General features: G+C 46.9%; 1 protein-coding gene across 1 annotated transcript; it reads right to left on the bottom strand.

Moving 5' to 3' along the window:
• Window positions 1-12,733: 12,733 nt before the first annotated feature.
• Window positions 12,734-59,341, bottom strand: LOC139278065 (desmocollin-3-like). The gene is made up of 16 exons (XM_070896730.1): window positions 58,469-59,341; window positions 51,854-51,947; window positions 48,419-48,615; window positions 47,452-47,580; window positions 44,127-44,282; window positions 39,514-39,658; window positions 37,873-38,045; window positions 35,133-35,267; window positions 32,367-32,552; window positions 29,511-29,758; window positions 28,497-28,639; window positions 26,702-26,935; window positions 25,844-26,068; window positions 22,841-22,971; window positions 20,433-20,747; window positions 12,734-15,693 (listed from the first exon to the last, which is right to left on the bottom strand). The coding sequence occupies exons 1-16, from the start codon at window positions 58,595-58,597 to the stop codon at window positions 15,493-15,495; spliced, it is 2,841 nt and encodes a 946-aa protein (XP_070752831.1). The 5' UTR covers window positions 58,598-59,341; the 3' UTR covers window positions 12,734-15,492.
• Window positions 59,342-72,089: the final 12,748 nt, after the last annotated feature.

Raw genomic sequence — 72,089 nt, 5'->3', positions numbered from 1 at the left:
AGGCAATCTATTGGCTTGGACAGGAAATTGTTTAGGAGGTAGGGAGGCCGAGAGTAGGGATAATGGGTATGTGCTCACATTGGCAGGGTGTGACTGTTGGTGTCCCTCAGGGATCTGTGCTGGGGCCTCAGCTTTTCACTCTATTAATAAATGACTTGGGTGAAGGAGTAAGAGAGCGATACATCCAAGTTTTCTGACCACACCAAGTTAGATGGCACAGAAAGTAGTGCAGGTGGAAACAGAAATGGCAAAAGAGACATTGATAGATTAGGTGAGTGGGCAAGACTGTGGCAGATACAGTTGAATGTCGGGAAATGTGAGGTCATCCACATTGGACCGAAGAAAGATAGATCGGACTATTTTTTAACTGGTGAGAAGCTAGGAATTGTGGGGGAGCAGAGAGATTTAGTACAGAAATCATTAACCGTCATCATCATAGGTGGTCCCTTGCAGCGAGGGTGACTTGCTTCCACGCCGAAAAAGGCTGAGTTCACAGGTGTTTCAATGAAGGACCTAATATTCCAGATCCCGAGCTACATGTTGAAGGGTGGAAGATGCCTGTGCGTGGATTTTTTTAACATGTGGTGACCGTTGCACACCAGCCACCACACGGGGCTTGACAGAGCGAGGTCTTGGTCCAGTGGCAAGGGTTAACCAGGACGACTGGAGACCAGCTCTGCTGCACGGACCCAGTGCGCACACATATCGCAGTGTGGGCTGGGCCCGTGCTGCCCCTGGGCCCTCGCCTCTCCTGGGCCCCGTACCCTCATTCACCGCACCACTGCCCCGATCTCTCGCCGCTCCTCCGCCCCGATCTCGCGCCGCTCCTCCGCCCCGATCTCTCGCCGCTGCTCCGCCCCCATCTCTCGCCGCTTCTCCGCCCCGATCCCTCGCCGCTCCTCCGCCCCGATCTCTCGCCGCTCCTCCGCCCCGATCCCTCGCCGCTCCTCCGCCCCGATCCCTCGCCGCTCCTCCGCCCCCATCTCTCGCTCCTCCGCCGCGATCTCTCGCCGCTCCTCCGTCCCGATCCCTCGCCGCTCCTCCGCTCCCATCTCTCGCTGCTCCGCCCCGATCTCTCGCCGCTCCTCCGCCCCGATCTCTCGCCGCTGCTCCGCCCCCATCTCTCGCCGCTCCTCCGCCCCGATCCCTCGCCGCTCCTCCGCCCCGATCTCTCGCCGCTCCTCCGCCCCGATCCCTCGCCGCTCCTCCGTCCCGATCCCTCGCCGCTCCTCCGCCCCCATCTCTCGCTCCTCCGCCGCGATCTCTCGCCGCTCCTCCACCCCGATCTCTCGCAGCACCTCCGCCCCGATCTCTCGTCGCTCCTCCGCCCCGATCTCTCACCGCTCCTCCGCCCCGATCTCTCGCCGCTCCTCCGCCCCGACCTTCCCGCTCCTCCGCTGTACCAGGGCCCCGCCCGTGCTCCTGCCCACGCTCCCAACTGCGGCCTGGGTATTGATGATGTCACCCAGTCGCCCATCTCGAAGCCGTCGCACATTTGTGTCGGCTCGCGTTGGAAGCTGCAGTGGCTCTTGCTCTCCTCCTGACCTGTGGTGGTGTCCTCTCGCAGGTCGGGGTGGCCCACAATGTTGAGGTATATGGGGCAAAGGTGGGTATATGGAGTTAGGTCACAGATCAGCCTTGATCTCATCGCAGAACAGACTTGAGGGTTTCCTCCTGATCCTAGGTTCCTAAGCTGGACAGAACTCTGGTTGTCCTCATTTGGAGTACTGGGTTCAGTTCTGGGCACGGCATCTCAGGAAGGAGAAATTGACTTCGGAGTGGGAGCAGCGCAGATTTGCTAGAACGATACACGGGGCTGAAAGGGATAAATTATGAGGACAGATTGCACAGACTGTGGTTGCAATCCCTTGAAGAGAGAAGGAAGGTCTAACTCGAGCTTCGGAACATAGGAACGCGAGCTAATTAAAGTGTTTAAGATGATTAAAGGATTTAATAGCGCAGTGAGAGAGAATCTATTTCCTCTGGTTGGGGGGCAGGGGGAGATGGGAGGTATCCAGAACAAGAGGGGCGTCACCTTAAAATTAGAACCAGGCCGTTCAGGGGTGATGTCAGGAAGCACTTCTTCACACAACGGGCAGTGGGAATCTGGAACTCTCTCCCCCAAAGTTGTTGAGGCTGGGGGTCCATTGACAATTTCAAATCTGAGACTGATAGATTTTTGTTGGGTAAGGTTATTAAGGGTTATGGAACCAGGGCGGGCAAAGGGAGTTAGGTCACAGATCAGTCATGATCTAATTGAATGGCAGAAGGGACTCGAGGGACTGAATGGCCTCCTACTGTTCCTATGTTCCTACTGTTATGTATGTAAACATTACCAATGTATAAGACTTGCCACCAGGGGGCGCACCTATGGGAGACCCAAGGGTCACCTGCACACCTTGGGCAAGCAGGTATAAAAGGCAGTCTACCATGCTGCTTCCTCACTCTGGAGTTACAATAAAGAGACCAAGGTCACAACAGTTTGAGCTTACAGTATACAGTCTTGTGGAGTTATTCTAATCATAACCATCATCATAATAGGCAGTCCCCCGTATCGAGGATGACTTGCTTCCACGCCAAAAAAGGGATGAGTTCACAGATGTTTCAATGAAGGACCTAATATTCCAGATCCCGAACGACATGTTGAAGGGTGGAAGATGCCTGTGCGTGGATTTTTTTAACGTGGGGTGACCGTTGCACACCAGCCACCACACGGGCTTGACAGAGCTAGGTCTTGGTCCAGTGGCAAGGGTTAACCAGGACGACTGGAGACCTGCCCTGCTGCACGGACCTAGTGCGCACACATATCGCAGTGTGGGCTGGGCCCATGCTGCCCCTGGGCCCTCGCCTCTTCTAGGCCCCAGATTCACGCCTCTCCCAGCCCCGATCACTTCCCTCTATGGACTCTTGCCGCTCCTTCTCCCCTCCTGCTGTGCCTGCCCGCACTGCAGTCAGCGACCTGGCTTCGCAGCCGTCGCCCTCCTGCAGCAGCACGCACTGCTCCCTGCAGTGGTATACCGCCACACGCTGCTCCCTCCAATGGCCCCGGCCTGCTGATGGTCTTGCAGGCCAAGACCGTGCTGATTTCCGGGCCGAGTCTTCGCACGCTACTCCCTCTAATGCAGCCTTTAAATCACAGTAAATTCTCTTCAACATAACACCTACCTTTCCATTCGCACACTTTATGATGTTTCAAAGTGCTTTTGCAAATAATATATTTCCAATTAATTGTCAGGCACATCAATTCCAGGGTGTGCACTCAACCTGCAACAAAGGACCTTTCCATGCTTGGTATCACATTAAAGGATTACATTACTATTGACAATAAATACCAAACCCAGCCACTCCCTGGTGAAGACACCTTGCAAAACCTGTTTGTGCGGTAAGGGCGAATGCATCAGCTTTGTGATGCAGCTGAACGATTACATGCTTAACAGGCGCGGGGCAGTTAAATTCCTCATCATAAAAAAAACCTGCATTTCTATAGTGCCTTTCATGACCTCTGTACGTCCCCACACCCTTTCGCAGCCAATCGAGAACCTGTTGAAGCGTAGTCAATCCCTGTAAGTTATGATTTAAATGGAGAAGATTTCAAAGTGCCGCAGTGCAGTGGGACCTGGGGGTACTTTGCATGAAACACAAAAGGATAGCATGCAGGTACAGTAAGTGATCAGGAAGGCCAATGGTATCTTGCCCTTTATTGCAAAGGAGTGGAGTATAAAAGTAGGGACGTCTTCCTACAGCTATATAAGGTATTGGTGAGGCCACACCTGGAATACTGCGTGCAGTTTTGGTTTCCATATTTACGAAAGGATATTCTTGCTTTGGAGGCAGTTCAGAGAAGGTTCACAAGGTTGATTCCGAGATTGAATTATGGGGAAAGATTGAGGAGGTTGGGCCTCTACTCATTGGAATTCAGAAGTATGAGAGGTGATCTTATCGAAACGTATAAGATTATGAGGGGGCTTGACAAGGTGGATGCAGAGAGGATGTTTCCACTGATGGGGGAGACTAGAACTAGGGGGCTTGATCTTAGAATAAGGGGCCGCCCATTTAAAACTGAGATGAGGAGAAATTTCTTCTCTCAGAGGGTTGTAAATCTGTGGAATTCGCTGCCTCAGAGAGCTGTGGAAGCTGGGACATTGAATAAATTTAAGACAGAAATAGACAGTTTCTTAACCGATAAGGGGATAAGGAGTTATGGGGAGTGGGCAGGGAAGTGGAGCTGAGTCCATGATCAGATCAGCCATGATCGTATTAAATGGCGGAGCAGGCTCGAGGGGCCATATGGCCTACTTCTGCTCCGATTTCTTATGTTCTTATGTAATATTTGAATCGCGGCAGCTAATTTGTGGCCACAAACAGCTAGGAGATAAAATATTAGATAATCTGTTTTTTAGTGTTGTTGGTTGAAGGAGATAAATATTGGCCCAGGACAACAGGGGTAACTCCCCTGCTCTTCTTCGCAATAGTGCAAAGGCATCTTTTATATCCCACGCGAGAGAGTAGATGGGGCCTCGGTTTAATGCCTCATCCGGAAGACGGCACCTCCGACAGTGCGGCACTTCCTCATTTACAACACCAACAACAACAACTGCCATTTATATAGAGCCTTTAACATAGCAACCACAGCAAAGTGTCCCAAGACACTTCAGAGGAGCGTTATCAAACAAAATGTGATACCGAGCCACATAAGGAGATATTAGGGCAATGGCCAAAAGCTAGGAACATCTTAAAGGAGGAAAGAGAGGCGGAGAGGTTTAAGGAGGGAATCCCGGAACTTGAGGCCTAGACAAATCAAGGCACGGCCACCAATGGTGGAGCGATTACAATCAGGGGATGCGCAAGGGATCAGAATTGGTGGAGCGCAGAGATCTGGGAGGGTTGTAGGGCTGGAGGAGGTTACAGTGATAGGGAGGGACGAGGTCATGGAGGGAGTTGAAAACAATGTTGATAATATTCAATTCAAGGCATTGCCGGACTGGGAGTCAATGTAGGTCAGCGAGCACAGGGGTGACTGGTCAGGCAGGGTCAGCATGGATTTATGAAGGGGACGTCATGTTTGACAAATTTGCTGGAGTTCTTTGAGGATGTAACAAATAGGGTGGATAAAGGGGAACCAGTAGATGTGGTGTATTTGGACTTCCAAAAAGCATTCGATAAGGTGCCACATAAAAGGTTACTGCACAAGATAGGAACTCACGGGGTTGGGGGTAACATATTAGCATGGATTTTACTTTTACTTGCCAGTATTTTTTCATGTCCTCTTTTTGCTTTCCTTATTTCCTCCTTAATTTCACCCCTACACTTTCTATACTCTTCTAGGCTTTCTGCAGTATTGAACTCACGATATCTGATATAGACTCAGTGCATAGCACGCGTGCCTTGGAGTCAAGTCCCACTCCAGAGACTGGAGCACAAAAATCCAGGCTGACACTCCAAGTGCAGTGCTGAGGGAGTGCTGCACTGTCGGAGGTCCCAATTTTAAGATGAGATGTTAAACCGAGGCCCCATCTGTCCCCTTAGGTGGAAGTAAAGGATCCCATGGCACTGTTTCGAAGAGAGCAGCGGGATTTAGCCCGTCTCCTGGGCCACTATTTATCCCAATGCCGTTTGTGGGAGCTTGCTGTGCGCAAATTGGCTGCCGCGCTTCCCATATTACAACAGTGACTGCACTTCAAAAAGTACTGAATTGGCAGTAGGAAGGTCTGGTGGTCGTGAAAGGCGCGATCGGAATGTAAGTCTTCCTTCATGCGCGTAGTATCCCCAATGTAAAATGGTGCGAAATATTGGTTTCAGTCATTAATTATGTGCAATCTATCAATCCAGCAAATACTGTGCTGCATCAAGTTAAGTAAATTTGGTTGGTGTATTCAAATAAATCATTTTAATGCAAAACTGCTATGTGTTAAATTCAACAAACTGCATAGCTCTTCTGAAACGTTATCAACGATTTAGATTTGATCATAGGGAGTATGATTAAGAAGTTTGCAGATGGCACTAAAATTGGCTGTGTGGTTGATAATGAAGAGGAAAGTCATGGGCTGCAGGAGGACATCAATCTACTGGTCAGGTGGGCAGAGCAGTGGCAAATGGAATTTAATTCAGAGAAGTGTGAGGTGATGCACTTTGGGAGGGCCAATAAGGAAAGGGGATACACATTAAGCGGTAGGCCACTTAATAGTGTAGATGAACAAAGGGATCTTGGAGTGCTTGTCCACAGATCCCTGAAAGTAGCAGGCAGGTGGATAAGGAGGTTAAGAAGGCATATGGAATGCTTGCCTTTATTGGCTGAGGCATAGGATATAAGAGCAGGGAGGTTATGCTTAATTTGTATAATACGTTGGTTAGGCCACAGCTGGAGTATTGCGTGCAGTTTTGGTCATCGTACAGAAAACATAGAAAATAGGTGCAGGAGTAGGCCATTCAGCTCTTCAAGCCTGCACCGCCTTCAATAAGATCATGGCTGATCATTCACCTCAGTACCCCGTTCCTGCTTTCTCTCCATACCCCTTGATCCTTTTAGCTGTAAGAGCCATATCTAACTCCCCCTTGAATATATCTAATGAACTGGTATCAACAACTCTCTGCGGTAGAGAATTCCACAGGTTAACAACTCTCTGAGTGAAGAAGTTTCTCCTCATCTCAGTCCTAAATGGCTTACCCCTTATTCTTAGACTATGTCTGCTGGTTCTGGACTTCCCCAACATCGGGAAAATTCTTCCTGCATCTAACCTGTCCAGTCCCGTCAGAATTTTATGTATTTCTAGGCGATGCCCTCTCATCCTTCTAAACTCCAGTGAATACAGGCCCAGTCGATCCAGTCTCTCCTCATGTCAGTCCTGCCATCCCAGGAATCAGTCTGGTGAACCTTCGCTGCACTCCCTCAATAGCAAGAATGTCCTTCCTCAGATTAGGAGACCAAAACTGAACACAATATTCCAGGTGAGGCCTCACTGTACAACTGCAGTAAGACCTCCCTGCTCCTATACTCAAATCCCCTATGAAGGCCAACATATCATTTGCCTTCTTCACCACCTGCTGTACCTACATGCCAACTTTCAATGACTGATGTACCATGACACCCTGGTCTTGTTGCACCTCTCCTTTTCCTAATCTGCTGCCATTCAGATAATATTCTGCCTGTGTTTTTGACACCAAAGTGGGTAACCTCATGTTTATCCACATTATAATGCATCTGCCATGCATTTGCCCACTCAACTAACCTGTCCATAACTCCCTGCAGCCTCTTAGCGTCCCCCTCACAGCTTACACCGCCACCCAGCCTAGTGTCATCTGCAAACTTGGAGACATTACACTCAATCCCTTCATCCAAATCATTAATGTATATTGTAAAGAGCTGGGGTCCCAGCACTGAGCCCTGCAGCACCTCACTGCCTGACATTCTGAAAAGGACTAGTTTATCCCGACTCTCTGCTTCCTGTCTGACAACCAGTTCTCTATCCATGTCAGTACATTACCCCCAATACCATGCGCTTTGATTTTGCACACCAATCCCTTGTGTGGGACCTTGTCAAAAGCCTTTTGAAAGTCCAAATACACCACATCCACTGGTTCTCCCTTGTCCACTCTACTAGTTACATCCTCAAAAAATTCCAGAAGATTCATCAAGCATGATTTCCCTTTCATAAATCCATGCTGACTCGGTTCGATCCTGTCACTGCTTTCCAAATGCGCTGCGATTTCATCCTTAATGATTGATTCCAACATTTCCCCCACGACTGATGTCAGGCTAACCGGTCTACAATTACCCATTTTCTCTGTAACGCCTCCGTTTAAAAAAGGGGGCAGACAAAAGGCAGGTAACTATAGGCCGGTTAGATTAACATCGGTAGTGGGGAAAATGCTTGAAGCTATCATTAAGGAAGAAATAGTGGGACAGATAGATAGGAATAGTGCAATCAAGCAGACGCAACATGGATTCATGAAGGGGAAATCATGTTTAACTAATTTACTGGAATTCTTTGAGGATATAATGAGCATGGTGGATAGAGGTGTACCGATGGATGTGGTGTATTTAGATTTCCAAAAGGTATTCGATAAGGTGCCACACAAAAGGTTACTGCAGAAGATAAAGGTACGTGGAGTCAGAGGAAATGTATTAGCATGGATCAAGAATTGGCTGGCGAACAGAAAGCAGAGAGTCGGGATAAATGGGTCCTTTTCCGGTTCGAAATCAGTGGTTAGTGGTGTGCCACAGGGATCGGTGCTGGGACCACAACTGTTTACAATATACATAGATGACCTGGAAGAGAGGACAGAGTGTAGTGTAACAAAATTTGAAGATGACACAAAGATTAGTGGGAAAGCGAGTTGTGTAGAGGACACAGAGAGGCTGCAAAGAGACTTAGATAGGTTGAGCGAATGGGCTAAGGTTTGGCAGATGGAATACAATGTCGGAAAGTGTGAGGTCATCCACCTTGGAAAAAAAACCCAGTAAAAGTGAATATTATTTGAATGGGGAGAAATTACAACATGCTGCGGTGCAGAGGGACCTGGGGGTCCTTGTGCATGAATCCCAAAAAGTTAGTTTGCAGGTGCAGCAGGTAATCAGGAAGGCGAATGGAATGTTGGCCTTCATTGCGAGAGGGATGGAGTACAAAAGCAGGGAGGTCCTGCTGCAACTGTATAGGGTATTGGTGAGGCCGCACCTGGAGTACTGCATGCAGTTTTGGTCACCTTACTTAAGGAAGGCTATACTAGCTTTGGAGGGGGTACAGAGACGATTCACTAGGCTGATTCCGGAGATGAGAGGGTTACCTTATGATGATAGATTGAGTAGACTGGGTCTTTACTCGTTGGAGTTCAGAAGGATGAGGGGTGATCTTATAGAAACATTTAAAATAATGAAAGGGATAGACAAGATAGAGGCAGAGAGGATGTTTCCACTGGTCGGGGAGACTAGAACTAGGGGGCACAGCCTCAAAATACGGGGGAGCCAATTTAAAACCTAGTTGAAAAGGAATTTCTTCTCCCAGTGGGTTGTGAATCTGTGGAATTCTCTGCCCAAGGAAGCAGTTGAGGCTAGCTCATTGAATGTATTCAAATCACAGATAGATAAATTTTTAACCAATAAGGGAATTAGGGTTACGGGGAGCAGGTGGGTAAGTGGAGCTGAGTCCATGGCCAGATCAGCCATGATCTTGTTGAATGGCGGAGCAGGCTCGAGGGGCTAGATGGCCTACTCCTGTTCCTAATTATTATGTTCTATGTTCTTATGTTCTCTCTCCCTCCTTTTTTAAAAAGTAGTGTTACATTAGCTACCCTCCAGTCCATAGGAACTGATCCAGGTTTGATAGATTGTTGTTAAATGATCATTGTTGCATCCACTATTTCTAGGGCCACTTCTTTAAGTACTCTGGGATGCAGACTATCAGGCTCCAGGGATTTATCGGCCTTCAATCCCATCAGTTTCCCTAACACAATTTCCCACCTAAGGATGTCCTTCAGTACCTCCTTCTCACTCGACCTACTGTCCCCTAGTACAATCGGAAGGTTATTTGTCTCTTCCTTCTTGAAGACGGAACCGAAGTATTTGTTCAATTCGTTTGCCATTTCTTTGTTCCACATTATAAATTAATCGAATCTGACTGCAAGGGACCTACGTTTTCTCTTCACATATTTATAGGTTTTGCAGTCAGTTTTTAATGTTCCCAGCAAGCTTCCTCTCGTACTCTATTTTCCCCCTCTTAATTAAACCCTTTGTCCTCTTCTGTTGAATTCTAAATTTCTCCCAGTCCTCAGGTTTGTCGCTTTTTCGAGCCAAATTATATGCCTCTTCTTTGGCTTTAACACTATCCTTAATTTCCCTTGTTAGCCACGGTTGAGCCACCTTCCCCATTTTATTTTTACTCCAGACAGGGATGTACAATTGTTGAAGTTCATCCATGTGATCTTTAAATGTTTGCCATTGCTTATCCACCGTCAACCCTTTAAGTATCGTTTGCCAGTCTATTCTAGACAATTCACGCCTCACACCATCGAAGTTACCTTTCCTTAAGTTCAGGACCCTAGTTTCCGAATTAACTGTGTCACTTTCCATCTTAATAAAGAATTCTACCATATTATGGTCACTCTTCCCCAAGGGGCCTCGCACAACAAGATTGCTAATTTGTCCTTTCTTATTACACATCACCCAGTCTCGGATGGCCAGCTCTCTGGTTGGTTCCTCAACATATTGGTCTAGAAAACCATCCCAAATACACTCCAGGAAATCCTCCTCCACCGCATTGCTACCAGTTTGGTTAGCCCAATCAATATGTAGATTAAAGTCACCCATGATAACTGCTGTACCTTTATTGTACACATCCCTAATTTCTTGTTTGATACTGTCCCTAGCCTCACTACTACTGTTTGGTGGTCTATACACAACTCCCACTAGCGTTTTCTGCCCTTTGGTATTCCGCAGCTCCACCCATACAGATTCCACATCATCCAAGCTAATGTCCCTCCTTACAATTGCATTAATTTCCTCTTTAACCAGCAACACCACCCCGCCTCCTTTTCATTTCTGTTTATCCTTCCTAAATGCTCAATACCCTTGGATGTTGAGTTCCCAGCCTTGGTCACCCTGGAGCCATGTCTCCGTGATGCCAATCACATCGTATCCGTTAACTGCTATCTGCGCAGTTAATTTGTCCACCTTATTCCGAATACTCCTCGCATTGAGGCGCAGAGCCTTCAGGCTTGTCATTTTAACATACTTTGCCCTTTTGGAATTTGGATGTAATGTGGCCCTTTTTTTTTGCCTTGGGTTTCTCTGCCATCCACTTTTACTATTCTCCTTTCTATCTTTTGCTTCGGACTTCATTTTATTTCCCTCTGTCTCCCTGCATAGGTTCCCATCCCCCTGCCATATTAGTTTAACTCCTCCCCAACAGCACTAGCAAACACTCCCCCTGGGACATTGGTTCCGGTCCTGTCCAGGTGCAGACCATCCGGTTTGTACTGGTCCCACCTCCCTCAGAACCGGTTCCAATGTCCCAGGAATTTGAATCCCTCCCTTCTGCACCACTCCTCAAGCCACGTATTCATCCGAGCTGTCCTGCGATTCTTACTCTGTCTAGCACATGGCACTGGTAGCAATCCTGAGATTACTACTTTTGAGGTCCTACTTTTTAAATTTAACTCCTAGCTCCCTAAATTCGTCTCGTAGGACCTTATCCTGTTTTTTACCTATATCCTTGGTACCTATATGCACCACTACAACTGACTGTTCACCCTCCCTTTTCAGAATGTCCTGATCCCGCTGAGACATCATTGACCCTTGCACCAGGGAGGCAACATACCATCCTGGAGTCTCGATTGCGGCTGCAAAAACGCCTATCTATTCCCCTTACAATCGAATCCCCTATCACTATCGCTCTCCCACTCTTTTTCCTGCCCTCCTGTGCAGCAGAGCCACCTACGGTGCCATGAACTTGGCTGCTGCTGTCCTCCCCTGATGAGTCATCCCCCTCAACAGTACCCAAAGCGGTGTATCTGTTTTTCAGGGGGATGACCGCAGGGGATCTCTGCACTACCTTCCTTGCACTGCTCTTCCTGCTGGTCTTCCATTCCCTAGCTGGCTGTCATTCTCAGCATCGTGGATGCTCCAGAGTTCATCCACCTGCAGCTCCAGTGCCGCAACGCGGTCTGTCAGGAGCTGGAGGCGTATGCACTTCCCGCACACGTAGTCGTCAGGGACATCGGAAGCGTCCGAGTTCCCACATAGTACGGGAGGAGCATAACACGTGTCCGAGCTCTCCTGCCATGACTTAACCCTTAGATAAACTTAAATTGGTAACAATGCAAAAGGTTACTTGCTGATATAGAAAAAAGAAAAGCTACTTACCAATCACCAGCCAATCACTAACCCCCTTGGCTGTGACATCACCTTTCGATTTCTTTCTACTTTTTTGCCTTCTCTCCCTGCTACAACTGCACAAGCCACGCCTTTTTAGGCCTCACCACACTCGCCTCTCCGATGCTGCTCGGACTGCCGCCAACATTAGGCCTTTATAGGCCTCCCCATGCTCGCCTCACTGACACTGCTCCATTGGTGGAGGGGTCTATTACGAGTAGACATAGTTTTAAGGTGGTTGGTGGAAGGTTTAGAGTGGATTTGAGGAGGGAAGGGGCTTCTTCACGCAGAGGGTTGTGGGGATCTGGAACTTGCTGCCTGGAAGAGTGGTGGATGCAGAAACCCTCACCACTTTTAAGAGATGGTTGGATGGGCACTTAACGTGCACTAACCTGCAGGGTTACAGACCTAGAGCTGGTAATTGGGATTAGACTGGATGACCTTTTGTTGGACGGAGCACATATAAATGTTAAGTACTTCAGGGAATCGAATACAGCCAGGGTGATCTCCTGGACGGGTCGGCGAAGAATTTTTCCAGATTTTTTGGCCTGGGTTTTTAAATCTGGTTTTTGCCTCTCCCAGGAGATCACATGGCTCCGGTTGGGGTGGAGTGTAGAATGTTTCAGTGTAAGGGGTGTCGCAGTTGTGTGGGGCGGACTGGTTGGGCCGGGTGCTCTTTACCTTACCGCCATTGTTCATTGTTCATAGGTTTATATGTAACCGTCAGGGCTGCTGACCGAGGGCCGTGCGGCTCTTTGTCTGCCGGTGCGGACACAATGGGCCGAAATGGCCTCTTTTGGTGCTGTAAATTTCTATATTTATGAAAAGAGCCTACTCCTCCTTATGTATAACAATTTTATTTTACAAGTACATTTTGACAGATATAGATATAGTCAGACATCTCCGATTACATCAAGATGAATGCCACTCTGAACCAACATAGCATTGCGATGACTGTTGAAATCCAGAACTGCCGTAGAAGGTTTGAACACGTTTGGAAATACCTAGCAATTTTGTTCAGGATCTGTGCAAGTCCATCATTGTAAGATAGTTAGTGCCACGTTTTGTGCACTGCCTTAAGGGATAGGTTTACTGTACAGTATTTGAAATTACAGGCATTTCTGCATACTTACACAAGTGTAACCACCGAGAGCTCACATTTCCTGTATTTTAAAAACAGCACACAATAGAAGCAGCTTATTTGAAGCATTACAATTGAAACACATTTCTAGAAACACAAATTGGGTAAATTCACTGATTCTACACTCCCGGTAGGCATTATTTGCAGCCAAACTACAAATCCACAATCCATTTACAAGCTGGTTGGCATGCTGTAAGGGTGCACTGCGGCAGAAACCAAGGCCCAATCTCTGCCTGTTTGGAGTGCGGAGTTCACTAAATTTACCAAAAACTTATTGGAACATGAACTAAACCCCAGAAGCGTTTCTTTTTTAAAAGAAAATTTTCTCAAAGAGACAACATTCTGCACTTTTACCTAGAAAATGAAATCAAGTCTCTCTCCACCACCTCTCCCCCAAGAAAACAGCACTGATCATCTACGACAAGGAGGGAATGGGGGGGGAGGGGTGAGTGTGTCCGTGCGAGGCGTTGTGTGTGGTGGAGTCGATTTACAAAAACTTGCATTTATGAAGCAACTTCAATGTAAAAACGTCTCACGGCACTTCAACAGGAATAGTTATCAGGCAAAATGTGACACCGAGCCACAGGGAGATACTAGGATAGGTGACCATAGGCGCGAGATCGTGGCGGAGGAGCGGCTAATGAGGGTACAGGGCCCAGCCCACACTGTGCGCGCACTGGGTCCGTGCAGCAGAGCCGGTCTCCAGTCGTCCTGGTTAACCCTTGCCACTGGACCAAGACCTAGCTCTGTCAAGCCCGTGTGGTGGCTGGTGTGCAACGGTCACCCCACGTTAAAAAAATCCACGCACAGGGCATCTTCCACCCCTGGAGTTCAGGACTGGGACATCAGGTCCTTCATTGAAACATCTTTGAACTTATCCCTTTTGGTGTGGAAGCAAGTAATCCTCGTTCGAGGGACCGCCTACGATGAGGTTTTAAAGGGAGGCTTAAGGGAGGAGGGGTTTCGGAAAACAACCACTTTCCTTCCAGTGGTTTGGTTACCACTCCTGAGGAACTAAAATTTCAACCAACCTCCAAAAAAAAAAGACAACATATAAAAAGTGAGCTTGACAAGCAGTACAATCCCACCCAACACGAGTAAGCTGCACTTCCATTTTACAAACCACTTGAACAAGGATCAATCTGGATCTTGCTAGCACAGCTTGGAGCAGTGGATCAAGGCGGCGGCTCACCACCTTCTCAAAAGGCAACTCGAGCTAGGTAGTAAATGCTGACAACACACGCCCCCAGAGAATGAACACAGGCAGGCCAGCTATACATTAATATGGACCCTGCAGCAAGTACTAAACTCTGCGAATCTCTACCTTCCCAAACCGAGACGGTGCCAACTCACGCTGGGGTGTGTCCGTTCCCACAGGCACAGGCGCCTGAAGATTAGGCTACGTGACTCGAGCGCCTAATCTTCAGGTGAGTCTAGGCAGGGAGCATCAGCAGCTCATTCCAACACTGCCAAACAGGACGATGTCCTCACTCAACATTCTCATCATAGGTAGTGGAAGAGGCCTGTGCGCGAGTTCTTTTAACGTGGGGTGGTCGTTGCACACAGGCTACGCTGAGCAAGGTCTTGGTCCAGTGGCAAGGGGGTCCAAGACGACTGAAGACCAGACACTGCTGTATGGGCCTAGTTGCCTACGGCGTGATGTAGGCCGCAGGCTCGGCGCCGAGTAGAGTCCTCGATGGTAGGTATCTACGCGCGCGCAAGAAATCCCTTGCTGATACCAAAGGGTAAGGGGAACCTGTATTTCAGGTTATATACTGGCTTCGCACTCAAGTGTAGCCAACTCAAGCCCAGCTTTAATTGTCCAATTGGCAGAGAGAGTAAGACAGTACTAATTGTGCGGTATCTTCTATTTACACCCTCACCCCTAAAAACTCTGCAGGGATATTTTACATCGACAGTTTAATACTTAACACGTTTTTTTAAAAAATTGACATTATGTACAAATTGTGTCTAGCTTCCAAATGTTAATAAAGTAATTGGTTGAAGGTTTAGAGGAGAGTCGAGAACTTTTCACCCAGAAGGTGGTTCGAGTCTCGAACTCACTGCCTGAAAGGGTGGTAGAGGCAGAAACTCTGCATTAAAAAAGTACTTGGATGTGCACTTGAAGTGCCGTAACCTACAGGGCTACAGACCGAGAGCTGGAAAGTGGGATTAGGCCGGGTAGCTCGGTCAGCTGGTGCAGACACGATGGGCCGAAATGGCCTCCTTCCGTGCTGTAAATTTCTATCCTTCTAATGCATTCGCCAGTAATAAAATGAAGGGGGTGCATCTTTGTCGTAAGAATTTTATACTGCCCAGCTAGTCTGGTAATTTGTTGAATTCCATTCAGTATGATAAACGCAGAGAAAGAATACAAGTCAACGATTGGCTCAGAAGTGCTCCAATCCAAAACATCCATTTGTAAAATACCTTTCACAAGATATAAAAAGAGAGTTGGTTCAAACGGTTTGAAACTCCGACATGGTTGTTATCTTTTTATTGAAACATTGACAAAGGGGTCGAACTGAGGTCCCAGATTGTTCAAATAGTCCGCTCCTGCATTCTCTCGCATATTGCTGCAGCGGCCAACAGACCCATTAACTGACTCAGCTCCCTTGAGTGGATATTCCTGTAGATAATCAGTGACGATAGCCCGTTCTCCCAGTTCCTCCTCCTCTTCTTCGTAGACCTTAAGCAAATCAAACAGCAAGTTAGACTTGCAGTGGCTTTTCAGTATGAACTGTGAAACAAAACTTATAACTAAAAGCTAAGTACATGAGAAATAGGAGCAGGAGTAGGCCATTCGGCCCCTCAAGTCTGCTCCGCCATTCAGTAAGATCACATTAATCTTCTACCTCAACCCCCCTATCCCGAGATTCCCCCGATCAGCTCCGCTGGGCGGGCCACATTGTCCGCATGCCCGACACGAGACTCCCAAAGCAAGCGCTCTACTCGGAACTCCTACATGGCAAGCGAGCCCCAGGTAGGCAGAGGAAACGTTACAAGGACACCCTCAAAGCCTCCCTGATAAAATGAAACATCCCCACTGACACCTGGGAGTCCCTGGCCAAAGACCGCCCTAAGTGGAGGAAGTGCATCCGGGAGGGCGCTGAGCACCTCGAGTCTCGTCGCCGAGAGCATGCAGAAAGCAAGCGCAGGCAGCGGAAGGAGCGTGCGGCAAACCAGTCCCACCCACCCTTTCCCTCAACCACTGTCTGTCCCACCTGTGACAGGGATGGAGGCTCTCATATTGGACTGTTCAGCCACCCAAGGACTCATTTTACAAGTGGAAGCAAGTCTTCCTCGATTGAGGGACTGCCTATGATGAGATTCCCTTAACAACCAAAAATCTATCAACGTAATTTTCTTTTTCGGACTGCCAGATGTGTGTTTAATGTTTACTGCAGATTAAAAAGGGGCAAAGGATTACTTTTTGCTAAACCTCATTCTCATAATAGGAGGAGTCGGCCATTTGGCCCCTCGAGCCTGCTCCGCCATTCAATAAGATCATGTCTGATCTGATCATGGACTCAGCTCCACTTCCCTGCCCGCTCCACATAACCCTTTACTCCCTTATCGCTCAAAAATCTGTCTATCTCTGCCTTAAATATATTCAATGACTCAGCCTTCACAGCTCTCTGGGGCAGAGAATTCCACAGATTTTTCAAAAGGTGATTGGTGAAAGAACCAGAGACGAGCTGAGGAGAATTTTATTTTATGTAGGGAGATATGATCAAGGTGGTGTAAACAGATTCAATAATAACTTAAAAAAGAGAATTGAAGGGTGGAAATGTGCAGGGCTATGGGGAAAGAGCAGGGGGGTGTGGGACTAATGGGATCACTCTTCCAAAGAGCAGGCACAGGCACGATGGGCCGAATGGTCATCTTCTGTGCCGTATCATTCGAGAATATACGGCACAGAAACAGGCCATTCGGCCCAACCAGTCCATGCCGGCGTTTATGCCCCACTTGAGCCTCCTCCAGTCTTTCCTCATCTAAATCCATCAGCATAACCCTCTATTCCCTTCTCCCCCATGTGCTTGTCCAGCCTCCCCTTAAATGCATCGATACTATTCGCCTCAACCACTCCCTGTGGCAACGAGTTCCACATTCTCACCACTCTCTGGGTAAAGAATTCCCCATTGGATTTCTGGGTGACGATCTTATATTGATGGCCTCTAATTATGCTCTTCCCCACTATCAAAACCTTTCATAATGTTAAAGAGCTCTATTAGGTCACCTCCTCAGCCGCCTTTGTTCAAGGAAAAAAAGACCCAGCTTGTTCATCCTTTCCTGAAATGTACACACGTGCATTTCTGGTATCATCCTTGTAAATCTTCTCTGCAACATCTCCAGTGCCTCTATACCCTTTTTATAATATGGTGACCAGAACTGTACGCAGTGCTCCAAGTGTGGTCTAACCAAGGTTCAATACAGGTTTAGCATAACTTCCCCACTTTTCAACTCTATACCTCTAGAAATAAACCTGAGTGCTTGATTTGCTTTTTTAAAAAAAATAAATGCCCTTGTTAACCTGTGTCACAACTTTCAGTGCTTTGTGTATGTGTACTCCGATACCTTTGTTCCTCTACCCCAGCTATTTCACACAACCCTCCGAGTAAGTGACCTCCCTATCCTTCCTACCAAAATGTAATTTGTGTTGAACTTAATTTGCCAATAATATGCCCAATCTGCAAGGTTATTAATGTCCTCCTGTAATTTGTTGCAGCCCTCCTTAGTATTGATTATTGCCTTCAATTTGGTGTCATCCGCAAATTTAGAAATTGTGTTAGATTCCAAAGTCTAAATCGTTAATATAAATTGTGAATAGTGGTCCCAGCACTGATCCTTGTGGAACACCACTACCCACCTTCTGTCACTGTGAATAGCTACCCTTTACCCCCACTCTGTTTTCATTCTGTTGGGGGGGTAATGTATTGACATGGATAGAGAACTGGTTGGTAGACAGGAAGCAGAGAATCGGGATAAACGGGTCCTTTTCAGAATGGCAGGCAGTGACTAGCGGAGTGCCGCAGGGCTCAGTGCTGAGACCCCAGCTCTTTAATGCATATTGTAATGATTTGGATGAGGGAATTGAGTGTAATATCTCCAAGTTTGCAGATGACACTAAACTGGGTGGTGGTGTGAGCTGTGAGGAGGACGCTAAAAGGCTGCAGGGTGATTTGGACAGGTTGGGTGAGTGGGCAAATGCATGGCAGATGCAGTATAATGTGGATAAAAGTGAGGTTATCCACTTTGGTGGAAAAACACAAAGGCAGAATGTTATCTGAATGGTGGCAGATTAGGAAAAGGGGAGGTGCAACGAGACCTGGGTGTCATGGTACATCAGTCATTGAAAGTTGGCATGCAGGTACAGCAGGTGGTGAAGGTGGCAAATGGTATGTTGGCCTTCATAGCTAGGGGATTTGAGTATAGGAGCAGGGAGGTCTTACTGCAGTTGTACAGGGCCTTGGTAAGGCCTCACCTGGAATATTGGTCTCCTAATCGGAGGAAGGACATTATTGCTATTGAGGGAGTGCAGCGAAGGTTCACCAGACTGATTCCTGGGATGGCAGGACTGACAGGAGGAGAGACTGGATCTACTGGGCCTGTATTCACTGGAGTTTAGAAGGATGAGAGGGGATCTCATAGAAACATAAAATTCTGATGGGATTGGACAGGTTAGATGCAGGAAGAATGTTCCCAATGTTGGGGAAGTCCAGAACCAGGGAACACAGTCTAAGGATAAGGGGTAAGCCATTTAGGACCGAGAGGATGAGAAACTTCTTCACTCAGAGAGTTGTTAACCTGTGGAATTCCCTGCCGCAGAGAGTTGTTGATGCCAGTTCATTGGATATATTCAAGAGGGAGTTAGATATGGCCCTTACGGCTAAAGGGATCAAGGAGTATGGAGAGAAAGCAGGAAAGGGGTACTGAGGGATTGATCAGCCATGATCTTATTGAATGGTGATGCAGGCTCGAAGGGCTGAATGGCCTCCTCCTGCACCTATTTTCTAGGTTTCTATGTTTCTAAGCCAGCTAGCGATCCATTCTGCTACTTGTCCCCCGACTCTGCATTCTCTGAATTTGTTCATCAGTCTATTATGTTGGCCTTATCGAAGGGCTACATCGTCTGTATGCCTGACACGAGACTCCCAAAGCAAGCGCTCTACTTGGAACCCCTACATGGTAAGCAAGCCCCAGGTGAGCAGAGGAAACATTTCAAGGACACCCTCAAAGCCTCCCTGATAAAGTGCAACATCCCCACCGACACCTGGGGGTCCCACAGACCGTCTTAAATGGAGGAAGAGCATCCAGGAGGGCGCTGAGCACCGAGTCTCGTCGCCCAGAGCATGCAGCAAGCAAGCGCAGGCAGCGGAAGGAGCGTGCGGCAAACCAGACTCCCCACCCACCCTTTCCTCCAACCACTGTCTGTCCCACCTGTGAGAGACTGTAATTCCTGTACTGGACTGTTCAGCCACCTGAGAACTTACTTTTAGAGTGGAAGAGAGTCTTCCTCGATTCCGAGGGATTACCCATGATGACCTTATCGAAGGCCTTTTCAAAATCTATATAAATTACATCTACTGCCTGATTTATTTCAGCCTCCACCCCATCAAAACGAAAACATGCATACATGGCCTTAAATTATTTGGGAGTTCATCCTATAGAGAGAGATACAGGTGCAATGTTTTACAGCTACAAACTGAAGTCCTTCCTCGCTGCCTACTCCGACAATCGCTGGCCTGACCCAGCGATTCACCCCCCCACCCCACAGGTTCTCTCTGCCACACACCCAGCCCCAAGCCAGTCAGCCCTGCTATCCCCATGCTCAGTACCCGACCTGCGGGAGAACACCAGCGGCAAGTCAGCACCATAATAGGAGCGGCGAGCAGCGGCCCGTGAGCAGCGTGGAGGCACGCCACTTCAGGAAGCAGCGCGAGCTGCGACGGGAGCGAAGAGTGACATCACCAAGGTCCAGGTCGGTGATTGGAGTGTGGGCAGATACAGCAGGAGCGGCGAGGTCGGGGCAAAGGACTGGCGAGAGACTGTGGAACGATGTGGTTGGGGCCCAGGAGAGGTATGGGCCAGGGGCCCGGGACAGCCCACACTGCGATATGTGTGTGCGCACACTAGGTCCGTGCAGCAGAGCTGGTCTCCAGTCGTCCTGGTTAACCCTTGCCACTGGACCAAGACCTAGCTCTGTCAAGCCCGTGTGGTGGCTGGTGTGCAACGGCCACCACACGTTAAAAAAATCCACCCACAGGCATCTTTCACCCTTCAAGATTTGGTTCAGGACCTGGGGTATTAGGTCCTTCATTGAAACACCTGTGAACTCATCCCTTTTCGGCTTGGAAGCAAGTCATCCTCGCTTCGAGGGACTGCCTATGTTTTACAGCTTGATTATATAGCCAAATTATCATTCACCTGGTCAACTTGCGAACGCAGGAGATCCATCAGGCCATGACTGTTTCTGCGACTGAGTGAACTGCCGTCTACGATCACCATATTTCCCTTGGTCATGCTGTTGTGGGAATACAGCGTATTCCGATCGTAAATCGCTCCACTGTCTATCACTTCGCTCGTGGCCATCCCGTTCACTCCATCTAAACGGTTGGAGAGAGCATACTGCCCTTGTTCGAAATTCGTCTCTTGATTGATGCCATACTGGCCGGCATACTGGCCATCTACAGTTGCATAGTTGGGTTTCGTAGACAGAGGGATATCCAGTGCTGCAAGATCCTGAAGAAAAAAAAAAATGGGAGCACGGCAATAAGCAATTGTGGCAGCGAATCAGTGAATCTCTATATGTTAAGAAATGGGGTTGAAAACTATTCTAGAACAATCTATTTTACACAGGCAGATATTTCTTATTAACCAAGACTTTGTGCAAAATGTTTACAAAGTGGCATGAAAAACAGGTGATGTAGTGAAGGGGAAAGTTACAAAAAGTGGGTAACATTACAAATTAACATATTCACTCAACATGCTGCACTAGACAATTGTGTCAGTCAACTGAAATATTAATAATTGAATATATCAGTATTTAATTATATATACACACACACACAATATACAAATATAAATAAATGCACATTAATGATCAATGGGTCACTGAAGGAAACACTTGGTAGTTCAACATGACATTTTAAGTCATTTTCATTTACAAAACTCAAGTTAAATCATGGCTGTACTTTCCGCACAATATTTAGCAGATCTTGGCAGCTTCACATTCATTTAAAAAAAATGTATTCATGGGATGTGGGCGTCGGTAGCCACACCAGCATTTATTGCCCATCCCTAATTGCCCCTTGGGAAGGTGGTGGTGAACCGTCTTCTTGAACCGCTGCAGTCCGTGTGGTGAAGGTGCTCCCACAGTGCTGTTAGGGAGGGAGTTCCAGGATTTTGACCCAGCGACGATGAAGGAATGGCCGATATATTTCCAAGTCAGGATGCTGTGTGACTTGGAGGGGAACTTGCAGGTGGTGGTGTTCCCATGCGCCTGCTGCCCTTGTCCTTCTGGGTGACCACACTTGATCAGCTCTGCTGGGTGGGCCACATTGTTCGCATGCCAGACACGAGACTCCCAAAGCAAGCGCTCTACTCGGAACTCCTTCATGGCAAGCGAGCCCCAGGTGGGCAGAGGAAACGTTACAAGGACACCCTCAAAGCCTCCCTGATAAAGTCCAACATCCCCACCGACACCTGGGAGTCCCTGGCCAAAGACCGCCTTAAGTGGAGGAAGAGCACCCGGGAGGGCGCTGAGCACCTCGAATCTCATCGCCGAGAGCATGCAGAAAACAAGCGTAGGCAGCGGAAGGAGCGTGCGGCAAACCAGACTCCCCACCCACCCTTTCCCTCAACCACTGTCTGTCCCACCTGTGCCAGAGACTGTAATTCCCGTATTGGACTGTTCAGGAACCTATGGACTCATTTTAAGAGTGGAAGCAAATCTTCCTCGATTCCGAGGGACTGCCTCTGATGATGTAAAGTGGTCGAGGCCGCGGGTTTGGGAGGTGCTGTCGAGGAATGTAGAAAACTCGCCAGTCAATTTGCACACAGCAATGTGATAAATGACCTGATAACTTTAAAAAAAAAATAAAGTTATGTTGGTTGAGGGATAAGTATTGGCCAGGACACTGGGGATAACTCCCCCTGCTCTTCTTCAGGAGTAGTGTCACAGGATCTTTTAAGTCCACCTGAGAGACAAGACAGAGCCTTGGTTTAACATCTCATTCGAAAGACACTCAGTACTGCACTGGGAGTGTCAGCGTAGATTATAACGAATGGTTGAGTAGGTTGGGCCTCTACTCATTGGAATTCAGAAGAATGAGAGGTGATCTTAGGTGAAACGGAAAAGATTATGAGGGGGCTTGACAAGGTGGATGCAGAGAGGATGTTTCCACTGATGGGGGAGACTAGAACTAGAGGGCATGATCTTAGAATAAGGGGCCACCCATTTAAAATGGAGGAATTTCCTCAGGGTTGTAAATCTGTGGAATTCGCTGCCTCAGAGAGCTGTGGAAGCTGGGACATTGAATAAATTTAAGACAGAGATAGACAGTTTCTTAACCGATAAGGGAATTAGGGGTTATGGGGAGCGGGCGGGGAAGTGGACCAGAGTCTATGATCAGATCAGCCATGATCTTATTGAATGGCGGAGCCGGCTCGAGGGGTCGTGTGGCCAACTCCTGCTCCTATTTCTTATGTTCTTATGTAAGTCTCTGGAACCCATGACCCTCTGAACCAGAGGCGAGGGTGCTACCCACTGAGCCACGGCTATAATTCACAGTGTGAGACGCGAGACGCAGTCACACGGGCTTGAGAAAACCCACCTTATCTTGTTGGCCACCACCCTCTTCGTTAGAGACAATGATGCTTTGATGATACTGAGTATCGGGATATGACGGACGCAACGGCTTTTGGCCACCTCCACAATACAATGCCATTGCTGCAAGGAGCAAACCTGTTAAGGATACAAGAAAATGATTGTTATGCACTTTAATGTTTCGGAAAAACACATCCAAATAATTTAGTAGAGGATTATAAAGCTGGACATTTCGCTGTGCGCATTAAAAAAAAAATTAATTTACGGGATGTTGGCATCGCTGGCAAAGCCGACATTTATTGCCCATCTCGAACTGCCCTTGCGAAGGTGGTGTGAGCCACCTTCTTAAATCGCTGCAGTCCGTGTGGCGAAGGGCATTTTTTTGTAGCGGATTGGTGCAGCCGAGTGGCTTGCGAGGCCATTTCAGAGGGGCAGTTAAGAGTCAACCACATAGCTGTGGGTCTGGAGTCACATACAGGCCAGACCGGGTAAGGACGGCAGATTTCCTTCCCTAAAAAGGACATTAGTGAACCAGAAGGCAATCAGATAGTTTCCTGGTCACCATAGAAACATAGAAAATAGGCGCAGGACCATGCCATATGGCCCTTCGAGCCTGCACCGCCATTCAATAAGATCATGGCTGATCATTCCCTCAGTACCCCTTTCCTGATTTCTCTCCATACGCCTTGATCCCTTTAGCCGTAAGAGCCATATCTTACTCCCTCTTGAATATATCCAATGAACTGGCATCAACAACTCTCTGCAGCAGGGAATTCCACAGGTTAACAACTCTGAGTGAAGAAGTTTCTCCTCATCTCAGTCCTAAATGGCCTACCCCTTATCCTAAGACTATGTCCCTGGTTCTGGACTTCCCCAACATCGGGAACATTTTTCCCACATCTAACCTGTCCAGTCCCGCCAGAATCTTATACGTTTCTATGAGATCTCCTCTCATCCTTCTAAACTCCAGTGAATAAAGGTCCAGTTGATCCAGTCTCTCCTCATATGTCAGTCCAGCCATCCCAGGAATCAGTCTGGTGAACCTTCACTGTACTCCTTCAATAGCAAGAATGTCCTTCCTCAGATTAGGAGACCAAAACTGAACACAACATTCCAGGTGAGGCCTCACTAAGGCCCTGTACAACTGCAGTAAGACCTTGCTCCTATACTCAAATCCCCTAGCTATGAAGGCCAACATGCCATTTGACTTCTTCACCACCTGCTGTACCTGCATGCCAACTTTCAGTGACTGATGTACCATGACACCCAGGTCTCGTTGCACCTGCCGCCACTCAGATAATAGTCTGCCTTCGTGTTTTTGCCTCACATTTATCCACATTATACTGCATCTGCCATGCATTTTGCCCACTCACCTAACCTGTCCAAGTCACCCTGCCGCCTCAGTGTCCTCCTCACAGCTCACACCGACACCCAGTTTAGTGTCGTCTGCAAACTTGGAGATATTACACTCAATTCCTTCATCTAAATCGTTAATGTATATTGTAAATATCTGGGATCCCTGCACTGAGCGCTGCAGCACTCCACTAGTCACTACCTGTCATTCTGAAAAGGACCCGTTTATCCTGACTCTCTGCTTCCTGTCTGCCAACCAGTTCTCTATACACGTCAGTACATTACCCCCAATATCATGCGCCTTGATTTTGCACACTAATCTCTTGTGTGGGACCTTGTCAAAAGCCTTTTGAAAGTCCAAATACACCACATCCACTGGTTTTCCCTTGTCCACTCTGCTAGTTATATCATCAAAAAATTACAGAAGATTCGTCAAGCATGATTTCCCTTTCATAAATCCATGCTGACTTGGACTGATCCTGTCACTGCTTTCCAAATGCGCTATTTCATCCTTAATAATTGATTCCAACATTTTCCCCACTACTGATGTCAGGCTAACCGGTTTATAATTACCTGTTTTCTCTCTCCCTCCTTTTTTAAAAAGTGGTGTTACATTAGCTACCCTTCAGTCCATAGGAACTGATGCACGAGTTCAGGCCTCTGGATTACAAGTGCAGTGTATATATCACCACATAAGAAATAGGAGCAGGAGTCGGCCATACGGCCCCTCGAGCCTGCTCCACCATTCAATAAGATCATGGCTGATCTGATCATGGACTCAGCTCCACTTCCCTGCCCACACCCCATAACCCCTTATTCCCTTATCAGTTAAGAAACTGTCTATTTCTGTCTTAAATTTATTCAACGTCCCAGCTTCCACAGCTCTCCACAGATTTACAACCCTCAGAAGAAATTTCTCCTCATCTCAGTTCTAAATGGGCAGCCCCTTATTCTAAGATCATGTCCCCTAGTTCTAGTTTCCCCCATCAGTGGAAACATCCTCTCTGCATCCACCTTGTCAAGCCCCCTCATAATCTTATACTTTGATAAGATCACCTCTCATTCTTCTGAACTCCAATGAGTAGAGGCCCAACCTACTCAACCTTTCCTCATAAGTCAACCCCCTCAACTCCAGAAACAACCTAGTGCACCTTCTCTGAACCAAAGTAAGTATAACCTTTCGTAAATATGGAAACCAAAATAACCCCTCAGGAAACTTGTATTTTTTTTTCCCCTCAGCTCAGTGAGGTTTCAGTTTTGTTTATATTATATATTAAAGTGACCGGGGCCTAGAAGAGGCGAGGGCCCAGGGGCAGCACGGGCCCAGCCCACACTGTGCGATATGTGTGCGCGCACTAGGACCGTGCAGCAGAGCTGGTCTCCAGTCGTCCTGGTTAACCCTTGCCACTGGACCAAGACCTAGCTCTGTCAAGCCCGTGTGGTGGCTGGTGTGCAACGGTCACCCCACATTAAAAAAATCCACGCACAGGCATCTTCCACCCTTCAACATGTAGTTCGGGATCTGGAATATTAGGTCCTTCATTGAAACACCGGTGAACTCATCCCTTTTTGGCGTGGAAGCAAGTCATCCTCGTCTCGAGGGACTGCCTACGATAGAAAAATAAAGAAAGATCGCAATTTCTAAAACAAAACTTACAGAGCAGCAACAGTGCCGACAACAACATTACGAGGATGCCCATGCCACCAAGGACCGCACTTCCAGAGGCAAGTCTGCCGGCACAATTTAAGTTGTTGGGACATTCGCAAATCGTTATCTTCAGTGTTTGCTCACTTCCATGGCCCTGCTGGTCCAGCACGATGATAGGAACTTCATAATAACCGGGTGCAAGTTTCACGACTGGTTTTACATGGGCAAAGGATCCTAGGAGAGAGGAAATTATGGTAAGCCGTCGGCAGCAAATCAAACTAAAACGTTTCATGCAACAGGCAACGAAACAATTCCTTTCCCCCCCCAACTTGGTTGGAAAATCATACACCGGGGTTTGCATTTCTCTCGAAGAGCAGTTGAACCCTTTATGCAAAACGTCTGATGCATTCTAGTGTACCATTAACTAAAATAAGATACAGTATGCGGACAACACCCAGCCTCTGTCCACATACAGAGGCTGAACTCCAGGATATAGTCGACGTATTTACTGGGGCGTACGAATGCATGGGCCTTATGCTTACCATCCGCAAGAATAAGGTCCTCCGCCAGCCTGTCCTATCCGCACATCCCCACCGACACCTGGGAATCCCTGGCCAAAGACCGCCCTCAGTGGAGGAAGAGCATCCGGGAGGGTGCTGAGCACCTCGAGTCTCGTCGCCGAGAGCATGCAGAAAACAAGCGCAGGCAGCGGAAGGAGCGTGCGGCAAACCAGACTCCCCACCCACCCTTTCCTCCAATGACTGTCTGCCCCACCAGAGACTGTAATCCCCATATTGGACTGTACAGCCAATGCAATAAAGTCTTAAACATCAGAATGCAGATTTAAAAAATATATATAAACAGTACCCATGTGTTTGGAGATCAGCCATTTTGTTTTAATGTCTGGCGGGGTATCGGACAGCGAAAATGTAAACGGAGCGGAATTGGGCGACACGTCCAGGTCTTCAGCCGAGACATTCACAAACTGTTGATGCCCATTCTCGCAGATGTGTAAGTGGTTGTTGTGAATAATGGGAGTGTGGTCATTGGCATCTTCAAGGTTTACGATCACAGTCCCAGTTCCAGTTCTTGCAGGAGTTCCTTGCGTAACGCACAAAATAAATAAATATAGTGAGATGCAGAACCATTTCATACAACGTTTTTTTTATTTTAAAGAAAAAAAAAATTCAGACAGATTATTTGCAGACAAGTTCATAGAAACACAGAAAATAGGTGCAGGAGCAGGCCATTCAGCCCTTCGAGCCTGCACCGCCATTCAATATCATGGCTGATCATTCACCTCAGTACCCCATCCCAGCCTTCTCTCTATACCCGCTGATCCCTTTAGCCCAAGGGCCACATTTGGGCAGTCAGTGCTAAACAAAGAGCCGGAACACAGAGATCAAAGCATTGATTTTCCAATGCTACTTCCAGGATTCTATACCTGAAGTAATGGATCCAAGGAAGGTAGATGGAATAATGGATCCAAGGCAGGGAAGTCTTGCTACAGTTACACAGGGTATTGGTGAGGCCACACCTGGAGTACTGCGTGCAGTTTTGGTTTCCATATTTCCGAAAGGATATACTTGCTTTGGAGGCAGTCCAGAGAAGGTTCACTCGGTTGATTCTGGAGATGAGGGGGTTGACATATGAGGAAAGGTTGAGTAGGTTGGGCCTCTACGCATCGGAATTCAGAAGAATGAGAGATGATCTTATCGAAACGTATAAGATTATGAGGGGGCTTGACAGGGTGGATGCAGAGAGGATGTTTCCACTTATGGGGGAGACTAGAACTAGAGGGCATGATCTTAGAATAAGGGGCCGCCCATTTAAAACAGAGATCAGGAGAAATTTCTTCTGAGGGTTGCAAATCTGTGGAATTCACTGCCTCAGAGAGCTGTGGTAGCTGGGACATTGAATAACTTTACGACAGAGATAGACAGTTTCTTAACCAATAAGGGTATAAGGGGTTATGGAGAGCGGGCAGGGAAGTGGAGCCGAGTCCATGATCACATTAAATGGCAGAGCATGCTCGAGGGGCTGCAATGCTTACTCCTGCTCCTATTTCTTATGTTATGTAGATGGAGTAATGAGACCGCCTGGGAAAGCGGGCGGTCTGAGCTATCCTGGCGACGGTGAGAGAGTGAATGTCTACCCAAGGTAAGTGGGATTGTTTTTTTTGTGATTTAGCTTTATGTGGGGTGGGCAAAGGTATTGGGAATGTGTGCATGTTTTTTTTCCTCCCCCAGGGAAGCCTCTCCGAATCCAGCTCTTTATCTCGGGATTTTAAGTTGCTCAGCTGGTCTAGCGCCCCGAGAGAGGTGTACAACGCGTCCCTTAGCGCCCCGCCCCACACTCAGGGCTCCGTTGGTGAATAGCGCGGCTGCAGTCACAAACCATTTCCCTGGCGCAAAATTTACCGCCCCACCGCCATTAACGCCCTAATTAGTCTCAAACCGAATTTCCAGCTGAAGTTTGTGAAACATGGGCAAGAGAAAAGAGCAAACGAGCACTTATCCTTTTGGTCAAGAGTGCAGAGCTTGTAGCTAGCTCACTAGCTGCTGGTTAGTTAAGTTAGTTAGAAAATGCAAGTAATTCTATGTAGTCAGGTTATACTTCTACGCATAACAATACTAAAAATATGCATTGAATTTGTACTTACTCTCCTCAATGGCCAGCACTGTAACATTGAACTTATTGTTTTTTACATATTCAGACTCTCTGTCCATCACACCAACGGTTGTAATCTGGCCAGTCTGTGCATCAATGGAAACCCAGTTTGCAAGATCGGTTAGTTTCTGATATCTGGTGAGTCAAACAAGAAATACATTTCTAAAGTTAGCTTTGTTCATTCATGAACCGGATCGTTGAAGTGTTCAATTAATTGTGGAAGTATACGAACAATGACGGACAGGTAAAGACCAACTGGCCCATCAAGCTTGTCCCACACAATCGCAATACCTTGTGTATCACAACATATACACTCTCTCCTCCCCTCCCCTCCCCTAACCACGTGATCCCCTGGGAGAGGCAAAAACACATTTTTAAAAAACCCAGGCTAATTTGGGGAAAAAAATCCTCTCCAACCCATCTACGCAATCGAAACTAGTCCAGCAGATCACTCTGGTGAAATGAATACATCCTGCAGCTAAAATGAGGAGGAATTTCTTCTGAGGGTTGTAAATCTGTGGAATTCACTACCTCAGAGAGCTGTGGAAGCCGGGATATTGAATACATTTAAGACAGAGATAGACAGTTTCTTAAACGATGAGGGGATAAGGGGTTATGGGGAGCGGGCGGGGAAGTGGAGCCGAGTCCATGATCAGATCAGCCATGATCTTATTGGATGGCGGAGCAGGCTCAAGGGGCCGAATGGCCGACTCCTGCTCCTATTTCTTATGTTCTTAATGCCCTGGGGCCAATATTTATCCCTCAACCAACATCACTAAAATTGATTATCTGGTCATCATCAAGTTGCTGGATGTAGGAGCTTGCTGTGCGTAACACATTGACTGCCGCGTTTCCCCACATAACAGTGACTGCAGTTCAAAAAAAAAGATTGCTTCTTTTGGCTGTAAAGCGCCTTGGGATGTCCCACGGTCATGCAAGGTGCTACAGAAATGCAAGTTCTCCCTTCCTTTACTTCCCGGTCACCAACGATAAGCGGCGGTCGTACCTGATGCCGTGGCCAGCGTTGGACTCGGGATCCTTTGCGGTGTAAAATCCCAGAACTGTGCCGATGGGCACATTCTCCATCGTCCAGAATTGTTTGATGCCAGTTTCGAATTGTGGACCTTCGTCCACATCCATCACGTTAACAGTTACCAAAGCAGTGCGCGGGGCGAGCGAGCTCCCGATCAGGGGGTCCACGTTCTTTACCGTGACCTCCAGCAGGATTGAAGACGTTGCCTCGGCATCCAGCGCCTGTGGAAAGAGGCACAAGAGAAAGAAAGAGAGAAAGAGAGAGAGAGAGAGAGAGAGAGAGAGAGAGAGAGAGAGAGAGAGAGAGAGAGAGAGAGAGATTACACCACGCACTCTATTCACCTCGGGAACCATGCAATCCTGCCTTAAGCACTCTTCAGGTCACTGCCACTGTACTGGAGTGTGGCAGCTCCGACCTGTGAGACCGTCAGCGGCAGGTCGGGGCCATAAAAGGAGCGGTGAGCGGCGGCCATGGGCAGCGTGGCGGTGTACCACGACAAGGTACAGCGCGAGCTGGTGCAGGAGGGCGACGGCAGCGAAGAGTGACATCATCAAGGTCCAGGTCGGTGATTGGAGCGTGGGCAGGTACAGCAGGAGCGGCGAGGTCGGGGCGAAGGAGCGGCGAGAGATTCTCGAGGGACGTGATCGGGGCAAAGGAGAGACGTGAGTTCGGGGCCCAGAAGAGGCGAGGGCCCAGGGACAGCACGGGCCCGGCCCACACTGCGATATGTGCGCGCACTGGGTCCGTGCAGCAGGGCTGGTCTCCAGTCATCTTGGTTAATCCTTGCCACTGGACCAAGACTGCGCTCAAGCCCGTGTGGTGGCTGATGTTCAACGGTCACCACACATTAAAAAAAATCCATGCACAGGCATCTTCTACCCTTCAGGATGTAGTTCGGGACCTGGAATATTAGGTCCTTCATTGAAACCCTGTGAACTCATCTCTTTTTGACGTGGAAGCAAGTCATCCTCGTTCTGAGGGACTGCCTATGAGAAAAACTAGAGCACCTTAGGAAGTTGTTAAACTACGCTAAAAGCACTAAAGAAATGCAAGTTATGATTGTTGTGTTTCTTTCTCCAATACTAAATTTTAATCAGATCTAAAAATATTTAAATATTTTATCTACAAGGAAGACTTGCATTTATATAGTGCCTTTCACAACCTCAGGACTTTACAAATCAAAGTAAAGTACTTTCTGAAATGTAGTCACTGTTGTAATGTGGGAAACGTGGCAGCCAATTTGCGCACAGCAAGCTCCCATAAACAGCAATGTGACAACAACCAAGATCCTCTGTTTTTTTGTGATGTTGTTTGTGGGATAACTATTGGGCAGGGCATTGGGGATAACTCCCCTCTGCTCTGCATCAAAATAGTGCCGTGGGACCTTTTATGTCCAAGAGAGCGAACGAGCAGACGGGGACCTCGGTTTAATGACTCATCCGAAAGACGGCACCTCCGACAGTGCAGTGCTCCCTCAGCACCGCACTGGGAGTGTCCGGAAAGTTCGAGAGATGTCGAGGATCAGTTTCAGGACAAAACAAAATCGCGCGCGCATACGCTCTTGTACATACGAGCCGAAGAAAACCAAGCTAGTCGTAGAATTAAAGCATTGGATGGTACGATCAACTGCGCCATCGGCTGCCAACAGATCAAGGAGGAAAGACAGCAAGATGGCCAGTCCCAGCTGTTTGGTGACTTTGGTTAGGGCTGGTTTGGTACAGCTGGAGTACTGCGTGCAGTCCTGGTCACTACATGACAGGAAAGATGTGATTGCACTGCAATGGGATGCACAGGAGATTTACAAGAATGTTGCATGGACTGGAGGATTTTGGCAATGAGGACAGATTGGATAGGCTGGGGTTGTTTTCTTTGGAAAAGGAGACTGAGGGGAGACCTGATTGAGGTGTATAAAATTATGAGGGGCCTGGATAGAGTGGATAGAAAGGACCTATTTCCCTTGGCAGAGGGGTCAACAACCAGGGGGCATAGATTGAAAGTAATTGGGGGGAGGCTTAGAGGAGATATGAGGGGAAATTTCTTCACCCAGAGGGTGGTGGGGGTCTGGAACTCACTGCCTGAAAGGGTGGTAGAGGCAGAAACCCTCACCACATTTTTTTTTAAAAAAAGTACTTGGATGCGCACCTGAAGTGCCGTAACCTACAGGGCTATGGACCTAGAGCTGGAAAGTAGGATTAGGCTGGTTAGCTCTTTTGCCGGTGGGCCGAAATTGCCTCCTTCCATGTTGTAAATTTCTATGATGTTGGGAAAGGGGTATAAGCTGGATTGGAAGGATTCAAACAGGGGAGTTGGGGGGCGGTGGCAGAGATGGGCACTGGCATATCCACGAGGGATCCATCAGTTGGGTAAAATAAACTGGCCACAAACTTAGCCAAGGACCAAAATATGTCCTCAATGGCGTTCAAAAAAATGCAAAACAAGTGAATATTTCATAGCAAATCTAGCAATATAATTTACTGCAATATAGCAGGACAAATCATTCCACTCATAGGGGAAACGAAAACCAAGGGACATAGTCTCAGAATAAGGGGTCGTCCATTTAAAACTGAGACGAGGAGGAATTTCTTCTCTGAAAATCTGTGGAATTCTCTGCCCCAGAGAGCTATGGAGGCTGGGTCATTGAATATTTAAGGCAGAGATAGACAGGTTTTTTTTAAAAGCGATAAAGGAGTCAAGGGTTATGGGGAGCGGGCAGGGAAGTGGCACTGAGTCCATGATCAGATCAGTCATGATCTTATTGAATGGCGGAGCAGGCTCGATGGGCCGAATGGCCTACTCCTGCTCCTATTTCTTATATTCTTATTTGCTTACCTTTACAACATACAATAGACCATCATTTGTTTTGGGATCGGTTAACATTTTGAAATTTCCATGGTCATTCCCCTTTGTGATGGTGAAGACCGCTCTGCTTGTATTTGTATCCTTCATGTCCTTATCCTCCACGGGCATCCGGAGAACCATTATGTCGCTTTCAGTCTCAGTAACATCGATGGTATACTGAAGCAAGAGAAACAATGTTAAAATCATTGGTCTAATCTCTTCTTGGGGGGAAAAAAAAAAGTGTCACGACAGCCCACTGTTAAAGTTGCTGTAAGCTTAATAATTAATGGTGATAACTTGATCAATAATGCAATACAGTCAATGATAACTTGATCAATGAATGTACGAATAAGAGCCAAGGGAAATGCAAATTGGAATTCCAAGATTTAGATCAGTTACTTCGATAGTGAAATAATGTTGTGCAAACATTAACATATAATTGCTTAATATAACTATACAAAATTGCAAATACCATCACATACTATTGAATGGAACTATTAATAGGTTTGAATGGTGCCTTCAGCTGCCCAGGTCTACGCTCTGGAATTCCCTCCTTAAGCTTCTCCTCCTTTAAGGAGGCTCCTCAAAATCTCCCTTTGAGCAAGCCTTTGGTCATCTGCCCTAACATTTGCTTAGAATCATCATCATAGAATGGTTAGAGCACAGAAGGTGGATATTCAGCCCATCGAACCCATGCCAACTCTCAACTAGTCCCACTCCCCCCGCCCTTTCCCCGTACCTCTACAAATATTTTTCCTTCAGGTACTTATCCAACTCCCTTTTGAAAGCCACGATCGAATCTGCCTCCATCATCCTCTCAGGCCGTGCATTCCAGGTCCCAACCACTCACTGCGTAAAAAAGTATTCCCTCATGTCGCCTTTGGTTCTTCTACCAATCACCTTAAATCTGTGTCCTCTGGTTCTCGGCCCTTCCACCAATGGGAACAATTTCTCTCTACTCTGTCCAGACCCCTCATGATTTTGAACACCTCGATCAAATCTCCTCTCAACTTTCTCTTCTCCAAGGAGAACAACCCCAGCTTCTCCAGTCTCTCCACATAACTGAAGTCCCTCATCCCTGGAACCATTCTTGAAAATCTTCTCTGCGCCCTCTCTAAGGCCTTCACATCCTTCCTAAAGTGCGGGGCCCAGAATTGGACACAATACTCCAGTTGGGGCCGAACAGGTTCATCATAATTTCCACACTTTTGTACGCTATGCCTCTATTCATGAAGTCCAGGATCCTGTAAGCCTTTTTAACCACTTTCTCAACCTGCCCTGCCACCTTCAACGATTTGTGCACATATACCCCCAGGTCTCTCTGCCTGTGCACCCTTTTTAGGATTGTACCCTTCAGTTTATACATCCTCTCTGCATTATTTCTTTTATAGTTTGGTTTGATAATGCTCCTGTGAAGCGCCTTGGGATGTTTTGGCTATGTTAAAGGCACTACATAAATGAAAGTGGTTGTTTAAAGCCTTTATTGACGTCGGAGACATTTCTTACTCATTGAGCGCTTTTTATCCTAATTTCAATGCCACAGTAATGGTCAACACGACTTTCCATACATTTATATAGCGCATGTAAAACTTAATTTTAAAAAAAAAAGGAAGGTTCTATGGACTCCAATTTGTAATGAAATGTTAAATGAGAAAGCAATCCATGGTAAAATGTACAACCCCTACACCTCCCCCATTCTAGCAGTAGAAGCTATAAACCATTTTGGGGATTGTTCTCCTTGGAGTAGGGAAGATTTAATCGAAGCGTTGAAAACCATGAAGGGAATTTGAGAGAGTAAATAATGAGAATCTGTTTCCACTGGCAGAGTAGAGGTCAGTAACCAAAAAAGACAGATTTAAGGTGAGTGACAAAAGAACAAGAGAGGAAGAGGAAGAGGAAGAGGAAGAGGATTTTATTTTTCAAATGCAGCGAGTTGTTGTGATCGGGAACGCGCTGCCTGAAAGGGCGGTGGGAGCAGATTCAATCGTAACTTCCAACTTTAGATCAATATTCGAAAGGGAGAAAAATGTAGGATTGCGGAGATAAAGCAGGGGGGAGTGGGACTAATTGGATAGCTCTTTCAAAGAGCCGGCACAGATTCGATGGGCTGACTGGACTCTTGTGCTGTACGATTCCGAGATTCCTGGAATCAAAGCACAGAAAAATGGCAACATGACCAAATTCCCTGGGAGGTTAGACGCACCAATGTCAGTGTTCTTGCTCAGGCCAACATCACCAGCATTGAAGCACTGACCTCGCATGACCAGCTCAGTTGGGCAGGCCACATTGTTCGCATGCCCGACACAAGACTCCTAAAGCAAGCGCTCTACTTGGAACTCCTTCACGGCAAGCGAGCCCCAGGTGGGCAGAGGAAACATTTCAAGGACCCCCCCCCCCCCCCCAAAAGCCTTCTTGGAAAAAAGTGCAACATCCCCACTGATACCTGGGAGTCCCTGGCCAAAGACCGCCCTAAATGGAGGAAGAGCATCTGGGAGGGCGCTGAGCACCTCGAGTCCTGTCGCCGAGAGCATGCAGAAAGCAAGCGCAGACAGCGGAAGGAGCGTGCGGCAAACCAGACTCCCCACCCACCCGATCCTCCAACCACCGTCTTCCCCACCTGTGACAGAGACTGTAGGTCCCACATTGGACTCTTCAGTCACCTGAGAACTCATTAGTGTGGAAGCAAGTCACCCTCGACTCCGAGGGACTGCCTAAGAAAAAAAAAAGGATTATTTTCCACAAATGTCAGCTACTTACTTTGGAGACCTTAAACGTTGGAAGATAGTCATTCACATCAGTAACGTGCACAATAACAGTACCAGTTGAGAATAATCCATAAGATCTTCCGTCCATGTCTCTAACTTCAACCTTGAGGGTGTAAGTGTCCTGGTCCTGAAAATATTGAACATTTGAAGATGAAACAGTGCAGGTATTTTGAAATGGCACTTTAAACACAAACATTATGTTGACAATTTAAGAAGTGTACTTTGGGGTTTACTCCACCCATACAAAAAAGACAACTTGCATTTCTATAGCGCCTTTCATAACCCCCGGACGTCCCAAAGCGCTTTACAGCCATTGAAATACTTTTGGAGTGTAGTCACTGTTGTAATGTGGGAAACGCGGCAGCCAATTTGCACACAGCAAGCTCCCACAAACAGCAATGCGATAATGGTCAGATAATCTGTTTTTAGTGATGTTGATCGAGGGATAAATATTGCCCAGGACACCGGGGATAACTCCCCTGCTCTTCAATAGTTTAAAAAAAATTAATTCCTGGGATGTGGGCATCGCTGACAAGGCCGGCATTTATTGCCCATCCCTAATTGGCCCTTGGGAAGGTGGTGGTGAGCCGTCTTCTTGAACCACTGCAGGCCGTGTGGTGAAGGTGCTCCCACAGTGCTGTTAGGGAGGGGGTTCCAGGATTGTGACCCAGCGACGATGAAGGAACGGCCGATATATTTCCAAGTCAGGATGGTGCGTGACTCGGAGGGGAACGTGGAGGTGATGGTGTTCCCATGCGCCTGCTGCCCTTGTCCTTCTAGGCGGTAGAGGTCGCGGGTTTGGGAGGTGCTGCCGAAGAAGCCTTGGCGAGTTGCTGCAGTGCATCTTGTAGACAGTACACACTGCAGCCACGGTGCGCTGGTGGTGGAGGGAGTGAATGTTGAAGGTGGTGGATGGGTTGCCGATCAAGCGGACTGCTTTGTCCTGGATGGTGTTGAGCTTCTTGAGTGTTGTTGGAGCTGCACTCATCCAGGCAAGTGGAGAGTATTCCATCACACTCCTGACTGGTGCCTTGGAAAGGCTTTGGGGAGTCAGGAGGTGAGACACTCGCCGCAGAATACCCAGCCTCTGACCTGCTCTTGTTGCCACAGTATTTATGTGGCTGGTCCAGTTAAGTTTCTGGTCAATGGTGACCCCCAGGATGTTGATGGTGGGGGATCTAGCGATGGTAGTGTCGTTGAATATCAATGGGAGGTGGTTAAACTCTCGCTTGTTGGAGATGGTCATTGCTTGGCACTTGTCTGGCATGAATGTTACTTGCCACTTATCAGCCCAAGCCTGAATGTTGTCCAGGTCTTGCTGCATGCGGGCATGGACTGCTCCATTATCTGAGGAGTTGCGAATGGAACTGAACACTGTGCAGTCATCAGCTAACATCCCCACTTCTGAACTTATGATGGAGGGAAGGTTATTGATGAAGCAGCTGAAGATGGTGGGACCTAGGAGAGTGTCCTGAGGAACTCCTAGCATGCTCTTCGACAAACTTCACTGAACCAGGGTTGGTCCCCTGGCTTGATGGTAATGGTAGAGTGAGGGATATGCCAGGCCTTGAGGTTACAGATGGTGGTGGAATACAATCTGCGCCTCATGGAGGCCCAGTTGAGCTGATCGATCGTTCTGAATCTATCCCATTGAGCACGGTGGTAGTGCCACACAATACGACGGAGGGTGTCTTCAGCGTGAAGACGGGTTATTTTACATCCACCCGAGAGCAGGTCTCATCCAAAAGACGGCACCTCCGGCAGTGCGGCGCTCCCTCAGCGCTGCGCTGGAGTGCCAGCCTAGATTTGTGTGCTCAAGTATCTGGAGTGGGACTTGAACCCACAACCTTCTGATGAGCGCCGAGCCATGGCTGACACACTATGCTACTAACTCCTCGGTGATGTAGGTGCGCTTTAAGTTGAATTTGATCATCCGAAGCAACATTAGTACATGTGGTAAGTGCAGTTTGGGCGGGAGGGGAGGTGGTGGTAGTAACTTTGGACCCATGGTTTGCAAAGCTCTCCCACCACCGGGATGTTTCTTACCTCATGCCCGGGTCTGTTGGAAACTCATGGCCAACATCCCCAGCATCAAAGCACTGACCACACTCGACCAGCTCCGTTGGGCGGGCCACATTGACCGCCTGCCCGATACGAGACTCCCAAAGCAAGCGCTCTACTCGGAACTCCTACACGGCAAGCGAACCCCAGGTGGGCAGAGGAAACGTTACAAGGACACCCTCAAAGCCTCCCTGATAAAGTGCAACATCCCCACCGACACCTGGGAGTCCCTGGCCCAAAGACTGTGCTAAGCAGAGAAAGAGCATCGTCGCCGCGAGCATGCAGAAAACAAGCGCAGGCAGCGGATGGAACGTGCGGCAAACCAGACTCCCCACCCACCCTTTCCTCCAACCACTGTCTGTCCCACCTGTGACAGGGACTGTAATTCCCATATTGGACTGTTCAGTCACCTGAGAACTTACTTTGAGAGTGGAAGCAAGTCTTCCTCGATTGCGAGGGACTGCCTATGATAAAGAACGCCCTCCTAAATTATCGAAAATGGATAGGAGCGACCTGCGGTCAACAGCTTGGTGTGGCCCACACTTTTCTCTCAGGTGCCGCTGGACAGCAGTCGCCTTGCAGTTCTAGTATTTCTGAGTTCACTTTAGTGTTTTTAATGATCCCAAGTCACAAAATGGGATTTGCATTTTGGTACCTGGATTGAAGCTTACCTCTCTGTCTAATTTATCACTGTTAGTCTTGATTTCGCCCGTAATCTCATCCACGGTGAAGAGCTGCCCATACTTGGAGACCGGTGTCTGTGTCAGAATCTTGTAACGCAGTAAAGTATTTAAGGTTCTGGGCTCGTCTCGGTCAGTAGCAATCAGTTTCATCACCGATGTACCTAAAATTACAAGTGTAAAAAGTTAAAGATCGAATCGTCCGCTACTTTCCGCACAAAGTCAGGCGAGACAGCTAAGCGCTTGTATAAGGGAGGACTGTGTCTCTTTCAGTCAGCTGCCTTTACTGTCAGCTCAGAGGAGGTTAAAATAGACAATGGCGGGACCCAGATTGGGGATCGGTAGTTATGTCACCCTGGCTTCTGCTAGGCTGATGGAGGGTTAAAATTGAGCCCAAGTCACGGGTCCACTTTTTGCCTCACTTCATTGAATAGTACTCATAGAATTGTAGAGCACAGAAGGAGGCCATTCGGCCTATCGAGTCTGTGCTAGCTCTATCGAAGCTGTGCTAGCTCTGTCGAAGCACTACCCAGTTAGTCCCACTCCCCCTCCCCGCTCTTTCCCCACATCTCTGCAATTTTCCCCCCCCCCCAAGTATTTATCCAATTTCCTCTTGAAGGCTGCTATTAGGGCAGTGGAGACCGATTTATCAGGCAGTGTGCCCCAAATCCACTCGTTGCGTAAAAATGATTATTTCCCTCAAGTCGCCTCTGCTCCTTTTCCAATCACCTCAAGTCTGTGCCCTCTGACTATCGATCCTTCAGCCACTGGATACAGTTTCTCTATCTAAACCTTCACGATTTGAAAAATCTCTATCCCATCCTCTCAGCCTTCTCTTCGCCATGGAGAACAACCCCAGCTTCTCCAGTCTATCCACGTAACTGTATTCCCTTGACCCCTGGAACCATTCCAGCAGGCACATGGGAACACCATAACCTCCAAGTCACACACCATCCTGACTCGGAAATATATCGGCCGTTCCTTCATCGGCACTGGGTCAAAATCCTGGCACTCCCTTCCTAATAGCACTGTGGGAGCACCTTCACCACACGGACTGCAGCAGTTCAACAAGGCGGCTCACCACCACCTTCTCAAGGGCAATAAATGCCACCCTTGCCACCAACATCCCAGAAACGAATAATTAAAAAAAAAAAGAAAATCTCTTCTGTACCCTCGCCAAAGTCTTTATGTCACTCCTGAAGCATGGTATCCAGAATCGGACACAATACTCCAGCTGGAGTCGAACTTTGGTACTTGGATGTGCTTAACTTAACATGACAATAATCTACAAATTACGAGGCGGATTTCTGCGATAGATTCAAAAATCTGTCTAGCAATTTGCTGCTCAGGCAGGCCAAGGCAAGTCAAAACGAAACGGTGCATTGATTAAAGATCGCAAAATCAAAAAGCTGTGGTTCTACATCGAAATTACCACACAGAAACAAGTTCGTTCAGCCCAACTGGTCTGTGCTGCATATCCTTCCATTCATTTCTCCCTTGTGTACTTATCGAGCATTTGATTACCGAAGACAAACACAAAGTAGGAACACTGGGAATTCTACAATGAAATTATTGGTATTTGCAATTAATGCCTTTCAATTATATAAAAGTCTTAAGTCAAAGTATCCTTACCAGCTGATGACCGTTCAGCAATGTATGCGCTAAACGATGTTTCATTGAATACGGGAACATTATCATTGACATCATTGACTTTAATAGTCAGGTCAAGAGGCCGTTCTGGGTAAAACCCTTCCTTGGTTTTTGCAATTCCGGTCAACTGAGGAATTGAAATGAGAAGCGTTTACAATTTGCCCACAATAAAAGTATTCCTCTTACACAAGTGTATCCAAGCTAGCTTCATCTTGAGCACCCCGGATTTTAAAAATCGCTCCACCATCGGTGGCCATGCCTTCAGCTGCCCATGACCCCAAGCTCTGGAAATCCCTCGCAAAACCTCTCCGCCTCTCTTTCCTCCTTTAAGATGCACCTACCTCTTTGACCAAGCATTTGGGAATCTGTCTCAAAAACCTCCTCATGTGGCTCGGTGTCGAATATGGTTTGATAAATCGTTCCTGTGAAGCACCTTGGAACATTTTACTATGCTAAAGGGGCTGTATAAATGCAAGTTGTTATTGCTCTATCACTTTAAAAAAAATCATTCCTGAGATGTGGGCATCGCTGGCAAGGCCAGCATTTATTGCCCATCTCTAAAACCCCTCGAGAAGATGGTGGTGAGCCGCCTTCTGGATTACAACGGAGTGTCGCGCTGGGCCATTTCAGAGGGCAGTTAAGAGTCAACCACATTGCTGTGGGTCTGGAGTCACATATAGACCAGACCGAGTAAGGGTGGTAGATTTCCTTCCCTAAAAAAAAAGGACATTACTGAACCAGTTGGGTTTTTACAACAATCTGGAAGTTTCGTGGTCACCATTACTGAACTCCTACACAGACAGCAACGTTTCAAGGACACCCTCAAAGCCTCCTTGATAAAATGCAACATCCCCACCGACACCTGGGAGTCCCTGGCCAAAGACCGCCCCAAGCGGAGGAAGTGCATCCAGGAGGGCACTGAGCACCTCGAGTCTCGTCGCCGAGAGCATGCAGAAAGCAAGCACAGGCAGCGGAAGGAGCATGCGGCAAACCGGACTCCCCACCCACCCTTTCCTTCAACGACTCTGTGTCACAGGTGGGACAGACAAACAGAAAATAGGTGCAGGAGTAGCTAATTCGACCCTTCAAGCCTGCACCACCATTCAAATTCATGGCTGATCATGCACTTCAGTACCCCATTCTTGCTTTCTCTCCATACTCCTTGATCCCTTGAGCTGTAAGGGCCACATCTAACTCCCTTTTGAATATATCTAACGAACTGGCCTCAACAACTTTCTATGGTAGAGAATACCACAGGTTCACAATTCTCTGAGTGAAGAAGTTTCTCCTCATCTCGGTCCTAAATGGATTACCCCTTATCCTTAGACTGGTTCTGGACTTCCCCAACATCAGGAACATTCTTCCTGCATCTAACCTGTCCAATCCCGTCAGAATTTTATATGTTTCTATGAGGTCCCCCCCTCATTCTTCTAAATTCCAGTGAATATAAGCCTAGTCGATCCAGTCTTTTCATATGTCAGTCCAGCCATCCCAGGAATCAGTCTGGTGAACCTTCACTGCACTCCTTCAATAACAAGAGCATCCTTCCTCAGATTAGGAGACCAAAACTGCACACAATATTCCAGGTGAGGCCTCATCAAGTTCCTGTACAATTGCAGTAAGACCTCCCTGCTCCTATACATGATATTTGCCTTCTTCACCGCCTGTTGTACCTGCATGCCAACTTTCAATGACTGATGTACCTTGACACCCAAGTCTCATTGCACCTCCCCTTTTCCTAATCTGTCACCATTCTGCCTTCATGTTTTTGCCACCAAAGTGGATAACCTCACATTTATCCATACTATACTGCATCTGCCATCCATTTGTCCACTCACCTAACCTGTCCAAGTCACCCTGCAGCCTCTAAGCGTCCCCCTCACAGCTCACACCACCACCCAGTTTAGTGTCATCTGCAAACTTGGAGATATTACACTCAATTCCTTCATCCAAATCATTGATGTATATTGTAAAGAACTAGGGTCCCAGCACTGAGCCCTGCGGCACCCCACGAGTCACTGCCTGCCATTCTGAAAAGAATGAGTCCTTAGGTGACTGAACAGTCCAATATGGGAATTACAGTCTCTGGGACAGATAGTCGTTGAAGGAAAGGGTGGGTGGGACAGGTTTGCCGCACGCTCCTTCCGCTGCCTGCACTTAATTTCTGCATGCTCTCGGCAATGAGACTTGAGGTGCTCAGCGCCCTCCCGGATACTCTTCCTCCACTTTGGGCGGTATAAAGGACAAGACACTTTCTAAACCATGTTTGCATGAACTCAAACTACTTTCAGCTGGGCTTGTATTTAATACTTATGATACTTAAAGGGTTGATGGTGGATAGGCAAAGGCAAACATTTAAAGGTCACATGGATGAACTTTAGCAATTGTACATCCCTGTCTGAAGTAAAATTAAAACGGGGAAGGTGGCTCAACCGTGGCTAACAAAGGAAATTAAGGATAGTGTTAAATCCAAGGAAGAGGTATATAAATTGGTCAGAAAAAGCAGCAAATCTGAGGACTGGGAGAAATTTAGAATTCAGGAAAGGGGGACAAAGGGGGGTTTAATTAAGAGGGGGAAAATAGAGTACGAGAAGCAGCTTGCCGGGAACATAAAAACTGACTGCAAAAGCTTCTATAGATATGTGAAGAGAAAAAGATTAGTGAAGACAAACGTAGGTTCAGGTGAATTTATAATGGGGAACAAATAAATGGCAGACCAATTGAACAAATACTTTGGTTCTGTCTTCACGAAGGAAGGCACAAATAACCTTCCGAAAGTACTAAGGGACTAGTGAGAAGGAGGAACTGAAGGATATTCTTATTGGCAGGAAATTGATGGGAATGAAAGCCGATAAATCCCCGGGGCCTAATAATCTGCAGCCCAGAGTACTTAAGGAAGTGGCCAGAGAAATAGTGGATGCATTGGTGATCATTTTCCAATAGTCGATCGACTGGGGATCAGTTCCTATGGACTGGAGGGTAGCTAATGTAACACCACTTTTTAAAAAGCGAGGGAGAGAGAAAGTGGGTAATTATAGAACGGTTAGCCTGACTTCACTGGTGGGGAAAATGTTTGAATCAATTATTAAGGATGAAATAGCAGCGCATTTGGAAAGCAGTGACAGGATTGGTCCAAGTCAGCATGAATTTATGAAGGGGAAATCATGCTTGACAAATCTTCTGGAATTTTTTGAGGATGTAACTAGTAGAGTGGACAAGGGAGAACCAGTGGTTGTGGTGTATTTGGACTTTCAAAAGGCTTTTGACAAGGTCCCACACAAGAGATTGGTGTGCAAAATCAAAGCGCATGGTATTGGGGGTAATGTATTGACGTGGATAGAGAACTGGTTGGCAAACAGGAAGCAGAGAGTCGGTATAAATGGGTCCTTTTCAGAATGGCAGGCAGTGACTCGTGGAGTGCCGCAAGGCTCAGTGCTGGGACCCCAGCTCTTTACAATATACATCAATGATTTGGATGAAGGAATTGAGTGTAATATCTCCAAGTTTGCAGATGACACTAAACTGGGTGGCGGTGTGAGCTGTGAGGGGCATGCTAAGAGGCTGTAGGGTGACTTGGACAGGTTAGGTGAGTGGGCAAATGCATGGCAGATGCAGTATAATGTGGATAAATGTGAGGTTATCCACTTTGTGGGCAAAATCGCGAAGACAGAATATTATCTGAATGGTGGCAGATTAGAAAAAGGTGAGATGCAATGAGACCTGGGTATCATGGTTCATCAGTCCTTGAAAGTTGGCATACAGGTACAGCAGGCAGTGAAGACGACAAATGGTATGTTGGCCTTCATAACTAGGGGATTTGAGTATAGGAGCAGGGAGGTCTTATTGCAGTTGTACAGGACCTTGGTGAGGCCTCACCTGGAATATTGTGTTCAATTTTGGTCTCCTAATCTGAGGAAGGACATTCTTGCTATTGAGGGAGTGCAGCGAAGCTTCAACAGACTGATTCCCTGGATGGCAGGACTGACATGAGGAGAGACTGGATCAACTGGGCCTTTATACATTGGAGTTTAGAAGGATGAGGGGATCTCATAGAAACATACAAGATTCTGACGGGACAGGACAGGTTAGATGCGGGTAGATTATTCCCGATGTTGAGAAAGTCTAGAACCAGGGCACACAATCTTAGGATAAGGGGTAGGCCATTTAGGATCAAGATGAGAGAAACTTCTTCACTCAGAGAGTTGTTAACCTGTGGAATTCTCTACTGCAGAGAGTTGTTGAATATATCCAATGAACTGGCATCAAGAAGGAGTTAGATATGGCCCTTACAGCTAATGGGATCAAGGGGTTATGGAGAGAAAGCAGGAAAGGGGTACTGAGGTGAATGATCAGCCATGATCTTAGCGAATGGTAGTGCAGGCTCGAACGGCCGAATGGCCTACTCCTGCAACTATTTTCTATGTTTCTTTAAGTTCCCTCAAGAAGTACAGACATGAATTGTCTTTTAATGTATTACTTTTAAGTTTATATGCATCAGCCTGTGTAATGGGACCACAAACTCTTTCAATTATGGAATACTGAAAGGTTAAAACCCATGGTACAATACAGAGAAATGGCCATTAGGAGGCACTTACTTCAAACACTGGGTATTCTTCACGATCCACAGGTTTCGATACGTATATTTCACCAGTCGCAGCGACTACACGAAACAAATTCAACGGAGGGCGGTCCACCCCGGGTCCAGTGATTTCGTACAGTATTGAATAATTCTGCTCGAATTCGGATCTTATCTGGAAAAAGTATGAAGAAGTTTAGCGTCCAATAAAATGTTTAGCACAATTTTGGGAACCTATGCAGCGAGATAGGGCGAAGTAATATGGAGTCAGAAACAGATGGTAGAAAGGTAAAAAGCAATAGTGGAAGGCCGAGTAAACAAAGGCAAGAAACAAAAAGGGCCACACTACATCACAATTCTAAAAGAACAAAGCGTGTTAAAAAAACAAGCCTGAAGGCTTTGTGTCTTAATGCAAGGAGTAACCATAATAAAGATGGATGAATTAACTGTGCAAATAGATGTTAACGGATATGATGTGATTGGGATTACAGAGACGTGGCTCCAGGATGATCAGGGCTGGGAACTCAACATCCAGGGGTATTCAACATTCAGGAAGGATAGAATAAAAGGAAAAGGAGGTGGGGTAGCATTTCTGGTTAAAGAGGAGATTAATGCAATAGTTAGGAAGGATATTAGCTTGGATGATGTGGAATCTTTATGGGTAGAGCTGCAGAACACCAAAGGGCAAAAAACGTTAGTGTGAGTTGTGTACAGACCTCCAAACAGTAGTAGTGATGTTGGGGAGGGCATCACACAGGAAATTAGGGGTGCATGCAATAAAGGTGCAGCAGTTATCATGGGCGACTTTAAATATGCATATAGATTGGGCTAACCAAACTGGAAGCAATATGGCGGAGGAGAATTTCCTGGAGTGCATAAGGGATGGTTTTCTAGACCAATATGTCGAGGAACCAACTAGGGGGGAGGCCATCTTAGACTGGGTGTTGTGTAATGAGAGAGGATTAATTAGCAATCTCATTGTGCGAGGCCCCTTGGGGAAGAGTGACCATAATATGGTGGAATTCTACATTAGAATGGAGAATGAAACAGTTAATTCAGAGACCATGGTCCAGAACTTAAAGAAGGGTAATTTTGAAGGTATGAGGCGTGAATTGGCTAGGATAGATTGGCGAATGATACTTAAGGGGTTGACAGTGGATGGGCAATGGCAGACATTTAGAGACCGCATGGATGAATTACAACAATTGTACATCCCTGTCTGGCGTAAAAATAAAAAAAAGGGAAGGTGGCTCAACCGTGGCTATCAAGGGAAATCAGGGATAGTATTAAAGCCAAGGAAGTGGCATACAAATTGGCCAGAAATAGCAGTGAACCTGGGGACTGGGAGAAATTTAGAACTCAGCAGAGGAGGACAAAGGGTTTGATTAGGGTAGGGAAAATAGAGTACGAGAGGAAGCTTGCAGGGAACATTAAGACGGACTGAAAAAGTTTCTATAGATATGTAAAGAGAAAAAGATTAGTAAAGACAAATGTAGGTCCCCTGCAGTCAGAATCAGGGGAAGTCATAACAGGGAACAAAGAAATGGCAGACCAATTGAACAAGTACTTTGGTTTGGTATTCACTAAGGAGGACACAAACAACCTTCCGGATATAAAAGGGGTCAGAGGGTCTAGTAAGAAGGAGGAACTGAGGGAAATCCTTATTAGTCAGGAAATTGTGTTGGGGAAATTGATGGGATTGAAGGCTGATAAATCCCCAGGGCCTGATGAACTGCATCCCAGAGTACTTAAGGAGGTGGCCTTGGAAATAGCGGATGCATTGACAGTCATTTTCCAACATTCCATAGATTCTGGATCAGTTCTTATCGAGTGAAGGTAGCCAATGTAACCCCACTTTTTAAAAAAGGAGGGAGAGAGAAAACGGAATTATAGACCGGTCAGCCTGACATCAGTAGTGGGTAAAATGATGGAATCAATTATTAAGGATGTCATAGCAGCGCATTTGGAAAGAGGTGACATGATAGGTCCAAGTCAGCATGGATTTGTGAAAGGGAAATCATGCTTGACAAATCTTCTGGAATTTTTTTGAGGATGTTTCCAGTAGAGTGGACAAGGGAGAACCAGTTGATATGGTGTATTTGGACTTTCAGAAGGCTTTCAACAAGGTCCCACACAAGAGATTAATGTGCAAAGTTAAAGCACATGGGATTGGGGGTAGTGTGCTGACATGGATTGAGAACTGGTTGTCAGACAGGAAGCAAAGAGTAGGAGTAAATGGGTACTTTTCAGAATGGCAGGCAGTGACTAGTGGGGTACCGCAAGGTTCTGTGCTGGGGCCCCAGCTGTTTACATTGTACATTAATGAGTTAGACGAGGGGATTAAATGCAGTATCTCCAAATTTGCGGATGACACTAAGTTGGGTGGCAGTGTGAGCTGCGAGGAGGATGCTATGAGGCTGCAGAGTGACTTGGATAGGTTAGGTGAGTGGGCAAATGCATGGCAGATGAAGTATAATGTGGATAAATGTGAGGTTATCCACTTTGGTGGTAAATACAGAGAGACAGACTATTATCTGAATGGTGACAGATTAGGAAAAGTGGAGGTGCAACAAGTCCTGGGTGTCATGGTACATCAGTCATTGAAGGTTGCAGGTACAGCAGGTGGTTAAGAAAGCAAATGGCATGTTGGCCTTCATAGCGAGGGGATGAGAGTATAGAGGCAGGGAGGTGTTGCTACAATTGTATAGGGCCTTGGTGAGGCCACACCTGGAGTATTGTGTACAGTTTGGTCTCCGAACTTGAGGAAGGACATTCTTGCTATTGAGGGAGTGCAGCGAAGATTCACCAGACTGATTCCCGGGATGGCGGGACTGATATATCAAGAAAGACTGGGTCAACTGGGCTCGTATTCACTGGAGTTCAGAAGAATGAGAGGGGATCGCATAGAAACGTTTAAAATTCTGACGGGTTTAGACAGGTTAGATGCAGGAAGAATGCTCCCAATGTTGGGGAAGTCCAGAACCAGGGGTCACAGTCTAAGGATAAGGGGTAAGCCATTTCGGACCGAGATGAGGAGAAACTTCTTCACCCAGAGAGTGGTGAACCTGTGGAATTCTCTACCACAGAAAGTTGTTGAGGCCAATTCACTAAATATATTCAAAAAGGAGTTAGATGTAGTCCTTACTACTAGGGGGATCAAGGGGTATGGCGAGAAAGCAGGAATGGGGTACTGAAGTTGCATGTTCAGCCATGAACTCATTGAATGGCGGTGCAGGCTAGAAGGACCGAATGGCCTACTCCTGCACCTATTTTCTATGTTTCTATGTTAATTCTCTCTCGTCTAACGGAGCTTTGCTCAATTTAACAAAAGTATTGCAACTCACAGTTTGAACATATAGGGGGAAAGGTCCAACAGCGTTCTCGGTGATGGTGAATGGTGCCAGCCTCCACCGTCTCTTCTGACGCCGTAGAATTGCTGCCCGCCTCTGTCGAACAGATCTTTTTATCATTTGCTGAAAAATATTAAGCGCATCACATAACGTTAATCCTGTTCATCAGGACAGACATTTATACAGTAACTTTCGCAACCTCACCACGTCACAAATCACTTTACAGCCAGTGAGGTATCTTCTGAAGCACAGTCGGTGTTGTAAAGTGGGAAACGCGGCAGCCAATTTGCACACAGCAAGCTCCAACAAATAGCAATGTAATAATGACCAGATCGTCTGGTTTTTTTTTTTTAAATGTTGATCGAGGGATAAATATTGGCCTCAGGACACCGGATATCATCATCGGCAGTTCCTTGGAGTCGAGGAAGACTTGCTTCCACTCTTAAAATGAGTCCTTGGGTGGCTGAACAGTCCAATACGAGAGCCACAGTCCCGGTCACAGGTGGGACAGATAAGTCATTGAGAGAAAGGGTGGGTGGGACTGGTTTACCACACGCTCTTTCCACTGCCGGCGCTTGGTTTCTGCATGCTCGCGGCGATGAGACTCGAGGTGCTCAACGCCCTCCCGGATGCACTTCCTCCACTTAGGGTGGTCTTTGGCCAGGGACTCCCAGGTGTCAGTGGGGATGTTGCACTTTATCAGGGAGGCTTTGAGGGTGCCCTTGTAACATTTCCTCTGCCCACCTTTGGCTCATTTACCGTTTACCGTGAAGGAGTTCGGAGTAGAGCGTTGCTTTCAGAGTCTCGTGTCTGGCATGCGGACAATGTGGCCCGGCCAGCGGAGCTGATCAAGTGTGGCCAGTGCTTCAGTGCTGGGGATGTCTATTTAATCCTTTGAGGATAACTGGCAGAAATCACTGGAAAGGCTTGGGGTGGGCATGAAGGGCAGTAAGTTACCCACCTGTTGAAACAGCAATCGGACATTAATATTCCACTTCTGTAACGACTCAGAGTCTTGCAGCCCAATGTCGAAGGTCCGTTGTCCAACAGTAATGTAGAGGTCACGAGTTGCATACAAAGAGCCATCGAGCTTCACAGCAAAATCTGGATCACTGGTGCTGATTTGCAATGTGTCCTTGTGGCATTGAGCCAAATCCACTGTCGAAGAAAAACACGTTGGGCGCATCAATAAAAGCATGGCTATTTTTTAAATTCATGTTTCATTGTATATGATGCATCTGCAGACTGCTAGATGTTACATCCTCAAAGTATTCCTCACTACAGCATGTAATTTAGTTAAACCATAACACAATGTCAAATATAATTACAGGTAAAACATGGAAAGGTAGAGATCAGAGTATACTTTTGGTAAGAACACAAGAATTAGGAGCAGGATTCAGCCATTTGGCCCATCGAGCCTGTTCCGCCATTCAATCATGGCTGATCTTCAATCTCAACTCCACCTACCCGCCCAGTCCTCATATCCCTCGATTCCCTTCGTGCCCAAAAATAAAAAAATTGATCTAATCTCTTAATTGGGACTTGAGCCCATGACCTTCGACTCGGAGTATTTTCAGGGTTCCAGATGGATATAGAGAGGATGTTTCCACTGATGGGGGAAAACTAAAACTCGGGGGCACAATCTTAGAATAAGGGGCCGTCCATTTAAAACTGAGACGAGGAGAAATTTCTTCTCAGGAGGGTTGTAAATCTGTGGAATTCGCTGCCTCAGAGAGCTGTGGAAATTAGGTCATTGACAGGCGGAGATAGACAGTTTCTTAACCGATAAGGGAATAAGGGGTTATGGGGGAGTGGGCAGGGAAGTGGAGCTGAGTCCATGATCGAATCAGCCATGATCTTATTAAATGGCGGAGCAGGCTCGAGGGGCCGTATGGTCTACTCCTGCTCCTATTTCTTATGTTCTTATGTACTTATGATTGATTGATGTTAAATTCACATTGAAAAATAACCATACCCTGTACTGGTTTTCCGAAATGCTTGCTCTTTTTAAAAAAAAAGGTAACAGTTCGATTTCTCCTATTCTTAAGCGGAAAGCAGAATGAGAGTCATCTTTAGAATATGTTCAGACAAGAGGGCTGAATTAAAGGGTGCAGTCCTGGTTACTTTTTTTTTTAAATCCAAAAGCAATTGCAACCCAGCCCATTTTTCGGCATTGAATCAAATCCCGGTGTGTGTGAACATGTAGAACTATGTACTCAACAGTAAAAGCATTTAATTTGGAAGAGTCTGATCTAATCCTCCTTGACGACAATACCTTTTTTAATGGAGCCTGTGAAACACTGATCCCCGTTTTAGAAGTGCTCGGAAGGCACCTGGATGTTTCAAATTCCATGACACTAACCAAGACTCTCTCTTCACATTTCCCTCACCCCACACAAAAACTTTTATTTATACAGTGCCTTTAATGTAGTAAAACATCTCAAGCTGCTTCACAAGACCGATTGTCAAACAAAATTTGACACCGAGACACAGGAGGAGATTTTAACAGGTGACCAAAAGCTTGATCAAAAGAGGTAGAAAGAAAAGACTTGCATCTATACAAGGTATTGGTGAGGCCACACCTCGAATACTGCGTGCAGTTTTGGTTTCCATATTTACGAAAGGATATACTTGCTTTGGAGGCAATTCAGAGAAGGTTCACTCAGTTGATTCCAGAGATGAGGGGGTTGACTTATGAGGAAAGGTTGAGTAGGTTGGGCCTCTACTCATTTGAATTCAGAAGAATAAGAGGTGATCTTATCGAAACGTATAAGATTATGAGGGGGCTTGACCAGGTGGATGCAGAGAGGATGTTTCCACTGATAGGGGAGACTAGAACTAGGGGGCATGATCTTAGAATAAGGGGACGCCCATTTAAAACTGAGATGAGGAGGAACTTCTTCTCTCAGGGGGTTGTAAATCTGTAGAATTCACTGCCTCAGAGAGCTGTGGAAGCTGGGACATTGAATAAATTTAAGACAGAAATAGACAGTTTCTTAAAAGATAAGGCGATAACGGGAGCGGGCGGGGAAGTGGACCTGAGTCCATGATCGGATCAGCCATGATCTTATTGAATGGCGGAGCAGGCTCGAGGGGCCGTATGGCCTGCTCCTGCTCCTATTTCTTATGTTCTCATGTATATAGCAGCATTCACGACCACAGGATGTCTCAAAGATCTTTGCAGCCAATGAAGTGCTTTTGGAGTGCAGTCACTGTTGTAATGTGGGAAATGTGGCAGCAAAATTGCGCACAGCAAGCTCCCACAAACAGCAATGTGATAATGACCAGATAATCTGTTTTTAGTGATGCTGGTTGAGGGATACATATTGGCCAGGACACCGGGGTGAACTCCCCTGCTCTTCTTCGAAATAGTGGCCATGGGATCTTTTACATCCACCCGAGGGGGCAGACGGGGCCTCGGTTTAACGTCTCATCCGAAAGATGGCATCTACGACAGTGTGGCGCTCCCTCAGCACTGCACTGGAGCGTCAGCTTAGATTTTTGTGCTCAAGTTCCTGGAGTGGGACTTGAACCCACAACCTTCTGACCCAGAGGCGAGAATGCTGCACACTGAGCCACACAGCTGATAATGTAGGTTTTAAGGAAAGTCTTAAAAAGGTGAGCAAGGAACGAAGAGGTTTAGGGAGGGAATTCCAGAGTTTAGGGGCCAGGCAGCTGAAGGCAGGGCCGCCAAAGGTGGAGCGAGGAAAATCGGGGATAAGAACATAAAAATAGGAGTAGGCCATAAGGCCCCTCGAGTCTGCTCCGCCATTCAATATCATGGCTGATCTGATCATGGACTCGGGTCCACTTACCTGCCCGCTCCCCTTATTCCCTTATCATTTAAGAAACTGTTTATCTGTCTTAAATTTATTCAATGTCCCAGCTTCCACAGCTCTCTGAGGCAGCGAATTCCAGATTTACAACCCTCCGAGAAGAAATTTCTCCTCATGTGTTTTAATAAGGGGCCGCCCATTTCTAAGATTATGTCTCCTAATTCTAGTCTCCCCTATCAGTGGAAACATCCTCTCTGCATTCATCTTGTCAAGCCCTCTCATAATCTTACACGTTTCGATAAGATCGCCTCTCATTCTTCTGAATGCCAATGAGTAGAGGCCCAACCTACTCAACCTTTCCTCCTAAGTCAACCCCCTCATCTCCGGAATCAACCGAGTGAACCTTCTCTGAACTGCCTCCAAAGCAAGTATATCCTTTCGTAAATATGGAAACCAAAACTGCACGCAGTATTCCAGGTGTAGCCTCCCAATACCTTATATGACTGTAGCAAGACTTCCCTGCTTTTATACTCCATCCCCTTTGCAATAAAGACCAAGAGATCACAATTAACTAACGACAGAATTGTTCAAGGTCATTGCCATAGGCAGGGTTATGTTACCTGTTGAAATGACATGATCTGCTTTAATCTGATGACTCGGCACAATTACAACAAGATGCTTGGTGACGCAAGCTTCTCCAAATCTTGAGAGCATCTAAAAACAAAAATTGCAATTCAAACATGTAGTATAAGGTAAATTTTGAAACGATGTAAATACAGGAATAGGAAAGAAAATGCAACATCATCGTCATAGGCAGTCCCTCGGAATCGAGGAAGACTTGCTTCCAGACCTGAAGTGAGTTATTTGGTGGCTGTACAGTCCAATACGAGAACCACAGTCCCTGTCACAGGTGGGGGACAGACAGTCGTTGAAGGAAAGGGAGGGTGGGACTGGTTTGTCGCACTCTCCTTCCGCTGCCTGCGCTTGCTTTCTGCGTGCTCTCGGCAATGAGACTCGAGGTGCTCAGCGCCCTCCCGGATGCACTTTCTCTACGTCGGGCGGTCTTTGACCAGGGACTCCCAGGTGTCGGTGGGGTTGTTGCACTTTATCAGGGAGGCTTTGGGAGGGTGTCCTTGTAACGTTTTCTCTGCCCACCTTTGGCTCGTTTGCCGTGAAGGAGTTCCACGCAGAGCACTTGCTTTAGGAGTCTCGTATCTGGCATGCGGACAATGTGGCCCGCCCAGCGGAGCTGATCGAGTGTGGTCAGTGCTTCGATGCAACAAACAATGCACTGACTACCAATTTTGCATAATTAAATTTTTGGTAATTTAAAAAAAAACTTGTATTTATATAGCGCCTTTAACATATTAAAACAGTGTTACAAGACAAAAAATTGAATTTGACAATGAGCCAGATAAGTTACAGCAGATGACCAAAAGCTTAGTCAAAGAGGTGGGTCTTAAGGAGCGTCTTGAAGGAGGAAAGAGAGGTAGAGAGGCGGAGAGGTTTAGGCAGGGAGTTCCAGAGCTTGGGGCCCAGGCAACAGAAGGCACGGCCACCGATGGTGGAACGATTATAAATCAGGGATGCTCGAGAGGGCAGAATTAGAGGAGTGCAGATATCTTGGGGGGTTGTGGGGCTGGAGGAGATTACAGAGATAGGGAGGGGCGAGGGCCCTGGCGGGATTTGTAAACAAGGATGAGAAATTTAAAATCGAAGCGTTGCTTAACCAGGAGCCAATGTCAGTCAGCGAGCACAGGGGTGATGGGGGAGTGGGACTCGGTGCAATTTAGGACATGGGCAGCCGAGTTTTGGATCACCTCTAGTTTACATAGGGTAGAATGTGGGAGGCCAGCCAAGATTTCATTGGAAGTCAAGTCTCGGAGGTAACAAAGGCATGAATGAAGTTTTCAGCAGCTGATGAGCTGAAGCAGAGACGGAAATGGGCGGAGATGGAAATAGACGGTCTTATATTCAAATCATAGATAGATAGATTTTTAACCAATAAGGGAATTAAGGGTTACGGGGAGAGGGCGGGCAAGTGGAGCGGAGTCCACGGCCAGATCAGCCATGATCTTGTTGAATGGCGGAGCAGGCTCGAGAGGCTAGATGGCCTACTCCAGTTCCTAATTCTTGTGTTCTTATGAAATAGACGGTCTTAGTTATGCTGCGGATATGTGGTCGGAAGCTCATTTCAGGGTCATAGATGATGCCAAGGTTGCGAACAGTGTGGTTCAACCTCAGATAGGAGTTGTCAAAGTTGTCAGAACATACTGAAAACAAAATCTTAAAATGTCAAGCACCTGGGAGGGAGACCCAAAATCAACAGCATTCGTAATTACGTCAGATACACAGAATAGAGAGCCAAAACAAATTAACGATAAATTCTCGTTGTCCATTTAAAACCACCAACACTGACCACATCCTACACAAGCTGCACGAGTCAGAGGAATACCAAATCCCTACACCAATGGCGCAATCCGCCTCTCCACCCCTCTCTCTCCACCTTCATGGCGCTCCTTAAAACCTACCTCTTTGACCAAGCTTTTGATCACCTGCCCCAATATTTCCTTTACGCGGCTGGGCGTCAAATTTTTTCTGATAATTGTGCCTACACAACGCCTTCGGATGTTTGACTGCTTTAAAGGCGCCATATAAAATATAGTGAACCCCAAAAAAGGCACTAAACGCACGATATTTTAAACAGCAGCTAGGTCCAAAACTTTAAACAAAAGATTATAGAAAAGATTAACATGCTCAAGGTTTTGCAGCTTTTCTTCCACTAGCCAGTGAAACAAAAAACAGAAATATTGATAGTGAGGATATTATCGCAATTGTAATGGTCTTTTGCAGAGACAAAATTTTTTTTTTTAAATCCTCCCTCATGCCTTCCCGTTTCAAACAGCCATTAATGCAGAAAGTTTGTTGGGAGTGGGAATGGTAACCTCTACAAAAAGTCTTAAAACTGGACAGAGTTAAGACAGATTGCAAACCCATTTAATGAAGAAGAACATAAATAGCAGCAGGAGTAGGCCATAAACCCTCCCCTCCCCTCCCCCCCCCCCCACCATTCAATATCATGATCTTTGACCTCAACTCCACTTTCCTGCAACTGTCCCTGTATCCCTTGATTTCCCCGAGAGTCCAAAAATCTATCAATCTCGGCCTTGAATATATTCAGGGACTCAGTATCCACAGCTCTCTGGGGCAGAGAATTCCAAAGATTCACAACCCTCGAGTGAAGAAATTTCTCCTCATCTCTGTCTTAAAATGGCCGACCCCTTATCCCTAGACTTTCCAGCCAGAGGAAACAGCCTCTCAGCATCTACCCTATCAATCCTCCTCAGAATTCTGTATGGTTTCAATGAGATCACCTCTCATTCTTCTAAACTCCAGAGAATATAGGCCCAATCTACTCAATCTCTCTGCTCAACCCAGGGATCAATCTGGTGAACCTTTGTTGCACTGCCTCCAAAACAAGTATATCCTTCCTTAGATAAGGAGACCGAAACTGTGCACAGTACTCCAGATGTGGTCTCACCAAGGCCCTGTACAATTCTAGTAAGACTTCCTTACTCTTGTACAACCCCCGTGCAATAAAGGCCAACATTCCATTTGCCTTCCTAATTGCTTGCTGTACCTGCATGTTAACTGTGTTTCTTGCATTTGGACTTTAAACAGCATTGACATAGCAGCCCATCACACAGGGAAATGACTTTTGAACAGTTTCTATATGTAGGAAAGTCAGTGCACTGCCAACAACATCCCACAAACAGCAGTTAGATGAATGCTCAGTTAAGCCTCAAGGGAAACTTGGGTTTAGTTTTATTTTCAAGTTTAATAAATCGCTTTTGAGTCAGAAGGTTAAGAAGATTAAGTAATAGAGTAGGCCACCTGGCCCTTTATGTGACACCTTATCGAATGCCTGCTGGAAATCCAAATACACCACATCCACTGATTCCCCCTTATCCACCCTGCTCGTTACATCCTCAAAGAACTGTAGCAAATTTGTCAAACATGATTTCTCTTTCATAAAACCATGTTGACTTTGCTTGATTGAATGATGCTTTTCCAAATGTCCTGCTACTGCTTCCTTAATAATGGACACCAACATTTTCCCAGCGACAGATGTTAGGCTAACTGGTCGATAAGTTTCCTGCTTTCTGTCTCCCTCCTTTTTTTAAAAATAGGGGCATTACATTTGCGGTGTTCCAATCCGCTGGGACCTCCCCAGAATTCAGGGAATTTTGGAAGATTACAACCAATGCATCCACTATCTCTGCAACCACTTCTTTTAAAGGTCCAGGGACTTGTCCACCTGTAGTCCAATTATTTTACCGAGTACTACTTCACTAGTGATTGTATTAAGTTCCTCTCCCCCCATAGCCCCTTGATTATCCACTATTGGGATGTTTTTAGTGTCTTCTACCATGAAGACGACCAATACAAAATATTTGTTCAAGGTTTCTGCCATTTCCCTGTTCTCCATTATTAATTCCCCAGTCTCATCCTCCAGGGGACCAACATTTACTTTAGCCACTCTTTTCCTTTTTATATACTTGTAGAAACTCTTACTATCTGTTTTTATATTTTGTGCTAGTTTACTTTTATAATCTATCTTTCCTGTCTAATTTTTTTAAGTCGTTCTTTGCTGGCTTTTAAAAGTTTCCCAATCCTGACCTCCCACTGGTCTTGGCCACATTGTATGCCCTTGTTTTCAATTTAATACCACCCCTTATTTCCTTAGTTAGCCAAGGGTGGTTATCCCTTCTCAACGCTCAACAAAAATGTATCCGGATATGAAATATCGCCTTAAATGTCTGCCACTGCTCATCAACCGTTCCATACTTTAGTCTATTTTCTCAGTCCACTTTTGCCAACTCTGCCCTAATACTTTTGTAGTCTCCTTTATTTAAGCTTAGGACACTGGTTTGAGAACCAACTTTCTCACCCTCCAACTGAATTTGAAATTCAACCATGTTATGATCACTCATTCCTAGAGGATCCTTTACTAGGAGATCATTTATTAATCTTGTCTCATTAGACAGTACCAGATCTAAGATAGCCTGCTCCCTGGGTGGTTCCAAAACATACTGTTCAAGGAAACTATCCTGGATATACTCTATGAACTCTTCCTCAAGGCTACCCTGGCCAATTTGCTTTGTCCAATCAATATGAAGGTTAAAATCGCCGTTCCTTTATTACAAGCTTCCATTATTTCTTGATTTATACTCCGTCCAACATTGTAGCTACTGTTAGGGGGCCTATAGACTACGCCCACCAGCAACATGATCCCCTTATTATCCCTTATCTCCACCCAAACTGATTCAACATCTTGATCTTCTGAGCCTATATTGTTTCTCACTAGCGCACTGATCTCATCCTTTATTAACAGAGATACCCACCTCCTTTTCCTTTTTGTCTGTCTGTTCTTCCAAATTGTCAAATACCCTTGAATATTTAGTTCCCAAGCCTGGTCACCTTGCAACCACGTCTCTGTAATGGCTGTGTGATGCCAGTTCATTGGATATATTCAAGAGGGAGTTGGATATGGCCCTTACGGCTAAAGGGATCAAGGGGTATAGAGAGAAAGCAGGAAAGGGGTACTGAAGGAATGATCAGCCATGATCTTATTGAATGGTGATGCAGGCTCGAAGGGTCGAATGGCCTACTCCTGCACCTATTTTCTATGTTTCTATCAGATCATACCCATTTGTGCCATCAACTCATCTATTTTGTTACGAATGCTACGTGCATTCAGATAAAGAGTTTTTAAATTTGTTTTTTTAAAACCATTTTTTCCTGTTTTGACCCCACTTTCTGATTCACCTTTATGTTCATACATTCTGTCCCTTCCCGTCACGCTCTGGTTTTCATTTCCCCCAGTGCTACCCTGATCTATTGCCTTCTCCTTATTCTTTGTCTTTAATTTTCACTTATCTGAATCCTAATTAATTTAAAGCCCTCTCTACAGCCCTAGTTATTTGATTTGCCAGGACCCTAGTCCCAGCACAGTCTAAGTGGAGCCCATCCCAGCAGAACAGCTCCCTCTTACCCCAGTACTGGTGCCAGTGCCCCATGAACCAAAACCCATTTCTCCCACACCAGTCTTTGAGCCACGTATTTAACCTGAGCAAATTTGCTCGTGGCTCAGGTAGTAATCCAGAGATTACCACCTTTGTGGTTCTGCTTTTTAATTTGGCCCTGAGCTGCTCATAATCTCTCAGCAAAACCTCTTTGTTTGTCCTACCTCTGTCATTGGTACCTACGTGGACCATGACAACTGGATCTTCCCCCTCCCACTCCAAGTTCCTCTCCAGCCCAGAGGAGATGTCCTTAACCCTGGCACCAAGGCAGGCAACACAGCCTTCGGGACTCACTCTCTCAGCTGCAGAGAACCTTATCTCTCCCCATAATGATACCGTTCCCTACCACTACAAACGTTTATTTTTACTCCCCTTTGAACGGCCCCCTGTACCACGGTGCTGTGATCAGTTTGCTCCTTCTCCAAGTCCGACTCCAGGGACTTGAGCACACAAATCTAGGCTGACACTCCCAGTGCAGTGCTGAGGGAGTGCCGCACTGCCGGAGGTGCCGTCTTTCAGGTGAGACGTTAAACCGAGGCCCTGTCTGCCCTCTCAGGTGGATGTAAAAGATCCCATGGCACTATTTCGAAGAAGAGCAGGGGGAGTTATCCCCGGTGTCCTGGGGCCAATATTTATCCCTCAATCAACATCACTAAAAAACAGATTATCTGGGCCATTGTCACATTGCTGTTTGTGGGAGCTTGCTGGATGCAAATTGGTTTCCAACATGATTATACTTCAAAAATTGGCTGTAAAGCGCTTTGGGACAACCTGAGGTTGTAAGAGGCGCTATAGAAATGCAAGTCTTTCTACAATAAATGACATTTGGAAAACTAGAGCTGACGAAAGTACCTCAAATAAACAGGACTTTCTACTTTATAAAAGCAACCGGCTTCCACACAGGACTTTAACACGATTAAATAAAAACAGTTTCGCCAATGTGGAGTGTTCTGCCGTCCTGCGACAGGTAAATACAGCCCAGCATTGTTTGCAGCTCACGTTCGTTGCCTTTTATTCTAAATAATTTAGTTAAACCCTCAGAGAGAAACGCTTTCCGCTCGGCGCAAATTTCCTCCTCAGCGGCTGCAATAAAACCCAGACCGACCAAGAGGTCCGAGACCGTCACATTCAAAACAAAGTGAACCTTACCAGGAGGAGCGAGGCGAGGAAAAAGGCGGAGGGGCGGCCGCGGACCGCCATGGTCCCGGAGCCCGGCTTCAGCTCAACCCGAGCGGCGCCGCTCACAGCCCGGCCCCCGGGGCGGGGACAGGGGGGCATCCCGGGGCTGGGTGAGTGAGTAAAACTGGGTGGAAGTGCGGAAAGTGAGGAGGAGGAAAAGTGGAAAGCTTGTGTGGAAAAGGTGTATAAAATGTCTACGCGTGTAAGTTTGTGTGTAAAGTTTGAGGAAAATTCTCTGTAAAAAGTGTAAAGTTTGTGTGTAAAGTTTGAGGAAAATTATCTGTAAAAAGTGTAAAGTTTGTGTGTAAAGTTTGAGGAAAATTCTCTGTAAAAAGTGTAAAGTTTGTGTGTAAAAGTAAAGTTTCTGTGTAAAAGTGTAAAGTTTGAGGAAAATTATCTGTCAAAGTGTAAAGTTTGTGTGTAAAAGTGTAAAGTTTCTGAGGAAAAGTGTATAAAATGTCTACGTGTGTAAGTTTGTGTGTCAAGTCTCTGTAAAAGTGTAAAGTTTGAGGAAAATTCTCAGTAAAAGTGTAAAGTTTGTGTGTAAAAGTAAAGTTTCTGTGTAAAAGTGTAAAGTTTGAGGAAAATTATCTGTCAAAGTGTAAAGTTTCTGAGGAAAAGTGTGTAAGTTTGTGTGTCAAGTCTCTGTAAAAGTGTAAAGTTTGAGGAAAATTCTCAGTAAAAGTGTAAAGTTTCTGTAAAAATGTACAAAATATCTAGGTGTGTGTATGTGTGTGTAAAAGTAGTTGTGAAGACAAGGTTCCCGTTGCCTCGCTCTCTGTTGCAGTAAGTGTGGGCAGACCAGCTCCTGTGCCCTGTGCCGCTGTATGCGTGTGTCCCTGTGCCGTGTGTCTGGGCTTTAGCCTCTGTATGTCCCTGTGCCCCGCCCCTCACCCTCCCACCCACACACCTGGGCTGGGCGCGGCTCCTCGCGCTCAGGTGAGCCGGGGAAAGGGGCGGGGCCTCCCTCCCTGCGTCACCCTCCCTGGGCGTGGCCCCAGTCTGCCCAGCAAATCCCATCTCCCTGGCGACGGTAAAAACAAGTCGGCTTCACAAACAGAGTTCCCCCCATTGCCCAGCCAAGTTTGCATGGGTGGAATCCCTGTGTCAAATCCAACCCAGTCTACAAAGCAAGATCCCAACAGGTTCCTCAGCTCTGGCTCAGTGGGTATCACCCTTGCCTCTCAGTCAGAAGGTTGTGGGTTCAAGAGTTGGGCACCAGACAATTCAGGCTGACACTCCCATCATCATAGGCAGTGCCTCGGAATCGAGAAAGACTTGCTTCCACTCTAAAACTGAGTCCTTAGGTGGCTGAACAGTCCAATAAGAGAACCACAGTCCTTGTCACAGGTGGGACAGATAGTCGTTGAGGGAAAGGGAGGGTGGGACTGGTTTGCCGCACGCTCCTTCCGCTGCCTGCGCTCGCTTTCTGCGTGCCCCCGGCGATGAGACTCGAGGTGCTCAGCGCCCTCCCGGATGCACTTCCTCCACTGTGGCAGACTGGTCTTTGGCCAGGGACTCCCAGGTGTCGGTGGGGATGTTGCACTTTATCAGGGAGGCTTTGAGGGCGTCCTTGTAACGTTTCCTCAGCCCACCTTTGGCTCGTTTTCTGTGAAGGAGTTCCGAGTAGAGCGCTTGCTTTGAGAGACTCGTGCCGGGCATGCGGACAATGTGGCCCGCCCAACGGAGCTGGTCGAGTGTGGTCAGTGCTTCGATTGCTGGGGATTGTTGGCCTGATCGAGGACGCTACTGTTGGTGCGGCTGTCCTCCCAGTGCAGTGCTGAGGAAGTGCTGCACTGTCGGAGGTGTCGTCTTTCGGGTGAGACATTAAACCGAGGTCCCTTCTGCTCTCTCAGGTGGACGTAAAAGATCCCATGGCCACTATTTCGAAGACGAGCAGGGGGAGTTATCCCCGGTGTGCTGGCCAATATTTATCGGAGTGATTATTTGCAACAGTTTTTTTATGTGTCCTTCTGCGCACACGCACCCTGGACTCCGCCCCCGCTCCGTCCCGCACATGCGCAGACTCCTCGAACCCGGAACCAGAAAGTGGAGCCTGTATCAAGTCCAGAGTTGGTGCCGACCACGTTGCTTTACTGATTTAGACTTTTGCCTAGAATATCGCTGTGATTACCTACACAAATATTTTCGCAGCCTTCTGTGGGAGAGAAAAAAAGTCAGAGGTATTGAGAGACTGGGTGGGCGGGGGGGTGCGGGTGCAGAATAAGAGAGACTGGGGGAGAGAGATACTGGGGAGAGGGAGAGAGTGACTGAGGGAGAGAGAGAGATGGAGGGAGAGTGAGAGAGAAACTGGGGAGACAGTGAGAGAGAGAGACAGTGAGAGAGAGACAGGGAGAGTGAGAGAGAGAGAGACTGTGGAGAGAGAGAGAGACTGCGGGGAGAGTAAGAGTGACTGGGGGAGAGAGAGTGACTGAGGGAGAGAGAGAGAGACTGGAAAGAGTGAGAAACTGGGGCGAGATTGAGACTGGAAAGAGTGAGAAACTGGGGGGAGAGAGAGAGAGAGAGACTGGGGGAGAGTAAGAGAGACAGGGGGAGAGACTGAGGGAGGGGGAGAGACTGAGGGAGGGGGAGAGACTGAGGGAGAGAGAGAGACTGGGGAGAGAGTGAGAGAGAGATACTGGGGAGAGAGAGTGAGAGAGAGAGACTGGGGAGAGAGAGTGAGAGAGATACTGGGGAGAGAGAGAGAGAGAGAGAGAGAGACTGGGGGAGAGAGAGAGAGTGACTGAGGGAGAGAGAGAGAGAGAGAGTGCCTGAAGGAGAGAGAGAGATTGGGAGGAGAGTGAGAAAGAAATTGGGGGAGAGACTGGGGGGAGAGTAAGAGTGACTGGGGGAGAGACTGGGGGAAGAGAGAGTGACTGAGGGAGAGAGAGAGCGAGAGACTGGGAGAGAGAGAGATTTGGGGGGGGGGAGAGAGAGAGGGAGAGAGACTGGGGAGGAAGCGAGAGATTGGGGCAGAGAGAGAGGAAACTCTGAAGATGGATCACATTCTTCCAACACCCGATTTCTCTGAAAGTTTGGTGCGTGTCTGACAAGGGACATCGTTGGGGTGGATGAAATCCAGAGGTCACGACACTGTCGCTATTCCTTTCATACCCAATAAACCTGTTAACGCTCCGTGATCCACACACAATGCCCCATCAATGGCGAGTGGGGGGGGCGGGTAAGGGCAGGAACTTGGGCGGGGGTGGAGGGGGAGAGGTCTTAACCTGTGAGAGAGAGCTCTCTGCGTCGAGTCGGCAGTCAGAATGGCTCAAATTCCACATTTCAAAGTCACTGATTACGTAGTCAGGGCGGTTCTAATGACACATTCCAGAGAAACTGCTGCATGTGTCTTATTCTCCAAGAGAACCAATCAGCTCATATGATCAAGGGGACCCAATCAGAGCATTTTTCTGTTGCAAATAAACACTTCCAATATTTATCCCTCAATCAACATCACTAAAAAAACAGGATTATCTGGTCATTATCACATTGCAGTTTGTGGGAGCTTGCTGTGCACAAAATGGCTGCCTCATTCCCTATATTACAACAGTGGCTACACTTCAAGAACTATTTCATTGGCTGTAAAGTGCTTTGGGACGTGTGGTGGTTGTGAAAGGCGCTATATAAATGCAAATCTTTATCAGGGTAATGCAAAAAAAAAAGGAGTGATTTAATGCACAAAATATTAACAGATGAGGAATGCCACTTTTATACATCGTTCCATTCACTCCCCCATTGCAGCATCTAATTGTTAGAATCATAGAAATTTACGGCATAGAAGGAGGCCATTCGGCCCATCGAGTCCATGCCGACCAAGAGCTACCCAGCCTAATCCCACTTTCCAGCTCTTGGTCCGTAGCCCTGTAGGTTATGGCACTTCAAGCGCACATCCAAGTACTTTTTAAATGTGATGGGCGTTTCTGCCTCTACCACCCTTTCAGGCCGTGAGTTCCAGACCCCCACCACCCTCTGGGTGAAGAAAATTCTTCTAAACTCCCCTCTAATCCTTCTACCAATTACTTTAAATCTATGCCCCTGTTTCTTAAATAATTCCAGGATTTTTGGAACCTTGACATACTTATTAGGACAGGTGACCAAAGGTTTGATTAGAGAGCTGGGTTTTAAGGGCTGTCTTAAAGGAGGAGACAGAGAGATAGAGAGGTTTAGAGAGGGGATCCCAGAGCTTAGCCATGGCCGTCAATGGTGGAGCGATGGAAGTCAGGGATGTACAAGAGGCCAGAATTGGAACAGCGCAGAGATCTCGGAGGGGTATAGAACTGGAGGAGGTTACAGAGATAGGGAGGGGTGTAGGATTGGAGGAGATTACAGAGATAGGAGGGGTGTAGGACTGGAGGAGGTTACAGAGATAGGAGGGGTGTAGGGCTGGAGGAGGTTACAGAAATAGGAGGGTTGTAGAACTGGAGGAGGTTACAAAGATAGGGAGGGGTATGGGGGCTGGAGGAGGTTACAGAGATAGGGAGGGGTGTAGGACTGGAGGAGGTTACAGAGATAGGGAGGGGTGTAGGACTGGAGGAGGTTACAGAGATAGGGTGGGGTCTAGGACTGGAGGAAGTTACAGAGATAGGGAGGGGTGTAGGACTGGAGGAGTTTACAAAGATAGGGAGGGGTGTGGGGGCTGGAGGAGGTTACGAGATAGCGAGGGGTGTAGGACTGGAGGAGGTTACAAAGATAGGGAGGGGTGTAGGACTGGAGGAGGTAACAGAGATAGGAAGGGGGCGAGGCCATGGAAGGATTTGAACGTGAGGATCAAAATTTTAAAGTGGGGTTATTGAGGGATCGGGAGTGTAGGAGGTGGTCTCGCGGTCAGGTTCACCTCTGACCTTCTGAGCGGTTCCAATTGCTCCCACTCCCTGGGTTCTCGACTCTGGATTTATTTGGGGATGTGACAACGTGCAAGAGACCACTGGTTTGGTGCAAGAAACTTCGATTTTATTAAGGGAAAGAAAATACAATGTCAAAACTTATAATCACTGGAATAAAGAACACTTCATCACACGTTCAAAAGGGGTTACAGAAAATAATACACCTCCCACCTCCCAATGCCTAACTCTGACTAGGTTGAACTTCAGGGAAAACAGGGATAATGCTCACCAATCCACTTATTGCAAGTTGGCTGTGTTTCGTGGTTTCGGGGTTCACTGGACTCTGGAGGTTCTGCTTGCCGTACCCCGAACGTCGTGGAAGACTTCTTGCGTAGTCTTTAGTTGGGTGGTGTTCCTGATGCGGTCGGGCGCATTTTGGGCTTATGGGGTGAGTACCCACTTCCTTCAGCAGTAGGTTTCAAAGTTCTTTCAGGTAATGTTTCACCTGTTGGTAGCTAGGAACAGATTGCAGAGTGGAAACTTCCGAATCTTCGGTTTCTTCTTGAGGAGTTTCGTTCTTAGAATTTGTCCATCGCGGTGGTGCGATGTTACCACGTTGGCTGTGGTCAGTTGTTGCCGCGGTGATGATGTCCGAAGTCACTGGGAACTGCCTTTCTCTGCCGGTTTGATGACGTTTTTCCTCCTTCGGTGACAGAGCAGGGTAACCCAGGAGTGTCCTTGGGGCTGAAGACGTTCCAGAAGGCTGTGTAGAAGGCTGTGTAGCAAGCTCTCTCGAAGGTTCCTTAAGGCTGTGATTAACCCGTAAAACAGGGCCTCAGTTATACTTTGGGAGTCATCCTAATCTGCGCGCCAAATCAACCCTGATTCTTTGTCTTAATTTTGGCAGGCTTAGTAATTCTTTGTCATATTTTGGCGGGCTCATTAATGATAACTCGTTTCGGATGTGCCAACCTGTTGAATTCGTTTTTCGATCGGGAAAATTAGTTCTGGTATTTACGTTGTCTGCCCAGGCCATTGGGCTGGATGGCCCATTAACATTATGTATGCGCTAGATGAGTTTCCTGCTTTGAGCTATGGCTGGCTATCTCTGGGTCAATTGTTAATGTCTCCTGGGGAGAAAGTTTTTAGAGTTTACACAATTCTCCAGACAATTTGTTTAGCTTCAATACCCCAGATGGCTTCAATACCCAAAGACTGGCTTCTTTAGAGGCTAGCTGTCCATTAGTTTTGCTGCGCTTTTCCACACGGACCCAATATGCCTTTTAAAATCCCAAACTTGGTTAAAACTCATAGTTTCTTCCATGTGCATTCTAGGATCCCAAACTTTCTAGTTGATAGTCCCAAATCGAATTTCCTTTTCATTGAGTCCAAAAACTGGGGGGGGGGGGTGATTTTCCATGAATTTTGCAACCTTACAGGAGCAGGTCAGCTAGCAAATCGGGTGCCAAGGCTGACAACAGTCATCTCCAAGCTGAGATTGTGGAATATAGGAACAGGAGGAGGCCATTCAGCCCCTCGAGCCTGTCCCGCCATTCAATGAGATCATAAGAACATAAGAAATAGGAGCAGGAGTAGGCAATATGGCCCCTGGAGCCTGCTCCGCCATTTAATACGATCATGGCTGATCCAATCATGGACTCAGCTCTACTTCCCTGCCCGCTCCCCATAACTACTATTGGTTAAGAAACTGTCTATCTCTGTCTTAAATTTATTCAATGTCCCGGCTTCCACAGCTCTCTGAGGCGGCAAATTCCACAGATTTACAACCCTCTGAGAGAAGAAATTTTTCCTCATCTCATGGCTGATCTACGACTTAACTACATATACCCGCTTTTGGCTTATATCCCTTAATAGGTTTGGTTAACAAAGAGCTATCAATCTCTAGCATCAATTACCATTTGCGGAAGAGAGTTCCAAACTTCTACCACCCTTTGTGTGTAGACGTTTTTCCTAATTTCACTCTTGAAAGATCTGGCTCTAGTTATTAGACTCTGCCCCCTAGCCCTAGACTCCCCAATCAATGGACATAGTTACTCTCTATCCTATCTGTTCCCCTTGATATTTGAATATTTCAATCAAATCACCCCTTAACCTTCTAAATTCTCAGGAAAACAACCACATAATCCTTGTAACATAACCCTAGAAGTCCGGATATCATTCTGGTAAACCTACGCTGCACTCCCTCCAAGGCCAATATATCTTCCCTAAGGTGTGGTGCTCAGAACTGCTCACAGTGCTCCAGGTGTGGTCTAACCAGGGCTTTGTACAGCTGCAGTATAACTTCTTCCCTCTTGTATTCCAGTCCTCTGGATATAAAGGCCAGTATTCCATTAGCCTTTTTCATTATTTTCTGTACCTGTTCAGGACATTTTAATGATCGATATACCTGGACCCACAAGTCTCTTTGGACATCCGCTGCTTTTAGTTTTTTACTATTTAGAAAGTAGCCTGTTCCATCATAGAAACATATTGAAACATAGAAAATAGGTGCAGGAGCAGGCCATTCGGCCCTTCGAGCCTGCACCGCCATTCAATATGATCTTGGCTGATCATGCAACTTCAATACCCTATTCTTGCTTTCTCTCCATACCCCTTGATCTCTTTAGCCATAAGGGCCATATCTAACTCCCTTTTGAATATATCTAACGAACTGGCCTCAACAACTTTCTGTGGTAGAGAATTCCACAGGTTCACAATTCTCTGAGTGAAGAAGTTTCTCCTCTTCTCGGTCCTAAATGGCTTACCCCTTCTCTTTAGACTGTGACCCCTGGTTCTGGACTTCCCCAACATCAGGAACAGTGTTCCTACATCTAACCTGTCCAATCCCGTCAGAATTTTATATGTTTCTGTGAGATCACCCCCTCATTCTTCTAAATTCCAGTGAGCATAAGCCTAGTCGATCCAGTCTTTCTTCATATGTCAGTCCTGCCATCCCGGGAATCAGTCTGGTGAACCTTCGCTGCACTCCCTCCATAGCAAGAATGTCCTTCCTCAGATTAGGAAACCAAAACTGAACACAATACTCAAGGTGTGGTCCTTTTTTAGGTCCTTTTAAGCAGAGTTCCAGCTGCGTGGAGAGAGTCAGGAGGTGCGTGGAGAGACCTATAAAAGGCCGCGAGGTCTTGCAGAGCGTTGCTGAGTCGGGAGCAGCGCCGAGGAGGTGCGTGGAGAGGCGAGCTTGTATAGCTACAGGGAGAAGGCAAAAAAGAAGTAGAAAGAAATAGAAAGGTGACGTCACAGCCAAGGGGGTAAGTGATTGGCTGGTGACTGGAAAGTAGTTTTTCGTTTTTCTCTTCTATATCAGAGTAACTTGTAGCACTGTTGTTGTCAATTTAAGTTAATCTAAGGGTTAAGTCATGGCAGGAGAGCTCGGACACGTGTTATGCTCCTCCTGTACCTTCCGGTGTCCCTGACGACTACGTGTGCGGGAAGTGTATCGCCTCCAGCTCCTGACGGACCGCGTTGCGGAATTGGAGCTGAAGGTGGATGCACTCAGGAGCATCCACGATGCTGAGAATGACGTGAGTAGCATGTGTAGCGAGTTGGTCTTACCGCAGGTAAAGGGTCCACAGCCAGAGAGGGAGTGGAAGACCAGCAGGAAGAGCAGTGCAAGGAAGGTAGTGCAGGGATCCCCTGCGGTCATCCCCCTGCAAAACAGATACACCGCTTTGAGTACTGTTGAGGGGGATGACTCATCCGGGGAGGGCAGCAGCAGCCAAGTTCATGGCACCGGTAGTGGCTCTGCTGCACAGGAGGGCAGGAAAATGAGTCGGAGAGCAATAGTGATAGGGGATTCAATTGTAAGGGGAATAGATAGGCGTTTCTGCGGCCACAACCGAGACTCCAGGATGGTATGTTGCCTCCCTGGTGCAAGGGTCAAGGATGTCTCGGAGCGGGTGCAGGACATTCTGAAAATGGAGGGTGAACAGCCAGTTGTCGTGGTGCACATTGGTACCAACGATATAGGTAAAAAAAGGGATGAGGTCCTACGAGATGAATGTAAGGAACTAGGAGCTAAATTAAAAAGTAGGACCTCAAAAGTAGTAATCTCAGGATTGCTACCAGTGCCACATGCTAGTCAGAGTAGAAATCGTAGGATAGCTCAGATGAATAAGTGGCTTGAGCAGTGGTGCAGCAGGAAGGGATTCAAATTCCTGGGGCATTGGAACTGGTTCTGGGGGAGGTGGGACCAGTACAAACCGGACGGTCTTCACCTAGGCAGGACCGGAACCAATGTCCTAGGAGGAGTGTTTGCTAGTTCTGTTGGGAAGGAGTTAAACTAATATGGCAGGGGGATGGGAACCAATGCAGGGAGTCAGAGGGAAACAAAATTGAGACAGAAGCAAAAGACAGAAAGGAGATGAGTAAAAGTGGAGGGCAGAGAAACCCAAGGCCAAAAACAAAAAGGACCACTTTGCAGCAAAATTTTAAAGGGTCTACGTGCGTTAAAAAGGCAAGTCTGAAGGCTCTGTGCTTCAATGTGAGGAGTATTTGGAATAAGGTGGACGAATTAACTGTGCAGATAGCAGTTAACAGATACGATGTGGTTGGCATCACGGAGACATGGTTCCAGGGTGCCAAGGCTGGGAACTCAACACCCAAGGGTATTCAACATTTAGGAAGGAGAGACATAAAGGAAAAAGAGGTGGGGTGGCGTTGCTGGTTAAAGAAGAAATTAATGCAATAGTAAGGAAAGACATTAGCTTGGATGATGGGGAATCGGTATGGGTGGAGCTACGGAATACCAAGGGGCAGAAAACGCTAGTGGGAGTTGTGTACAGACCTTCAAACAGTCGTGGTGATGTTGGGGAGGGCATCAAACAAGAAATTAGGGGTGCATGCAATAAAGGTGCAGCAGTTATCATGGGTGACTTTAATATGCATATAGATTTGGCTAACCAAACTGGAAACAATACGGTGGAGGAGGATTTCCTGGAGTGCATAAGGGATGGTTTTCTAGGCCAATATGTCGAGGAACCAACTAGGGGGGAGGCCATCTTCGATTGGGTGTTGTGTAATTAGAGAGGATTAATTAGCAAGCTCGTTGTGCAAGGCCCCTTGGGGAAGAGTGACCATAATATGGTGGAATTCTACATTAGGATGGAGAATGAAACAGTTAATTCAGAAACCATGGTACAGAACTTAAAGAAGGGTAACTTTGAAGGTATGAGGTGTGAATTGGCTAGGGTAGATTGGCGAATGATACTTAAGGGGTTGACTGTGGATGGGCAATGGCAGACATTTAGAGACCGCATGGATGAACGACAACAATTGTACATCACTGTCTGGCGTAAAAATAAAAAAGGGAAGGTGGCTCAACCGTGGCTATCAAGGGAAATCAGGCTTAGTATTAAAGCCAAGGAAGTGGCATACAAATTGGCCAGAAATAGCAGCGAACCCGGGGACTGGGAGAAACTTAGAACTCAGCAGAGGAGGACAAAGGGTTTGATTAAGGCAGGGAAAATAGAATACGAGAGGAAGCTTGCAGGGAACATTAAGACAGGCTGCAAAAGCATCTATAGATATGTAAAGAGAAAAAGGTTAGTAAAGACAAACGTAGGTCCCCTGCAGTCAGAATCAGGGGAAGTTATAATTGGGAACAAAGAAATGGCAGACCAATTGAACAAGTACTTTGGTTCAGTATTCACTAAGGAGGACACAAATAACCTTCCAGATATAAAAGAGGTCAGAGGGTCTAGTAAGAAGGAGGAACTGAGGGAAATCCTTATTAGTCGGGAAATTGTGTTGGGGAAATTGATGGGATTGAAGGCCGATAAATCCCCAGGGCCTGATGGACTGCATCCCAGAGTACTTAAGGAGGTGGCCTTGAAAATAGCGGATGCATTGACAGTCATTTTCCAACATTCCATAGACTCTGGATCAGTTTCTATGGAGTGGAGGGTAGCCAATGTAACCCCACTTTTTAAAAAAGGAGGGAGAGAGAAAACAGGGAATTATAGACCGGTCAGCCTGACATCGGTAGTGGGTAAAATGATGGAATCAATTATTAAGGATGCCATAGCAGTGCATTTGGAAAGAGGTGACATGATAGGTCCAAGTCAGCATGGATTTGTGAAAGGGAAATCTTGACAAATGCTTGACAAATCTTCTGGAATTTTTTGAGGATGTTTCCAGTAGAGTGGACAAGGGAGAACCAGTTGATTTGGTGTATTTGGACATTCAGAAGGCTTTCGACAAGGTCCCACACAAGAGATTAATGTGCAAAGTTAAAGCACAAGGGATTGGGGGTAGTGTGCTGACATGGATTGAGAACTGGTTGTCAGACAGGAAGCAAAGAGTAGGAGTAAATGGGTACTTTTCAGAATGGCAGGCAGTGACTAATGGGGTACCGCAAGGTTCTGTGCTGGGGCCCCAGCTGTTTACATTGTACATTAATGATTTAGACGAGGGGATTAAATGTAGTATCTCCAAATTTGCGGATGACACTAAGTTGGGTGGCAGTGTGAGCTGCGAGGAGGATGCTATGAGGCTGCAGAGTGACTTGGATAGGTTAGGTGAGTGGGCAAATGCATGGCAGATAAAGTATAATGTGGAGAAATGTGAGGTTATCCACTTTGGTGGTAAAAACAGAGACAATTATCTGAATGGTGACAGATTAGGAAAAGGGGAGGTGCAACGAGACCTGGGTGTCATGGTAAATCAGTCATTGAAGGTTGGCATGCAGGTACAGCAGGCGGTTAAGAAAGCAAATGGCATGTTGGCCTTCATAGCAAGGGTATTTGAGTACAGGGGCAGGGAGGTGTTACTACAGCTGTACAGGGCCTTGTATTGTGTACAGTTTTGGTTTCCTAACTTGAGGAAGGACATTCTTGCTATTGAGGGTGTGCAGCAAAGGTTCACCAGACTGATTCCCGGGATGGCGGGACTGACATATCAAGAAAGACTGGATCAACTGGGCTTGTATTCACTGGAGTTCAGAAGAATGAGAGGGGATTTCATAGAAACGTTTAAAATTCTGACGGGTTTAGACAGGTTAGATGCAGGAAGAACGTTCCCAATGTTGGGGAAGTCCAGAACCAGGGGTCACAGTCTTAGGATAAGGGGTAAGCCATTTAGGACCGAGATGAGGAGAAACTTCTTCACTCAGAGAGTGGTGAACCTGTGGAATTCTCTACCACAGAAAGTTGTTGAGGCCAATTCACTAAATATATTCAAAAAGGAGTTAGATGTAGTCCTTACTACTAGGGGGATCAAGGGGTATGGCGAGAAAGCAGGAATGGGGTACTGAAGTTGCATGTTCAGCCATGAACTCATTGAATGGCGGTGCAGGCTCGAAGGGCCGAATGGCCTACTCCTGCACCTATTTTCTATGTTTCTATGTTTCTATGACCTCACAGTTGCTGTCATTGAATTCCATCATTTGCCACAATTTCACTAACTCACTTTTAATGTTATGCTTTTATCCACACTGCCCGCAATGCCACCTATCTCTGTGTCATCGGCAATTTGAATATATGACTTTCTATGCCATCAACGAAGTCGTTAATAAATACAGTATTGTGAATAGGTGAGGCCCCAACCCAGATCCCTGCGGGGCACCACTTGTCACATCCTGCCAATTGTGTACCTGCCCATTATCCTTTCTATCTGTCTCCTGCCACTCAGACAACTTCCTAACCAGGTCAATAATTTGCCCTCAATTCCATGGGCTTCTACCTTAGATCTTATGTGGGACTTTATCAAATGCCTTCTGTGAGGCCATATAAATAACATCAATAGACATTTCCCTGTCCATTGCTTTAGTCACCTCCCCAAAAAATTCAATCAGGTTTGTCAGGCACGACCTACCTTTCACAAATCCTTACTGGCCTTCTCTGATCAGCTAAAACTTTTTGAGGTGTTCAGTCACCATTTCCTTAACATCATCACAGGCAGTCCCTCGGAATCGAGGAAGTCTTGCTTCCACTCTAAAAATGAGTTCTTAGGTGACTGTACAGTCTCTGTCACAGTGGTTGGAGGAAAGGGTGGGTGGGACAGGTTTACCGTACGCTCCTTCCGCTGCCTGCGCTTGTTTTCTGCATGCTCTCGGCGACGAGACTCGAGATGCTCAGAGCCCTCCCGGATGCTCTTCCTCCACTCAGGGTGGTCTTTGGCCAGGGGCTCCCAAGTGTCGGTGGAGATGTTGCATTTTATCAAAGAGGCTTTGAGGGTGTCCTTAAAACGTTTCCTCTGCCCACCTTGGGATTGCTTGCCGTGTATGAGTTCCGAGTAGAGCGCTTGCTTTGGGAGTCTTGTGTCGGGCATGCAAACAACGTGGCACACCCAACGGAGCTGGTTGACTGTGGTCAGTGCTTCGACGCTGGGGATGCTGGCCTGATTGAGAACACTGACGTTGGTGCGCCTGTCCTCCCAGGGGATTTGCACGATCTTGTGGAGACCTGCGGAGATCGGCAAATCCTATCCTTAATGGGGCCACTGAACACCAGACTGTTCGCAACCTTGGTGTCATATTTGACCCTGAAACGAGCCTCTGACCACATATCTGCAGCATAACTAAGACCGCCTATTTCCACTTCTGTAACATCGCCCCATCTCCACGCTTGCCTCAGCTCATCCGCTGCTGAAGCACTCATCCATGCTTTTGTTACCTCTAGACTTGACTACTCTAACGTGCTCCTGGCTGGCCTCCGACATGCTACTCTACGTAAACTAGAGGTGATCCAAAACACAGCTGCGCATGTCCTAACTCGCACCAAGTCTCGATCATACATCACACCTTGTGC

The sequence above is a fragment of the Pristiophorus japonicus genome, chromosome 1, assembly GCF_044704955.1.
Source record: "Pristiophorus japonicus isolate sPriJap1 chromosome 1, sPriJap1.hap1, whole genome shotgun sequence".
NCBI lineage: Eukaryota > Metazoa > Chordata > Chondrichthyes > Pristiophoridae > Pristiophorus > Pristiophorus japonicus.
The sequence above is the reverse complement of the archived record's forward strand: the minus strand, read 5'-3'. Positions and strand labels throughout refer to the sequence as shown.

What these genes read in the sequence shown, in the direction of transcription:
- LOC139278065 (XM_070896730.1), bottom strand. Translation starts at nt 58,597, where the DNA reads ATGCCCCCCTGTCCCCGCCCCGGGGGCCGGGCTGTGAGCGGCGCCGCT. An exon ending in GTGATAAATTAGACAGAGAG is followed by an intron (nt 35,268 to 37,872) that starts GTAAGCTTCAAT and finishes CAATATTTTCAG; the next exon opens with GACCAGGACACTTACACCCT. An exon ending in GCTGATCTCCAAACACATGG is followed by an intron (nt 26,069 to 26,701) that starts GTACTGTTTATA and finishes CCTCTCTCCTAG; the next exon opens with GATCCTTTGCCCATGTAAAA.